The sequence below is a fragment of the Oncorhynchus keta genome, unplaced genomic scaffold, assembly GCF_023373465.1.
Source record: "Oncorhynchus keta strain PuntledgeMale-10-30-2019 unplaced genomic scaffold, Oket_V2 Un_contig_18534_pilon_pilon, whole genome shotgun sequence".
Taxonomy (NCBI): Eukaryota; Metazoa; Chordata; class Actinopteri; order Salmoniformes; family Salmonidae; genus Oncorhynchus; species Oncorhynchus keta.
Genome location: NW_026280970.1, coordinates 9,019 through 79,691, shown reverse-complemented (window position 1 = coordinate 79,691; position 70,673 = coordinate 9,019). Strand labels below are relative to the sequence as shown.

Sequence of the window (70,673 nt, the reverse complement as noted above, 5' to 3'; positions counted from 1 at the left end):
CAGAGAACCATTCACTCAGACCTGATACCTGTAGAGAACCATTCACTCAGACCTGATACCTGTAGAGAACCATTCACTCAGACCTGATACCTGTAGAGAACCATTCACTCAGACCTGATACCTGTATTTTGGGTACAGGCTCTGAGGAAATGCAGGAGTGATAACCCCAGCGTCTTTCAGACACGCCAACAGCTGCTCTAAAGGAGCAGGCATGGTGTGTTACTGTGATCTTTGTCTGGGTATGAAAGGGGTATTTCTGGTTCTCCCCAAGGCAAAAGCAGCCTCAGCTGTTCCTGTGCAATAAACACTCACATTGCACAACATAGTCAGAGTCAATACATCTAGACAGCAAACAAATAGTCCCACCTGCTACATTCATCTGATATCATCCCCCTCAATAACCTCCCCAACACGATGATACATTCATCTGATATCATCCCCCTCAATAACCTCCCCAACACGATGATACATTCATCTAATATCATCCCCCTCAATAACCTCCCCAACACGATGATACATTCATCTGATATCATCCCCCTCAATAACCTCCCCAACATGATGATACATTCATCTGATATCATCCCCCTCAATAACCTCCCCAACATGATGATACATTCATCTGATATCATCCCCCTCAATAACCTCCCCAACATGATGATACATTCATCTGATATCATCCCCCTCAATAACCTCCCAACATGATGATACATTCATCTGATATCATCCCCCTCAATAACCTCCCCAACACGATGATACATTCATCTGATATCATCCCCCTCAATAACCTCCCCAACATGGTGATACATTCATCTGATATCATCCCCCTCAATAACCTCCCCAACATGATGATACATTCATCTGATATCATCCCCCTCAATAACCTCCCAACATGGTGATACATTCATCTGATATCATCCCCTCAATAACCTCCCCAACATGGTGATACATTCATCTGATATCATCCCCCTCAATAACCTCCCCAACATGGTGATACATTCATCTGATATCATCCCCCTCAATAACCTCCCAACATGGTGATACATTCATCTGATATCATCCCCCTCAATAACCTCCCCAACATGATGATACATTCATCTGATATCATCCCCCCCTCAATAACCTCCCCAACATGATGATACATTCATCTGATATCATCCCCCTCAATAACCTCCCCAACATGGTGATACATTCATCTGATATCATCCCCCTCAATAACCTCCCCAACACGATGATACATTCATCTGATATCATCCCCCTCAATAACCTCCCCAACATGATGATACATTCATCTGATATCATCCCCCCTCAATAACCTCCCCAACATGGTGATACATTCATCTGATATCATCCCCCTCAATAACCTCCCCAACACGATGATACATTCATCTGATATCATCCCCCTCAATAACCTCCCCAACATGATGATACATTCATCTGATATCATCCCCCTCAATAACCTCCCCAACATGGTGATACATTCATCTGATATCATCCCCCTCAATAACCTCCCCAACATGATGATACATTCATCTGATATCATCCCCCTCAATAACCTCCCAACATGGTGATACATTCATCTGATATCATCCCCCTCAATAACCTCCCAACACGATGATACATTCATCTGATATCATCCCCCTCAATAACTCTCCCCAACATGATGATACATTCATCTGATATCATCCCCCCTCAATAACCTCCCCAACATGATGATACATTCATCTGATATCATCCCCTCAATAACCTCCCCAACATGATGATACATTCATCTGATATCATCCCCCCTCAATAACCTCCCCAACACGATGATACATTCATCTGATATCATCCCCCTCAATAACCTCCCCAACATGATGATACATTCATCTGATATCATCCCCCTCAATAACCTCCCCAACATGATGATACATTCATCTGATATCATCCCCCTCAATAACCTCCCCAACATGGTGATACATTCATCTGATATCATCCCCCTCAATAACCTCCCCAACATGATGATACATTCATCTGATATCATCCCCCTCAATAACCTCCCCAACATGGTGATACATTCATCTGATATCATCCCCCTCAATAACCTCCCCAACATGATGATACATTCATCTGATATCATCCCCCTCAATAACCTCCCCAACATGATGATACATTCATCTGATATCATCCCCCTCAATAACCTCCCCAACATGGTGATACATTCATCTGATATCATCCCTCAATAACCTCCCCCAACATGGTGATACACATTCATCTGATATCATCCCCCTCAATAACCTCCCCAACACGGTGATACATTCATCTGATATCATCCCCCTCAATAACCTCCCCAACATGGTGATACATTCATCTGATATCATCCCCCTCAATAACCTCCCCAACATGGTGATACATTCATCTGATATCATCCCTCAATAACCTCCCCAACATGATGATACATTCATCTCATATCATCCCCCTCAATAACCTCCCCAACATGGTGATACATTCATCTGATATCATCCCCCTCAATAACCTCCCCAACATGGTGATACATTCATCTGATATCATCCCCTCAATAACCTCCCCAACATGGTGATACATTCATCTGATATCATCCCCCTCAATAACCTCCCCCTAACACGATGATACATTCATCTGATATCATCCCCCTCAATAACCTCCCCAACATGATGATACATTCATCTGATATCATCCCCCTCAATAACCTCCCAACATGGTGATACATTCATCTGATATCATCCCCTCAATAACCTCCCCAACATGATGATACATTCATCTGATATCATCCCCCTCAATAACCTCCCCAACATGATGATACATTCATCTGATATCATCCCCTCAATAACCTCCCCAACATGATGATACATTCGTCTGATATCATCCCCTCAATAACCTCCCAACACGATGATACATTAATCTGATATCATCCCCTCAATAACCTCCCCAACACGGGATACATTCATCTGATATCATCCCCCTCAATAACCTCCCCAACATGGTGATACATTCATCGATATCATCCCCTCAATAACCTCCCCAACATGGTGATACATTCATTCGATATCATCCCTCAATAACCTCCCCAACATGATGATACATTCATCGATATCATCCCCTCAATAACCTCCCAACATGATGATACATTCATCTGATATCATCCCCTCAATAACCTCCCTAACACGATGATACATTCATCTGATATCATCTCAATAACCTCCCCAACATGGTGATACATTCATCTGATATCATCCCCCTCAATAACCTCCCAACATGATGATACATTCATCTGATATCATCCCCAATAACCTCCCCAACATGGTGATACATTCATCTGATATCATCCCCTCAATAACCTCCCCAACACGATGATACATTCATCTGATATCATCCCCTCAATAACCTCCCCAACACGATGATACATTCATCTGATATCATCCCCCTCAATAACCTCCCCAACATGGTGATACATTCATCTGATATCATCCCCCTCAATAACCTCCCAACACGATGATACATTCATCTGATATCATCCCCTCAATAACCTCCCCAACATGATGATACATTCATCTGATATCATCCCCCTCAATAACCTCCCCCAACACGATGATACATTCATCTGATATCATCCCCCTCAATAACCTCCCAACATGGTGATACATTCATCTGATATCATCCCCCTCAATAACCTCCCCAACACGATGATACATTCATCTGATATCATCCCCCCCTCAATAACCTCCCCAACATGATGATACATTCATCTGATATCATCCCCCTCAATAACCTCCCCAACATGGTGATACATTCATCGATATCATCCCTCAATAACCTCCCCAACATGATGATACATTCATCTGATATCATCCCCCTCAATAACCTCCCCAACATGGTGATACATTCATCTGATATCATCCCCTCAATAACCCTCCCCAACATGATGATACATTCATCTGATATCATCCCCTCAATAACCTCCCCAACATGGTGATACATTCATCTGATATCATCCCCCTCAATAACCTCCCCAACATGGTGATACATTCATCTGATATCATCCCCCTCAATAACCCCCCAACATGATGATACATTCATCTGATATCATCCCCCCTCAATAACCTCCCCAACATGATGATACATTCATCTGATATCATCCCCCCTCAATAACCTCCCCAACATGATGATACATTCATCTGATATCATCCCCCTCAATAACCTCCCCAACACGATGATACATTCATCTGATATCATCCCCCCTCAATAACCTCCCCAACATGATGATACATTCATCTGATATCATCCCCCTCAATAACCTCCCCAACATGATGATACATTCATCTGATATCATCCCCCCTCAATAACCTCCCCAACACAATGATACATTCATCTGATATCATCCCCCTCAATAACCTCCCAACACGATGATACATTCATCTGATATCATCCCCCTCAATAACCTCCCCAACATGATGATACATTCATCTGATATCATCCCCCCTCAATAACCTCCCCAACATCATGATACATTCATCTGATATCATCCCCCTCAATAACCTCCCCAACACGATGATACATTCATCTGATATCATCCCCTCAATAACCTCCCCCAACATGATGATACATTCATCTGATATCATCCCTCAATAACCCCCAACATGGTGATACATTCATCTGATATCATCCCCTCCATAACCCCCCAACATGGTGATACATTCATCTGATATCATCCCCCTCAATAACCTCCCCAACATGATGATACATTCATCTGATATCATCCCCTCAATAACCTCCCCAACACGATGATACATTCATCTGATATCATCCCCCTCAATAACCTCCCCAACATGGTGATACATTCATCTGATATCATCCCCCTCAATAACCTCCCCAACACGATGACACATTCATCTGATATCATCCCCTCAATAACCTCCCCAACACGATGATACATTCATCTGATATCATCCCCCTCAATAACCTCCCCAACATGATGATACATTCATCTGATATCATCCCCCTCAATAACCTCCCCAACACGGTGATACATTCATCTGATATCATCCCCCTCAATAACCTCCCCAACATGGTGATACATTCATCTGATATCATCCCCCTCAATAACCTCCCCAACACGGTGATACATTCATCTGATATCATCCCCCCCTCAATAACCTCCCCAACATGATGATACATTCATCTGATATCATCCCCCCTCAATAACCTCCCCAACATGATGATACATTCATCTGATATCATCCCCCTCAATAACCTCCCCAACATGATGATACATTCATCTGATATCATCCCCCCTCAATAACCTCCCCAACATGATGATACATTCATCTGATATCATCCCCCTCAATAACCTCCCCAACACGATGATACATTCATCTGATATCATCCCCCTCAATAACCTCCCCAACATGATGATACATTCATCTGATATCATCCCCCTCAATAACCTCCCCAACACGATGATACATTCATCTGATATCATCCCCCTCAATAACCTCCCCAACATGATGATACATTCATCTGATATCATCCCCCTCAATAACCTCCCCAACACGATGATACATTCATCTGATATCATCCCCCTCAATAACCTCCCAACATGATGATACATTCATCTGATATCATCCCCCCTCAATAACCTCCCCAACACGATGATACATTCATCTGATATCATCCCCCTCAATAACCTCCCCAACATGATGATACATTCATCTGATATCATCCCCCTCAATAACCTCCCCAACATGGTGATACATTCATCTGATATCATCCCCCCTCAATAACCTCCCCAACACGATGATACATTCATCTGATATCATCCCCCTCAATAACCCCCTAACATGATGATACATTCATCTGATATCATCCCCCTCAATAACCCCCCAACATGATGATACATTCATCTGATATCATCCCCTCAATAACCTCCCCAACATGATGATACATTCATCTGATATCATCCCCTCAATAACCTCCCAACACAATGATACATTCATCTGATATCATCCCCCTCAATAACCTCCCCAACACGATGATACATTCATCTGATATCATCCCCCTCAATAACCTCCCCAACATGATGATACATTCATCTGATATCATCCCCCTCAATAACCTCCCCAACATCATGATACATTCATCTGATATCATCCCCCTCAATAACCTCCCCAACACGATGATACATTCATCTGATATCATCCCCCTCAATAACCTCCCCCAACATGATGATACATTCATCTGATATCATCCCCCTCAATAACCCCCAACATGGTGATACATTCATCTGATATCATCCCCCATAACCCCCCAACATGGTGATACATTCATCTGATATCATCCCCCTCAATAACCTCCCCAACATGATGATACATTCATCTGATATCATCCCCCTCAATAACCTCCCCAACACGATGATACATTCATCTGATATCATCCCCCTCAATAACCTCCCCAACATGGTGATACATTCATCTGATATCATCCCCCTCAATAACCTCCCCAACATGATGATACATTCATCTGATATCATCCCCCTCAATAACCTCCCCAACACGATGATACATTCATCTGATATCATCCCCCTCAATAACCTCCCCAACATGATGATACATTCATCTGATATCATCCCCCTCAATAACCTCCCCAACACGGTGATACATTCATCTGATATCATCCCCCTCAATAACCTCCCCAACATGGTGATACATTCATCTGATATCATCCCCCCTCAATAACCTCCCCAACACGGTGATACATTCATCTGATATCATCCCCCCTCAATAACCTCCCCAACATGATGATACATTCATCTGATATCATCCCCCCTCAATAACCTCCCCAACATGATGATACATTCATCTGATATCATCCCCCTCAATAACCTCCCCAACATGATGATACATTCATCTGATATCATCCCCCCTCAATAACCTCCCCAACATGGTGATACATTCATCTGATATCATCCCCCCTCAATAACCTCCCCAACATGGTGATACATTCATCTGATATCATCCCCCCTCAATAACCTCCCCAACATGGTGATACATTCATCTGATATGAATGTATCAAAACCCTCTGGGTCCTGGTCAAAACCCCTCTGGGTCCTGGTCAAACCCCTCTGGGTCCTGGTCAAAACCCCTCTGGGTCCTGGTCAAACCCCTATGGTTCCTGGTCAAAACCCTATGGTTCCTGGTCCAAACCCCTCTCGGTCCTGGTTATAACCCTATGGGTCCTGGTCAAAACCCCTCTGGGTCCTGGTTATAACCCTATGGGTCCTGGTCAAAACCCCTCTGGGTCCTGGTCAAACCCCTATGGTTCCTGGTCAAAACCCCTCTGGGTCCTGGTCAAAACCCTATGGGTCCTGGTCAAAACCCCTCTGGGTCCTGGTCAAAACCCTATGGGTCCTGGTCAAAACCCCTCTGGGTCCTGGTCAAAGCCCTATGGGTCCTGGTTATAACCCTCTGGGTCCTGGTCAAACCCCTATGGTTCCTGGTCAAAACCCTCTGGGTCCTGGTCAAAACCCTATGGGTCCTCGTTATAATCCTATGGGTCCTGGTCAACAACCTTCTGGGTCCTGGTTAACAACAACCATCTGGGTCCTGGTTAACAACCCTATGGGTCCTGGTTAACAACCCTCTGGGTCCTGGTTAACAACCCTATGGGTCCTGGTTATACCCCTATGGGTCCTGGTTAAAACCCTCTGTCTGGGTCCTGGTTATGACCCTATGGGTCCTGGTTATAACCCTATGGGTCCTGGTTATAACCCTATGGGTCCTGGTTATAACCCTATGGGTCTTGGTTATGACACTATGGGTACTGGTTGTAACCCTATGGGTACTGGTTATAACCCTATGGATACTGGTTATAACCCTATGGATACTGGTTATGACCCTATGGGTCCTGGTTATAACCCTCTGGGTCCTGGTTATAACCCTATGGGTCCTGGTTATAACCCTCTGGGTCCTGGTTATAACCCTATGGGTCCTGGTTATGACCCTATGGGTCCTGGTTATGACCCTATGGGTCCTGGTTATAACCCTATGGGTCCTGGTTATAACCCTATGGGTCCTGGTTATAACCCTATGGGTCCTGGTTATGACCCTATGGGTCCTGGTTATAACCCTATGGGTCCTGGTTATGACCCTATGGGTACTGGTTATAACCCTATGGGTACTGGTTATAACCCTATGGGTCCTGGTTATTACCCTATGGGTCCTGGTTATAACCCTATGGGTCCTGGTTATAACCCTATGGGTCCTGGTTATAACCCTATGGGTCCTGGTTATAACCCTATGGGTCCTGGTTATAACCCTATGGGTCCTGGTTATAACCCTATGGGTCCTGGTTATAACCCTATGGGTACTGGTTATAACCCTATGGGTCCTGGTTATGACCCTATGGGTCCTGGTTATAACCCTATGGGTCCTGGTTATAACCCTATGGATACTGGTTATGACCCTATGGGTCCTGGTTATAACCCTCTGGGTCCTGGTTATAACCCTATGGGTCCTGGTTATAACCCTCTGGGTCCTGGTTATAACCCTATGGGTCCTGTTTATGACCCTATGGGTCCTGGTTAACAACCCTATGGGTCCTGGTTCTAACCCTATGGGTCCTGGTTCTAACCCTATGGGTCCTAGATATAACCCTATGGGTACTGGTTATGACCCTATGGGTCCTGGTTATGACCCTATGGGTCCTGGTTATAACCCTATGGGTACTGGCTATGACTCTATGGGTCCTGGTTATGACCCTATGGGTCCTGGTTATGACCCTATGGGTCCTGGTTATAACCCTATGGGTCCTGGTTATAACCCTATGGGTCGTGGTGAAACCCCTATGGGTCCTGGTTATAACCCTCTGGGTCCTGGTTATAACCCTCTGGGTCCTTGTTATAACCCTATGGGTCCTGGTTATAACCCTATGGGTCCTGGTTATAACCCTATGGGTCCTGGTTATGACCCTATGGGTCCTGGTTATAACCCTATGGGTCCTGGTTATAACCCTCTGGGTCCTGGTTATAACCCTATGGGTCCTGGTTATGACCCTATGGGTCCTGGTTATGACCCTATGGGTCCTGGTTATAACCCTATGGGTCCTGGTTATGACTCTATGGGTCCTGGTTATGACCCTATGGGTCCTGGTTATAACCCTATGGGTCCTGGTTATAACCCTATGGGTCCTGGTTATAACCCTATGGGTCCTGGTGAAACCCCTATGGGTCCTGGTTATAACCCTCTGGGTCCTGGTTATAACCCTCTGGGTCCTGGTTATAACCCTATGGGTCCTGGTTATAACCCTATGGGTCCTGGTTATAACCCTATGGGTCCTGGTTATGACCCTATGGGTCCTGGTTATGACCCTATGGGTCCTGGTTATAACCCTGTGGGTCCTGGTTATAACCCTATGGGTCCTGGTTATAACCCTATGAGTCCTGGTTATAACCCTATGGGTCCTGGTTATAACCCTGTGGGTCCTGGTTATAACCCTATGGGTCCTGGTTATAACCCTATGGGTCCTGGTTATAACCCTATGAGTCCTGGTTATAACCCTATGGGTCCTGGTTATAACCCTATGGGTGGGGTGGACAGAGAGGGGGGGGGGATTTCAGTGTAAAGCAGAAACCTGTTTACTTGTGCTGCATATATTTACAGCACAGACAGTAGCCTCGCTAATTACCTGTTGACTTACCTGTTGGCTTCTGCTGCTGTTCTGCTGGGCTTCTGCTGCTGTTCTGCTGGGCTTCTGCTGCTGTTCTGCAGGGCTTCTGCTGCTGTTCTGCTGGGCTTCTGCTGCTGTTCTGCTGGGCTTCTGCTGCTGTTCTGCTGGGCTTCTGCTGCTGTTCTGCTGTTCAACGTCTTTGTGTTGTGATTTGATTCACACACCCCAGGTGGCTGTGATGACGTACGTTTTCTTAGTGGTGCCATGCTCTGCTCAGTCAACACCTGCTGTCCAATGTCTGCTGACTCATTTAGACCGGAAAGGGCCGTAGGACACACACACACACGCACGCACGCACACACACACACACACCGGCCCCAGTGCTGTAGGAGACAGGAGATGTATTACAAAGGGCTCAGGCTCCACCCAGTGCATCTATGAAATGAGGCCCTGTACCCCTCCAAATGATGCCCTGTACCCCCTCCAAATAAGGCCCTGTACCCCTCCAAATGAGGCCCGGTACCCCTCCAAATGAGGCCCTGTACCCCCTCCAAATGAGGCCCTGTACCCCCTCCAAATGAGGCTCTGTACCCTCCAAATGAGGCCCTGTACCCCCTCCAAATGAGGCCCTGTACCCTCTCCAAATGAGGCCCTGTACCCTCTCCAAATGAGGCCCTGTACCCCCTCCAAATGAGGCCCTGTACCCTCTCCAAATGAGGTCCTGTACCCTCTCCAAATGAGGTCCTGTACCCTCTCCAAATGAGGCCCTATGCCATCAACAGCAAGATCAACATTTGACGTGTGTGTGTGTGTGTGTGTGTGTGTGTGTGTGTGTGTGTGTGTGTGTGTGTGTGTGTGTGTGTGTGTGTGTGTGTGTGTGTGTGTGTGTGTGTGTAACCCTCTATGTTCTCTCTCCTCAGTCAGGGCTGGTGTACACGGAGGAGGAATGGGAGAGAGAATGGAACGAGCTGCTGAAACTAGCTTCTAGTGAACCGCGTACACACAGCAGCAAGAACAACAACAATACTGGAGGGTGAGTATCACACACACACACACACACAACGGAGAGCAGTGAGCACCAAACTAGTTTACTGTTGGATAGCTGAGTATTGAGACTGTCATGGGTCATTGACTACTAGATCAGTTATGATGGTGTCTGGTTGATGTCTGTATAAAGCCCTGACTATGGTGTCTATAGGTCAATACCAGATCAGTTATGATGGTGTCTGTAGGTCAATACCAGATCAGTTATGATGGTGTCTATAGGTCAATACCAGATAAGTTATGATGGTGTCTATAGGTCAATACCAGATCAGTTATGATGGTGTCTATAGGTCAATACCAGATCAGTTATGATGGTGTCTATAGGTCAATATCAGATCAGTTATGATGGTATCTATAGGTCAATACCAGATCAGTTATGATGGTGTCTATAGGTCAATACCAGATCAGTTATGATGGTGTCTATAGGTCAATACCAGATCAGTTATGATGGTGTCTATAGGTCAATACCAGATCAGTTATGATGGTGTCTATAGGTCAGTATCAGATCAGTTATGATGGTGTCTGGTTGATGTCTCTATAAAGCCCTGACTATGGTGTCTATAGGTCGATATCAGATCAGTTATGATGGTGTCTGGTTGATGTCTCTATAAAGCCCTGACTATGGTGTCTATAGGTCAATACCAGATCAGTTATGATGGTGTCTATAGGCCAATCAGATCACACCTGCTAAAGCAGGATGCTAAGTTATGTAAAAGACTAAGACTATGGAGTTGTCATGGGCCATGATTCACACACAGACACACACACACACACACACAGACATACACACACTTGACATTCAAATATCAGCCAAAATTAGAGGTATATAATTTAAAATGTTTACCCAGTAGATCAGTAATGTCTGACAGGGGTTGTGTCTTGACGCAGGGTGGATAACTCAGAGGACCCTGTGTATGAGAGTCTGGAGGAGTTTCATGTGTTTGTCCTGGCTCACGTGCTGCGTCGACCAATCATAGTGGTGGCTGACACCATGCTACGGGACTCAGGGGGAGAGGGTGAGTACACACGCCATACTACTGGACTCAGGGGGAGAGGGTGAGTACACACGCCATGCTACGGGACTCAGGGGGAGAGGGTGAGTACACACGCCATGCTACGGGACTCAGAGGGAGAGGGTGAGTACACACGCCATGCTACGGGACTCAGGGGAGAGGGTGAGTACACACGCCATGCTACGGGACTCAGGGGGAGAGGGTGAGTACACACGCCATGCTACGGGACTCAGGGGGAGAGGGGTGAGTACACACGCCATGCTACGGGACTCAGGGGGAGAGGGTGAGTACACACGCCATGCTACTGGACTCAGGGGAGAGGGTGAGTACTGCTACATACTGCAGAGTCCCATTGTAGTGGTGGCTAGATGCTACATACTGCAGAGACCCATTGTAGTGGTGGCTAGATGCTAGGTGCTCAGAGACCCATTGTAGTGGTGGCTAGATGCTAGGTGCTCAGAGGCCCATTGTAGTGGTGGCTAGATGCTAGGTGCTTAGAGACCCATTGTAGTGGTGGCTAGATGCTAGGTGCTCAGAGACCCATTGTAGTGGTGGCTAGATGCTAGGTGCTTAGAGACCCATTGTAGTGGTGGCTAGATGTTAGGTGCTCAGAGACCCATTGTAGTTGTGGCTAGATGCTAGGTGCTTAGAGACCCATTGTAGTGGTGGCTAGATGCTAGGTGCTCAGAGACCCATTGTAGTGGTGGCTAGATGCTAGGTGCTCAGAGACCCATTGTAGTTGTGGCTAGATGCTAGGTGCTCAGAGACCCATTGTAGTTGTGGCTAGATGCTAGGTGCTCAGAGACCCATTGTAGTTGTGGCTAGATGCTAGGTGCTTAGAGACCCATTGTAGTGGTGGCTAGATGCTAGGTGCTCAGAGACCCATTGTAGTGGTGGCTAGATGCTAGGTGCTCAGAGACCCATTGTAGTTGTGGCTAGATGCTAGGTGCTTAGAGACCCATTGTAGTGGTGGCTAGATGCTAGGTGCTCAGAGACCCATTGTAGTGGTGGCTAGATGCTAGGTGCTCAGAGACCCATTGTAGTTGTGGCTAGATGCTAGGTGCTTAGAGACCCATTGTAGTTGTGGCTAGATGCTAGGTGCTTAGAGACCCATTGTAGTGGTGGCTAGATGCTAGGTGCTTAGAGACCCATTGTAGTTGTGGCTAGATGCTAGGTGCTTAGAGACCCATTGTAGTGGTGGCTAGGTGTTAGGTGCTCAGAGACCCATTGTAGTGGTGGCTAGATGCTAGGTGCTCAGAGACCCATTGTAGTGGTGGCTAGATGTTAGGTGCTCAGAGACCCATTGTAGTTGTGGCTAGATGCTAGGTGCTCAGAGACCCATTGTAGTGGTGGCTAGATGCTACATACTGCATAGACCCATTGTAGTGGTGGCTAGATGCTACATACTGCAGAGACCCATTGTAGTGGTGGTTAGATGCTACGTAATGCAGAGTCCCATTGTAGTGGTGGCTAGATGCTAGGTGCTTAGAGACCCATTGTAGTGGTGGCTAGATGCTAGGTGCTTAGAGACCCATTGTAGTGGTGGCTAGATGCTAGGTGCTCAGAGACCCATTGTAGTTGTGGCTAGATGCTAGGTGCTCAGAGACCCATTGTAGTTGTGGCTAGATGCTAGGTGCTCAGAGACCCATTGTAGTTGTGGCTAGATGCTAGGTGCTCAGAGACCCATTGTAGTTGTGGCTAGATGCTAGGTGCTCAGAGGCCCATTGTAGTGGTGTCTAGATGCTAGGTGCTCAGAGACCCATTGTAGTTGTGGCTAGATGCTAGGTGCTCAGAGGCCCATTGTAGTTGTGGCTAGATGCTAGGTGCTCAGAGACCCATTGTAGTTGTGGCTAGATGCTAGGTGCTCAGAGACCCATTGTAGTGGCGTCTAGATGTTAGGTGCTCAGAGGCCCATTGTAGTTGTGGCTAGATGTTAGGTGCTTATGAATTATTATGAATTATTATGAATTATTATGAATTATTATAAATTATTATAAAGTATTATTAATTATTATTAAATAGTATTAATTATTCAAAAAATATTATTACATATTATGAATTATTATGAATTATTATACATTATTATTAATTATTATTAAATATTATTAAATAGTATTAACTAGTCTGAATTATTATAAATGATTATTAATTATTATTAAATAGTATTAATTATTCTAAATCATTATTAAATAGTATGAATTATTATGAATTATTAGTAGATATTATTAATTATTATTAATTATTATTAAATATGATTAATTATTATTGAATATTATTAACTATTCAGAATTATTATTAGTTATTATTAATGATTCTGAATTATTCTGAATTATTATAAATTATTATGAATGATTAGGAATTATTATTATTATTACATATTCACAGCACAGACGTACGTACCTGCTCACCAAACCCGAAGAAGAAGAACGGTCCGACTCAGAGTCACGTATCTAGAGAGTTCGAGAGGACATTTTAGGTTTCTGCATTATGATGCGTTTATATGGCATTACATTGCATGGCAGCCATTTTAGCTCACCATGGGCAACATGGACCGATAGCGGTTCACATCATTCTCAGGAATTTTTAACAATGCTATGTACAAGATTTCAAATTCTTGTCGTAAATGGATATACGGAATGCTCAAAGGCACTAACATGGCGTCTAAAAAGCTGGCCCGACTCTTTAGACATATTGCTCTGGTAAGACTCATTTGCATAAATCGAACTACTCTCATTCCTAGATGGGCCAAACGGAGAACTTTCAGACTGGGCCTTTCATCTCAACCTCTAACTGCCTGACCTCTTCTCCCCTCCCCCAGCATTTGCCCCCATCCCGTTTGGAGGGCTGTACCTGCCCCTGGAGGTGCCTCCTAACCTGTGCCACTGCTCCCCCCTGGTCCTAGCTTACGACCAGGCACACTTCTCTGCCCTGGTGTCCATGGAGCAGAAGGACCAGCACCAAGAACAAGGTAAGACAGACGACTGGAAGTTGACTGAGGATGTCCTAATATGAACACCGTAACCCCTAATGTGACTGAGGATGTCCTAATATGTATACCGTAACCCCTAAGGTGACTGAGGATGTCCTAATATGTATACCGTAACCCCTAATGTGACTGAGGATGTCCTAATATGTATACCGTAACCCCTAATGTGACTGAGGATGTCCTAATATGTATACCGTAACCCCTAAGGGGACTGAGGATGTCCTAATATGTATACCGTAACCCTAAGGGGACTGAGGATGTCCTAATATGTATACCGTAACCCCTAATGTGACTGAGGATGTCCTAATATGTATACCGTAACCCCTAATGTGACTGAGGATGTCCTAATATGTATACCGTAACCCCTAAGGGGACTGAGGATGTCCTAATATGTATACCGTAACCCCTAATGTGACTGAGGATGTCCTAATATGTATACCGTAACCCCTAAGGGGACTGAGGATGTCCTAATATGTATACCGTAACTCCTAAGGGGACTGAGGATGTCCTAATATGTATACCGTAACCCCTAATGTGACTGGGAATGTCCTAATATGTATACCGTAACCCCTAATGTGACTGGGAATGTCCTAATATGTATACCGTAACCCCTAAGGGGACTGAGGACGTCCTAATATGTATACCATAACCCCTAATGTGACTGAGGATGTCCTAATATGTATACCATAACTCCTAAGGCGACTGAGGATGTCCTAATATGTATACCGTAACCCCTAATGTGACTGAGGATGTCCTAATATGTAAACCGTAACCCCTAAGGGGACTGAGGATGTCCTAAATAGTGTACAGGGACTGCTTAGGTAACTGAGGATGTCCGGAAATGTATCCCGTTTCGATGAAGCAGGTAGACAGACATACAGTCTGTTATCTAGAGGAAGCGGGTAGACAGACATACAGTCTGTTATGTAGATGAAGCAGGTAGACATACAGTCTGTTATGTAGATGAAGCAGGTAGACATACAGTATGTTATGTAGATGAAGCAGGTAGACAGACATACAGTCTGTTATCTAGAGGAAGCAGGTAGACAGACATACAGTCTGTTATCTAGATGAAGCAGGTAGACATACAGTCTGTTATGTAGATAAAGCAGGTAGACAGACATACAGTCTGCTATGTAGAGGAAGCAGGTAGACAGACATACAGTCTGTTATCTAGAGGAAGCAGGTAGACAGACATACAGTCTGTTATGTAGATGAAGCAGGTAGACAGACATACAGTCTGCTATGTAGAGGAAGCAGGTAGACAGACATACAGTCTGTTATGTAGATGAAGCAGGTAGACAGACATACAGTCTGCTATGTAAAGGAAGCAGGTAGACAGACATACAGTCTGTTATGTAGATGAAGCAGGTAGACAGACATACAGTCTGTTATGTAGATGAAGCAGGTAGACAGACATACAGTCTGCTAGACAGACATACAGTCTGCTATGTAAAGGAAGCAGGTAGACAGACATACAGTCTGTTATGTAGATGAAGCAGGTAGACAGACATACAGTCTGCTATGTAGAGGAAGCAGGTAGACAGACATACAGTCTGTTATGTAGATGAAGCAGGTAGACAGACATACAGTCTGCTATGTAAAGGAAGCAGGTAGACAGACATACAGTCTGTTATGCAGATGAAGCAGGTAGACAGACATACAGTCTGTTATGTAGATGAAGCAGGTAGACAGACATACAGTCTGCTATGTAAAGGAAGCAGGTAGACAGACATACAGTCTGTTATGTAGATGAAGCAGGTAGACAGACATACAGTCTGCTATGTAGAAGAAGCAGGTAGACAGACATACAGTCTGTTATCTAGAAGAAGCAGGTAGACAGACATACAGTCTGTTATCTAGAGGAAGCAGGTAGACAGACATACAGTCTGTTATCTAGAGGAAGCAGGTAGACATAAAGTCTGCTATGTAAAGGAAGCAGGTAGACAGACATACAGTCTGTTATGTAGATGAAGCAGGTAGACAGACATACAGTCTGCTATGTAGAGGAAGCAGGTAGACAGACATACAGTCTGTTATCTCGAGGAAGCAGGTAGACAGACATACAGTCTGTTATCTAGAGGAAGCAGGTAGACATACAGTCTGTTATCTAGAGGAAGCAGGTAGACAGACATACAGTCTGTTATGTAGATGAAGCAGGTAGACAGACATACAGTCTGTTATGTAGAGGATGCAGGTAGACAGACATACAGTCTGTTATCTAGATGAAGCAGGTAGACAGACATACAGTCTGTTATCTAGATGAAGCAGGTCGACAGACATACAGTCTGCTATCTAGATGAAGCAGGTAGACAGACATACAGTCTGTTATCTAGAGGAAGCAGGTAGACAGACATACAGTCTGTTATCTCGAGGAAGCAGGTAGACATACAGTCTGGTATCTAGATGAAGCAGGTAGACAGACATACAGTCTGTTATCTAGAGGAAGCAGGTAGACAGACATACAGTTTTTATGTAGAGGAAGCAGGTAGACAGACATACAGTCGGTTATCTAGATGAAGCAGGTAGACATACAGTCTGTTATGTAGATGAAGCAGGTAGACAGACATACAGTCTGTTATGTAGATGAAGCAGGTAGACATACAGTATGTTATGTAGATGAAGCAGGTAGACAGACATACAGTCTGTTATCTAGAGGAAGCAGGTAGACAGACATACAGTCTGTTATCTAGATGAAGCAGGTAGACAGACATACAGTCTGTTATCTAGAGGAAGCAGGTAGACATACAGTCTGTTATCTAGAGGAAGCAGGTAGACAGACATACAGTATGTTATGTAGATGAAGCAGGTAGACAGACATACAGTCTGTTATGTAGAGGAAGCAGGTAGACAGACATATAGTCTGTTATCTAGATGAAGCAGGTAGACAGACATACAGTCTGTTATCTAGATGAAGCAGGTCGACAGACATACAGTCTGCTATCTAGATGAAGCAGGTAGACAGACATACAGTCTGTTATCTAGAGGCAGCAGGTAGACAGACATACAGTCTGTTATCTAGATGAAGCAGGTAGACAGACATACAGTCTGTTATCTCGAGGAAGCAGGTAGACATACAGTCTATTATCTAGATGAAGCAGGTAGACAGACATACAGTCTGTTATCTAGAGGAAGCAGGTAGACAGACATACAGTTTTTTACGTAGAGGAAGCAGGTAGACAGACAGTCTGTTATCTAGAGGAAGCAGGTAGACAGACATACAGTCGGTTATCTAGATGAAGCAGGTAGACATACAGTCTGTTATGTAGATGAAGCAGGTAGACAGACATACAGTCTTATGTAGATGAAGCAGGTAGACATACAGTATGTTATGTAGATGAAGCAGGTAGACAGACATACAGTCTGTTATCTAGAGGAAGCAGGTAGACAGACATACAGTCTGTTATCTAGATGAAGCAGGTAGACAGACATACAGTCTGTTATGTAGATGAAGCAGGTAGACAGACATACAGTCTGCTATGTAGAGGAAGCAGGTAGACAGACATACAGTCTGTTATCTAGAGGAAGCAGGTAGACAGACATACAGTCTGTTATCTAGAGGAAGCAGGTAGACATAAAGTCTGCTATGTAAAGGAAGCAGGTAGACAGACATACAGTCTGTTATGTAGATGAAGCAGGTAGACAGACATACAGTCTGCTATGTAGAGGAAGCAGGTAGACAGACATACAGTCTGCTATGTAGAGGAAGCAGGTAGACAGACATACAGTCTGTTATCTCGAGGAAGCAGGTAGACAGACATACAGTCTGTTATCTAGAGGAAGCAGGTAGACATACAGTCTGTTATCTAGAGGAAGCAGGTAGACAGACATACAGTCTGTTATGTAGATGAAGCAGGTAGACAGACATACAGTCTGTTATGTAGAGGAAGCAGGTAGACAGACATACAGTCTGTTATCTAGATGAAGCAGGTAGACAGACATACAGTCTGTTATCTAGATGAAGCAGGTCGACAGACATACAGTCTGCTATCTAGATGAAGCAGGTAGACAGACATACAGTCTGTTATCTAGAGGCAGCAGGTAGACAGACATACAGTCTGTTATCTAGATGAAGCAGGTAGACAGACATACAGTCTGTTATCTCGAGGAAGCAGGTAGACATACAGTCTATTATCTAGATGAAGCAGGTAGACAGACATACAGTCTGTTATCTAGAGGAAGCAGGTAGACAGACATACAGTTTTTACGTAGAGGAAGCAGGTAGACAGACAGTCTGTTATCTAGAGGAAGCAGGTAGACAGACATACAGTCGGTTATCTAGATGAAGCAGGTAGACATACAGTCTGTTATGTAGATGAAGCAGGTAGACAGACATACAGTCTGTTATGTAGATGAAGCAGGTAGACATACAGTATGTTATGTAGATGAAGCAGGTTGACAGACATACAGTCTGTTATCTAGAGGAAGCAGGTAGACAGACATACAGTCTGTTATCTAGATGAAGCAGGTAGACAGACATACAGTCTGTTATGTAGATGAAGCAGGTAGACAGACATACAGTCTGCTATGTAGAGGAAGCAGGTAGACAGACATACAGTCTGTTATCTAGAGGAAGCAGGTAGACAGACATACAGTCTGTTATCTAGAGGAAGCAGGTAGACATAAAGTCTGCTATGTAAAGGAAGCAGGTAGACAGACATACAGTCTGTTATGTAGATGAAGCAGGTAGACAGACATACAGTCTGCTATGTAGAGGAAGCAGGTAGACAGACATACAGTCTGCTATGTAGAGGAAGCAGGTAGACAGACATACAGTCTGTTATGTAGATGAAGCAGGTAGACAGACATACAGTCTGTTATGTAGATGAAGCAGGTAGACATACAGTATGTTATGTAGATGAAGCAGGTAGACAGACATACAGTATGTTATCTAGAGGAAGCAGGTAGACAGACATACAGTCTGTTATCTAGATGAAGCAGGTAGACAGACATACAGTCTGTTATGTAGATGAAGCAGGTAGACATACAGTCTGTTATGTAGATGAAGCAGGTAGACAGACATACAGTCTGCTATGTAGATGAAGCAGGTAGACAGACATACAGTCTGTTATCTAGAGGAAGCAGGTAGACAGACATACAGTCTGTTATGTAGAGGAAGCAGGTAGACATACAGAGAGAGTGAGACTAGGGAGAGAGAGAGAGAGAGAGACTAGAGAGAGAAAGAGACCAGAGAGAGAGCGAGACTAGGGAGAGCGAGAGAGAGAGAAAAAGAGAGACCAGAGAGAGAGAGAGACTAGAGAGAGAGAGCGAGACTAGAGAGAGAGAGCGAGACTAGGGAGAGAGAGGGAGACGAGAGAGAGAGAGAGAGAGAGAGAGAGAGAGAGAGAGAGAGAGAGAGAGAGAGAGAGGCTAGAGAGAGACTAGAGAGAGAGAGACAGAGAGAGACTAGAGAGAGAGAGAGAGAGAGACTAGAGAGAGAGAGAGACTAGAGAGAGAGAGACTAGAGAGAGAGAGAGAGAGAGAGAGAGAGAGAGAGAGAGAGAGAGAGAGAGAGACTAGGGAGCGAGAGTGAGAGAGAGACTAGGGAGCGAGAGAGAGAGACAGAGACTCCTTTTTCTCTCTCCCTTATAATAACAATCTGACTTGTCCTTCCCAGCATTGCTGGTTTTCTATGCTTGTTTTATTTCCGTGGTATAGCAAATATGACTAAAGCCAGGCTATGTAAACAGCTGCAGTTATTTAAAACTATTTTTAGATGTACATATTATTTGAACATTTCCTGCTTTACACTAAGTTGGCCCAATCAGCATTTCTCCTGCCTTCCACTGAAATGAACGAGGCCATTTTATCTTAAAGCCTCTATTTCCTTCAACACTGTTGCTGACTAATGACTGCTAGCTTAACGGATGGAAAGAAGTGTAAAACGTACCTGAAACGTGAACATACATGTATCATCATTAACGTCTTCTCAGTTGAATCCTTATTGGGCGGCAGGGTAGACTAGTGGTTAGAGTGGAGGGCGGCAGGGTAGACTAGTGGTTAGAGTGGAGGGGTGGCAGGGTAGACTAGTGGTTAGAGTGGAGGGGTGGCAGGGTAGACTAGTGGTTAGAGTGGAGGGTTGGCAGGGTAGACTAGTGGTTAGAGTGGAGGGGTGGCAGGGTAGACTAGTGGTTAGAGTGGAGGGGTGGCAGGGTAGACTAGTGGTTAGAGTGGAGGGGTGGCAGGGTAGACTAGTGGTTAGAGTGGAGGGTTGGCAGGGTAGACTAGTGGTTAGAGTGGAGGGTTGGCAGGGTAGACTAGTGGTTAGAGTGGAGGGTTGGCAGGGTAGACTAGTGGTTAGAGTGGAGGGTGGCAGGGTAGACTAGTGGTTAGAGTGGAGGGGCGGCAGGGTAGACTAGTGGTTAGAGTGGAGGGGTGGCAGGGTAGACTAGTGGTTAGAGTGGAGGGGTGGCAGGGTAGACTAGTGGTTAGAGTGGAGGGTTGGCAGGGTAGACTAGTGGTTAGAGTGGAGGGTTGGCAGGGTAGACTAGTGGTTAGAGTGGAGGGGTGGCAGGGTAGACTAGTGGTTAGAGTGGAGGGGTGGCAGGGTAGACTAGTGGTTAGAGTGGAGGGTTGGCAGGGTAGACTAGTGGTTAGAGTGGAGGGGCGGCAGGGTAGACTAGTGGTTAGAGTGGAGGGTTGGCAGGGTAGACTAGTGGTTAGAGTGGAGGGGCGGCAGGGTAGACTAGTGGTTAGAGTGGAGGGGTGGCAGGGTAGCCTAGTGGTTAGAGTGGAGGGTTGGCAGGGTAGACTAGTGGTTAGAGTGGAGGGGTGGCAGGGTAGACTAGTGGTTAGAGTGGAGGGTTGGCAGGGTAGACTAGTGGTTAGAGTGGAGGGTTGGCAGGGTAGACTAGTGGTTAGAGTGGAGGGTTGGCAGGGTAGACTAGTGGTTAGAGTGGAGGGTTGGCAGGGTAGACTAGTGGTTAGAGTGGAGGGTTGGCAGGGTAGACTAGTGGTTAGAGTGGAGGGGTGGCAGGGTAGACTAGTGGTTAGAGTGGAGGGGCGGCAGGGTAGACTAGTGGTTAGAGTGGAGTGGAGGGGTGGCAGGGTAGACTAGTGGTTAGAGTGGAGGGGTGGCAGGGTAGACTAGTGGTTAGAGTGGAGGGTTGGCAGGGTAGACTAGTGGTTAGAGTGGAGGGTTGGCAGGGTAGACTAGTGGTTAGAGTGGAGGGGTGGCAGGGTAGACTAGTGGTTAGAGTGGAGGGGTGGCAGGGTAGACTAGTGGTTAGAGTGGAGGGTTGGCAGGGTAGACTAGTGGTTAGAGTGGAGGGGCAGCAGGGTAGACTAGTGGTTAGAGTGGAGGGGTGGCAGGGTAGCCTAGTGGTTAGAGTGGAGGGTTGGCAGGGTAGACTAGTGGTTAGAGTGGAGGGTTGGCAGGGTAGACTAGTGGTTAGAGTGAAGGGGCGGCAGGGTAGACTAGTGGTTAGAGTGGAGGGTCGGCAGGGTAGACTAGTGGTTAGAGTGGAGGGTCGGCAGGGTAGACTAGTGGTTAGAGTGGAGGGTTGGCAGGGTAGACTAGTGGTTAGAGTGGAGGGTTGGCAGGGTAGACTAGTGGTTAGAGTGGAGGGTTGGCAGGGTAGACTAGTGGTTAGAGTGGAGGGTTGGCAGGGTAGACTAGTGGTTAGAGTGGAGGGGCGGGGCGGCAGGGTAGACTAGTGGTTAGAGTGGAGGGGCGGGGCGGCAGGGTAGACTAGTGGTTAGAGTGGAGGGGCGGCAGGTAGACTAGTGGTTAGAGTGGAGGGTTGGCAGGGTAGACTAGTGGTTAAAGTGGAGGGTTGGCAGGGTAGACTAGTGGTTAGAGTGGAGGGTTGGCAGGGTAGACTAGTGGTTAGAGTGGAGGGTTGGCAGGGTAGACTAGTGGTTAGAGTGGAGGGGTGGCAGGGTAGACTAGTGGTTAGAGTGGAGGGTTGGCAGGGTAGACTAGTGGTTAGAGTGGAGGGTTGGCAGGGTAGACTAGTGGTTAGAGTGGAGGGTTGGCAGGGTAGACTAGAGGTTAGAGTGGAGGGTTGGCAGGGTAGACTAGTGGTTAGAGTGGAGGGCGGCAGGGTAGACTAGTGGTTAGAGTGGAGGGTTGGCAGGGTAGACTAGTGGTTAGAGTGGAGGGTTGGCAGGGTAGACTAGTGGTTAGAGTGGAGGGTTGGCAGGGTAGACTAGTGGTTAGAGTGGAGGGGCGGCAGGGTAGACTAGTGGTTAGAGTGGAGGGTTGGCAGGGTAGACTAGTGGTTAGAATGGAGGGTTGGCAGGGTAGACTAGTGGTTAGAGTGGAGGGTTGGCAGGGTAGACTAGTGGTTAGAGTGGAGGGGTGGCAGGTAGCCTAGTGGTTAGAGTGGAGGGGTGGCAGGGTAGACTAGTGGTTAGAGTGGAGGGGTGGCAGGGTAAACTAGTGGTTAGAATGGAGGGTTGGCAGGGTAGACTAGTGGTTAGAGTGGAGGGTTGGCAGGGTAGACTAGTGGTTAGAGTGGAGGGTTGGCAGGGTAGACTAGTGGTTAGAGTGGAGGGGCGGCAGGGTAGACTAGTGGTTAGAGTGGAGGGTTGGCAGGGTAGACTAGTGGTTAGAGTGGAGGGTTGGCAGGGTAGACTAGTGGTTAGAGTGGAGGGGCGGCAGGGTAGCCTAGTGGTTAGAGTGGAGGGGCGGCAGGGTAGACTAGTGGTTAGAGTGGAGGGGCGGCAGGGTAGCCTAGTGGTTAGAGTGGAGGGTTGGCAGGGTAGACTAGTGGTTAGAGTGGAGGGTTGGCAGGGTAGACTAGTGGTTAGAGTGGAGGGTTAACAGGGTAGACTAGTGGTTAGAGTGGAGGGTTGGCAGGGTAGACTAGTGGTTAGAGTGGAGGGGCGGCAGGGTAGCCTAGTGGTTAGAGTGGAGGGTTGGCAGGGTAGACTAGTGGTCAGAGTGGAGAGTTGGCAGGGTAGACTAGTGGTTAGAGTGGAGGGGCGGCAGGGTAGACTAGTGGTTAGAGTGGAGGGGCGGCAGGGTAGACTAGTGGTTAGAGTGGAGGGGCGGCAGGGTAGACTAGTGGTTAGAGTGGAGGGGCGGCAGGGTAGACTAGTGGTTAGAGTGGAGGGTTGGCTGGGTAGACTAGTGGTTAGAGTGGAGGGTTGGCAGGGTAGACTAGTGGTTAGAGTGGAGGGTTGGCAGGGTAGACTAGTGGTTAGAATGGAGGGGTGGCAGGGGAGACTAGTGGTTAGAGTGGAGGGGTGGCAGGGTATACTAGTGGTTAGAGTGGAGGGTTGGCAGGGTAGACTAGTGGTTAGAATGGAGGGGTGGCAGGGGAGACTAGTGGTCAGAGTGGAGAGTTGGCAGGGTAGACTAGTGGTTAGAGTGGACGGGGTGGCAGGGTAGACTAGTGGTTAGAGTGGAGGGGCGGCAGGGTAGACTAGTGGTCAGAGTGGAGAGTTGGCAGGGTAGACTAGTGGTTAGAGTGGAGGGGCGGCAGGGTAGACTAGTGGTTAGAGTGGAGGGGCGGCAGGGTAGACTAGTGGTTAGAGTGGAGGGTTGGCTGGGTAGACTAGTGGTTAGAGTGGAGGGTTGGCAGGGTAGACTAGTGGTTAGAGTGGAGGGTTGGCAGGGTAGACTAGTGGTTAGAATGGAGGGTGGCAGGGAGACTAGTGGTTAGAGTGGAGGGGTGGCAGGGTAGACTAGTGGTTAGAGTGGAGGGTTGGCAGGGTAGACTAGTGGTTAGAATGGAGGGTTGGCAGGGGAGACTAGTGGTCAGAGTGGAGAGTTGGCAGGGTAGACTAGTGGTTAGAGTGGAGGGGTGGCAGGGTAGACTAGTGGTTAGAGTGGAGGGGCGGCAGGGTAGACTAGTGGTTAGAGTGGAGGGTTGGCTGGGTAGACTAGTGGTTAGAGTGGAGGGGCGGCAGGGTAGACTAGTGGTTAGAGTGGAGGGTTGGCAGGGTAGACTAGTGGTTAGAATGGAGGGGTGGCAGGGTAGACTAGTGGTTAGAGTAGAGGGGTGGCAGGGTAGCCTAGTGGTTAGAGTGGAGGGGCGGCAGGGTAGACTAGTGGTTAGAGTGGAGGGGCGGCAGGGTAGCCTAATGGTTAGAGTGGAGGGGCGGCAGGGTAGCCTAGTGGTTAGAGTGGAGGGGCGGCAGGGTAGACTAGTGGTTAGAGTGGAGGGGCGGCAGGGTAGACTAGTGGTTAGAGTGGAGGGGCGGCAGGGTAGACTAGTGGTTAGAGTGGAGGGTTGGCAGGGTAGACTAGTGGTTAGAGTGGAGGGGCGGCAGGGTAGCCTAGTGGTTAGAGTGGAGGGGCGGCAGGGTAGACTAGTGGTTAGAGTGGAGGGTTGGCAGGGTAGACTAGTGGTTAGAGTGGAGGGTTGGCAGGGTAGACTAGTGGTTAGAGTGGAGGGGCTGCAGGGTAGCCTAGTGGTTAGAGTGGAGGGGCGGCAGGGTAGCCTAGTGGTTAGAGTGGAGGGGCGGCAGGGTAGCCTAGTGGTTAGAGTGGAGGGGTGGCAGGGTAGACTAGTGGTTAGAGTGGAGGGGTGGCAGGGTAGCCTAGAGGTTAGAGTGGAGGGTCGGCAGGGTAGACTAGTGGTTAGAGTGGAGGGTCGGCAGGGTAGACTAGTGGTTAGAGTGGAGGGGCGGCAGGGTAGACTAGTGGTTAGAGTGGAGGGGCGGCAGGGTAGACTAGTGGTTAGAGTGGAGGGTTGGCAGGGTAGACTAGTGGTTAGAGTGGAGGGTTGGCAGGGTATACTAGTGGTTAGAGTGGAGGGTTGGCAGGGTAGCCTAGTGGTTAGAGTGGAGGGTTGGCAGGGTAGACTAGTGGTTAGAGTGGAGGGTTGGCAGGGTAGACTAGTGGTTAGAATGGAGGGGTGGCAGGGTAGACTAGTGGTTAGAGTGGAGGGTTGGCAGGGTAGACTAGTGGTTAGAGTGGAGGGTTGGCAGGGTAGACTAGTGGTTAGAGTGGAGGGTTGGCAGGGTAGACTAGTGGTTAGAGTGGAGGGTCGGCAGGGTAGACTAGTTGTTAGAGTGGAGGGTTGGCAGGGTAGCCTAGTGGTTAGAGTGGAGGGGCGGCAGGGTAGACTAGTGGTTAGAGTGGAGGGTTGGCAGGGTAGACTAGTGGTTAGAGTGGAGGGGCGGCAGGGTAGACTAGTGGTTAGAGTGGAGGGGCGGCAGGGTAGCCTAGTGGTTAGAGTGGAGGGGCGGCAGGGTAGACTAGCGGTTAGAGTGGAGAGGTGGCAGGGTAGACTAGTGGTTAGAGTGGAGGGGGGGCAGGGTAGACTAGTGGTTAGAGTGGAGGGGCGGCAGGGTAGACTAGTGGTTAGAGTGGAGGGTTGGCAGGGTAGACTAGTGGTTAGAGTGGAGGGTCGGCAGGGTAGACTAGTGGTTAGAGTGGAGGGTCGGCAGGGTAGACTAGTGGTTAGAGTGGAGGGTTGGCAGGGTAGACTAGTGGTTAGAGTGGAGGGTTGGCAGGGTAGACTAGTGGTTAGAGTGGAGGGTTGGCAGGGTAGACTAGTGGTTAGAGTGGAGGGTTGGCAGGGTAGACTAGTGGTTAGAGTGGAGGGTTGGCAGGGTAGACTAGTGGTTAGAGTGGAGGGTCGGTAGGGTAGACTAGTTGTTAGAGTGGAGGGGTGGCAGGGTAGCCTAGTGGTTAGAGTGGAGGGGCGGCAGGGTAGACTAGTGGTTAGAGTGGAGGGTTGGCAGGGTAGACTAGTGGTTAGAGTGGAGGGTTGGCAGGGTAGCCTAGTGGTTAGAGTGGAGGGGCGGCAGGGTAGACTAGTGGTTAGAGTGGAGGGTTGGCAGGGTAGACTAGTGGTTAGAGTGGAGGGGCGGCAGGGTAGACTAGTGGTTAGAGTGGAGGGGCGGCAGGGTAGCCTAGTGGTTAGAGTGGAGGGGCGGCAGGGTAGACTAGCGGTTAGAGTGGAGAGGTGGCAGGGTAGACTAGTGGTTAGAGTGGAGGGGGGGCAGGGTAGACTAGTGGTTAGAGTGGAGGGGCGGCAGGGTAGCCTGGTGGTTAGAGTAGAGGGGCGGCAGGGTAGCCTAGTGGTTAGAGTGGAGGGGCGGCAGGGTAGACTAGTGGTTAGAGTGGAGGGGCGGCAGGGTAGCCTAGTGGTTGGAGTGGAGGGGTGGCAGGGTAGACTAGTGGTTAGAGTGGAGGGGTGGCAGGGTAGCCTAGTGGTTAGAGTGGAGGGGCGGCAGGGTAGCCTAGTGGTTAGAGTGGAGGGTTGGCAGGGTAGACTAGTGGTTAGAGTGGAGGGGCGGCAGGGTAGCCTAGTGGTTAGAGTGGAGGGGCGGCAGGGTAGACTAGTGGTTAGAGTGGAGGGGCGGCAGGGTAGCCTAGTGGTTGGAGTGGAGGGGTGGCAGGGTAGCCTAGTGGTTAGAGTGGAGGGGTGGCAGGGTAGACTAGTGGTTAGAGTGGAGGGGCGGCAGGGTAGCCTAGTGGTTAGAGTGTAGGGACGGCAGGGTAGCCGAGTGGTTAGAGTGGAGGGGCGGCAGGGTAGACTAGTGGTTAGAGTGGAGGGGTGGCAGGGTAGCCTAGTGGTTAGAGTGGAGTGGCGGCAGGGTAGCCTAGTGGTTAGAGTGGAGGGATGGCAGGGTAGCCTAGTGGTTAGAGTGGAGGGTTGGCAGGGTATCCTAGTGGTTAGAGTGGAGGGGCGGCAGGGTAGCCTAGTGGTTGGAGCGGTGGACTAGTAACTGGAAGGTTGCAAGTTCAAACCCCTGAGCTGACAAGGTACAAATCTGTCGTTCTGCCCCTGAATAGGCAGTTAACCCACTGTTCCTAGGCCGTCATTGCAAATAAGAATTTCTTCTTAACTGACTTGCCTAGTTAAATAAAGGTTAAATAAAGATAAAAAATCAAATGAAAAAATCTGTGCCATTGTGTTTTGGTAATGGGGTGTAAATACACATAATCGCCACCAGAGGGCAGCGCTGACTAAATGAAAGAAGCCATTGTGTTTTGGTAATGGGGTGTAAATACACATCATCGCCACCAGAGGGCAGCGCTGACTAAATGAAAGAAGCCATTGTGTTTTGGTAGTGGGGTGTAAATACACATCATCGCCACCAGAGGGCAGCGCTGACTAAATGAAAGAAGCCATTGTGTTTTGGTAGTGGGGTGTAAATACACATCATCGCCACCAGAGGGCAGCGCTGACTAAATGAAAAGAAGCTATTTGTGCAGCCGATGAGGGAGGGACTTCCAGCGCTGTTTAACACAGACAGTAATGCTCTTTTCTTTTTGTTCCAGTCCAACACTAACACACCTGATTCAACTAATCAGCTCATCATCAAAACCCTTATTTAGTTCAATCCCGTGTGCTACTGTTGGGACGGAACGAACATGTTCTGTCCTGTCCCCCACCAGGGACTCTCCCTTTCGAAATATCGCTGCTATTTTTTATTTAAACTTTGTCGAACTAACAAAATCAATTTCATTCGTTTATTTTTTAACTAGGCAAGTTAGTTAAGACCAAATTCGTATTTACAGTGACCTTTGATATTTGGTTGCCGTTGGATCCTGTCGATGTGTTCTGAGACGAGTTCCTGGCCTTTCTTTTAGACAAAGGGTTGTAAACGCAGCCAGCTATGGAATCACACAGCCGTACTGCCTTACAGGTGGTCTCAAGGCTTGTTTTGACAGCTGCTGCGTTTGATAACCGCCATTTTGTGTCAAACTACTGTATTCATACTGTATCCGTGGGTCTATTATCTGTCTCGTAGAAATATAGGGTCTCTATCTCTTTTCGACCACCATTTTGTGTCAAACTACTGTATTCATACTGTATCCGTGGGTCTATTATCTGTCTCGTAGAAATATAGGGTCTCTATCTCTTTTCGACCACCATTTTGTGTCAAACTACTGTATTCATACTGTATCCGTGGGTCTATTATCTGTCTCGTAGAAATATAGGGTCTCTATCTCTTTTTGACCATCATTTTGTGTCAAACTACTGTATTCATACAGTATCCGTGGGTCTACTATCTCTCTCGTAGAAATATAGGGTGTCTATCTCTTTTTGACCATCATTTTGTGTCAAACTACTGTATTCATACTGTATCCGTGGGTCTATTATCTGTCTCGTAGAAATATAGGGTCTCTATCTCTTTTCGACCACCATTTTGTGTCAAACTACTGTATTCATACAGTATCCGTGGGTCTACTATCTCTCTCGTAGAAATATAGGGTCTCTATCTCTTTTCGACCACCATTTTGTGTCAAACTACTGTATTCATACTGTATCCGTGGGTCTATTATCTGTCTCGTAGAAATATAGGGTCTCTATCTCTTTTCGACCACCATTTTGTGTCAAACTACTGTATTCATACTGTATCCGTGGGTCTATTATCTGTCTCGTAGAAATATAGGGTCTCTATCTCTTTTCGACCACCATTTTGTGTCAAACTACTGTATTCATACAGTATCCGTGGGTCTACTATCTCTCTCGGAGAAATATAGGGTCTCTATCTCTTTTCGACCACCATTTTGTGTCAAACTACTGTATTCATACTGTATCCGTGGGTCTATTATCTGTCTCGTAGAAATATAGGGTCTCTATCTCTTTTTGACCATCATTTTGTGTCAAACTACTGTATTCATACAGTATCCGTGGGTCTACTATCTCTCTCGTAGAAATATAGGGTGTCTATCTCTTTTTGACCATCATTTTGTGTCAAACTACTGTATTCATACTGTATCCGTGGGTCTATTATCTGTCTCGTAGAAATATAGGGTCTCTATCTCTTTTCGACCACCATTTTGTGTCAAACTACTGTATTCATACAGTATCCGTGGGTCTACTATCTCTCTCGTAGAAATATAGGGTCTCTATCTCTTTTCGACCATCATTTTGTGTCAAACTACTGTATTCATACAGTATCCGTGGGTCTACTATCTCTCTCGTAGAAATATAGGGTCTCTATCTCTTTTCGACCACCATTTTGTGTCAAACTACTGTATTCATACTGTATCCGTGGGTCTATTATCTGTCTCATAGAAATATAGGGTCTCTATCTCTTTTCGACCACCATTTTGTGTCAAACTACTGTATTCATACTGTATCCGTGGGTCTATTATCTGTCTCGTAGAAATATAGGGTCTCTATCTCTTTTCGACCACCATTTTGTGTCAAACTATTGTAGTCATACAGTATCCGTGGGTCTACTATCTCTCTCGTAGAAATATAGGGTCTCTATCTCTTTTTGACCATCATTTTGTGTCAAACTACTGTATTCATACAGTATCCGTGGGTCTACTATCTCTCTCGTAGAAATATAGGGTGTCTATCTCTTTTCGACCACCATTTTGTGTCAAACTACTGTATTCATACAGTATCCGTGGGTCTACTATCTCTCTCGTAGAAATATAGGGTCTCTATCTCTTTTCGACCACCATTTTGTGTCAAACTACTGTATTCATACAGTATCCGTGGGTCTACTATCTCTCTCGTAGAAATATAGGGTGTCTATCTCTTTTCGACCACCATTTTGTGTCAAACTACTGTATTCATACAGTATCTGTGGGTCTACTATCTCTCTCGTAGAAATATAGGGTCTCTATCTCTTTTCGACCACCATTTTGTGTCAAACTACTGTATTCATACAGTATCCGTGGGTCTACTATCTCTCTCGTAGAAATATAGGGTCTCTATCTCTTTTCGACCACCATTTTGTGTCAAACTACTGTATTCATACAGTATCCGTGGGTCTACTATCTCTCTCGTAGAAATATAGGGTCTCTATCTCTTTTCGACCACCATTTTGTGTCAAACTGCTGGTTTCATAAGCGATCTGGATACCTGTTGTCTCTACAGTCAATGGGAAGATCTGTGTTGTTCAGTGTTCCTTGACAGCTGTAGTGTTTGTGACCTTCGTGTCCCAGACAGGTTTCTACCGGTCTCTGTTTACTATAGAGAGGAGCACAGCACACCACCACACGTTGAGGCTAGCTAGACCACGAGTCCCAGACGACACCCTAAACCCTGCACAGTAGTGCACTACTTTTGACCAGAGCGCGTAGTCCCAAATAGAACCCCCCCCCGTTCTCTTTGTAGCGCACTACCGTGGTCAAAAGTAGCGCGCTGTATAAGGGCGTAGGGTGCCATTTGGGGCACGTGCCCAATGCTTCCCTGTTTGTATCTGGTTGTTCTGTTCTCGTTTGGAACTCTGATAAACATTCTAGAACACTATAAACATTCTAGAACACTGTTCCAGAACTACTACTGGTTTCATTGTGATGTCATGCCATGTTCCAGTCAGTAGCTCCTCTGCCTACAGTATCTACAAATACACAAGGTGCAATTTCAATCAATTAGCCCATGTGTCAGATAACATTTCTACATTACCAGGTGAGGTAATTCGTCATCAAATGATGTGCCCAGGGGCCCTGACCTCCAGGGGACCCCCATTGGTTTTTAGGCTGACAGGTAGCCTAGTAGAGTGTTGGGCCAGTAACCAGCAGGTAGCCTAGTGGTTAGAGTGTTGGGCCAGTAACCAGCAGGTAGCCTAGTGGTTAGAGCGTTGGGCCAGTAACCAGCAGGTAGACTAGTGGTTAGAGTGTTGGGCCAGTAACCAGCAGGTAGCCTAGTGGTTAGAGCGTTGGGCCAGTAACCAGCAGGTAGACTATTGGTTAGAGCGTTGGGCCAGTAACCAGCAGGTAGACTAGTGGTTAGAGTGTTGGGCCAGTAACCAGCAGGTAGACTAGTGGTTAGAGCGTTGGGCCAGTAACCAGCAGGTAGACTAGTGGTTAGAGTGTTGGGCCAGTAACCAGCAGGTAGCCTAGTGGTTAGAGCGTTGGGCCAGTAACCAGCAGGTAGACTAGTGGTTAGAGCGTTGGGCCAGTAACCAGCAGGTAGCCTAGTGGTTAGAGCGTTGGGCCAGTAACCAGCAGGTAGACTAGTGGTTAGAGTGTTGGGCCAGTAACCAGCGGGTAGACTAGTGGTTAGAGTGTTGGGCCAGTAACCAGCAGGTAGACTAGTGGTTAGAGCGTTGGGCCAGTAACCAGCAGGTAGACTAGTGGTTAGAGTGTTGGGCCAGTAACCAGCAGGTAGCCTAGTGGTTAGAGCGTTGGGCCAGTAACCAGCAGGTAGACTAGTGGTTAGAGCGTTGGGCCAGTAACCAGCAGGTAGACTAGTGGTTAGAGTGTTGGGCCAGTAACCAGCAGGTAGACTAGTGGTTAGAGCGTTGGGCCAGTAACCAGCAGGTAGACTAGTGGTTAGAGTGTTGGGCCAGTAACCAGCAGGTAGACTAGTGGTTAGAGTGTTGGGCCAGTAACCAGCAGGTAGACTAGTGGTTAGAGTGTTGGGCCAGTAACCAGCAGGTAGACTAGTGGTTAGAGTGTTGGGCCAGTAACCAGCAGGTAGTCTAGTGGTTAGAGTGTTGGGCCAGTAACCAGCGGGTAGCCTTGTGGTTAGAGCGTTGGGCCAGTAACCGAAAGGTTGCTCGATCGAATCCCTGAGCTGACAAGGTAAAAATCTGTCGTACTGCCCCTGAACAAGGCAGTTAACCCACTGGGGGGGTGCTAAAGTGTTTTTCACGTGAGGTGGGTAGGCCCCGCCACTAAATCTTGCTTCGGGCCCCCGAAAGGCTAGAGGCGCTTCTGGTTGTACTCTGTGCAAATAGTTGCCAGGAGCAGGGAGGGAGTTATTCAGGGAGAGGATGAGGGAGGGAGGGAGGGTTCAGGGTTCATTAAGTGAGTGGGAGGGAGGGAGGTTTTTCGGAGGAAGGGGTGAGGAAGGGGCCGATGGGTTGTTCTAGGACAGACGCTGAGGTTCTTGTCAACAGAAGGGCCGTAAACACTTTTCCAGTTCCCTGAATGAGACGGGGGGGGGGTCATGTCTGAACAGAAAGAGGAACAGGGGCAGGACAGCACGTTCAGTAATCTGTACTCTGGGCCCAAGTGGCAACCTAGTCCTTATAGTGCTAGTCCCTACAAAGGGCTCATTTTGGAAGTAGTGCTCTATGTAGGGCTCATGTTGAAAGTAGTGCTCTATGTAGGGCACATGTTGAAAGTAGTGCTCTATATAGGGCTCATGTTGAAAGTAGTGCTCTATATAGGGCTCATGTTGAAAGTAGTGCTCTATATAGGGCTCATGTTGAAAGTAGTGCTCTATATAGGGCTCATGTTGAAAGTAGTGCACTATATAGGGCTCATGTTGAAAGTAGTGCTCTATATAGGGCTCATGTTGAAAGTAGTGCTCTATATAGGGCTCATGTTGAAAGTAGTGCTCTATATAGGGCTCATGTTGAAAGTAGTGCTCTATATAGGGCTCATGTTGAAAGTAGTGCACTATAGAGGGCTATATAGGGCTCATGTTGAAAGTAGTGCTCTATATAGGGCTCATGTTGAAAGTAGTGCACTATATAGGGCTCATGTTGAAAGTAGTGCACTATAGAGGGCTATATAGGGCTCATGTTGAAAGCAGTGCTCTATATAGGGCTCATGTTGGAAGTAGTGCACTATAGATGGCTCATGTTGAAAGTAGTGCACTATATAGGGCTCATGTTGAAAGTAGTGCTCTACATAGGGCTCATGTTGAAAGTAGTGCTCTATATAGGGCTCATGTTGAAAGTAGTGCTCTATATAGGGCTCATGTTGAAAGTAGTGCTCTATATAGGGCTCATGTTGAAAGTAGTGCACTATAGAGGGCTATATAGGGCTCATGTTGAAAGTAGTGCTCTATATAGGGCTCATGTTGAAAGTAGTGCACTATATAGGGCTCATGTTGAAAGTAGTGCACTATAGAGGGCTATATAGGGCTCATGTTGAAAGCAGTGCTCTATATAGGGCTCATGTTGGAAGTAGTGCACTAGAGATGGCTATATAGGGCTCATGTTTAAAGTAGTGCTCTATATAGGGCTCATGTTGAAAGTAGTGCTCTATATAGGGCTCATGTTGAAAGTAGTGCACTATATAGGACTGATGTTGAAAGTAGTGCACTATATAGGGCTCATGTTGAAAGTAGTGCTCTATAGAGGGAATAGAGTTCCATTTGGTCCTCTATCTACTCTGTACAGTTAACAGCTGTTGTTGTGTGTTGGGGTGGGGGCCTAATACTGATCATAGTGATACCATCCATACCAGCTGTGAACCCTGTGTGAACCACGTCTTTACACTGATATGCATAGAGAGCAACAGGTGTGCATGTGCACGTGCACGCACTCTCACTGACTCTGACTGGACTAGTTTAACCCTCACCTTTCGTTCAGGGTGTTATGGGAGAGAGAGAGACAGAGAGAGGGAAAGAGAGATAGAGAGAGGGAAAGAGAGATACAGAGAGGGAAAGACAGAGAGAGGGAAAGAGAGATACAGAGAGAGAGGAGACAGAGAGAGAGAGAGAGAGAGAGAGAGAGAGAGAGAGAGAGAGAGAGAGAGAGAGAGAGAGAGAGAGAGAGAGAGAGAGAGAGAGAGAGAGAGAGAGAGAAAGGGAAAGAGAGAGAGAGAGGGAGAGAGACAGGGAGAGGGAGAGAGACAGGGAGAGGGAGAGACAGGGAGAGGAAGAGAGAGAGAGAGAGAGAGAGAGAGAGAGAGACAGGGAGAGGGAGAGACAGGGAGAGACAGGGAGAGGGAGAGACAGAGAGAGAGAGGGGAAAGAGAGAGAGAGAGAGAGAGAGAGAGAGAGAGAGAGAGAGAGAGAGAGAGAGAGAGAGAGAGAGAGAGAGAGAGAGAGGAAAGAGAGAGAGAGAGAGAGAGAGAGAGGAGAGGAGAGAGAGAGAGAGAGAGAGAGAGGGGAGAGAGAGGGGGAAAGAGAGAGAGAGACAGAGAGAGGGAGAGCGAGAGACAGGGAGAGGAGAGACAGGAGAGGGAGAGAGAGAGAGAGAGACAGGGAGAGAGAGAGAGGGAAAGAGAGAGACAGAGGGAGAGAGAAAGGAAAGAGAGACAGAGAGGGAGAGAGAGAGAGGAGACAGGGAGAGAGAGAGAGAGAGAGAGAGAGAGAGACAGGGAGAAGAGAGAGAGAGACAGGGAGAGAGAGAGACAGGGAGAGAGAGAGACAGGGAGAGAGAGAGAGAGAGAGAGAGAGAGAGAAGGAGGACAGAAAGAGAGGTAGGGTATGAGAAGGAAGACAGAAAGAGAGGTTGGGTATGAGAAGGAAGACAGAAAGAGAGGTAGGGTATGAGAAGGAAGACAGAAAGAGAGGTAGGGTATGAGAAGGAAGACAGACAGAGAGGTAGGGTATGAGAAGGAAGACAGACAGAGAGGTAGGGTATGAGAAGGAAGACAGACAGAGAGGTAGGGTATGAGAAGGAAGACAGACAGAGAGGTAGGGTATGAGAAGGAAGACAGACAGAGAGGTAGGGTAGGAGAGGGAAGACAGAAAGAGAGGTAGGGTAGGAGAGGGAAGACAGAGAGAGAGGTAGGGTAGGAGAGGGAAGACAGACAGAGAGGTAGGGTATGAGAGGTTGTAACTATCTTAGTCACATTGCAGGCAGGTTGTTATTGACATGGTAAACAGGAGCACACAGCCAGGAATACAGCCTGTTTTGGACCTGGGTTCAAATACTATTCAACATCTTTCAGATACTTTGAAGTTTGCTTGGAGTGCCGATGGGTGGGGTTTGTACTTTTTCCATAATGACATAGGGTTTAGTGCAACAGGCAAAAGCTCAATCAAGTATGACCAAAAAATACGGTATTTGAAATGATTACGAACAATGTTTGAATCCAGGCGTGCTGCCTGCCTGCGTTGCGTGCCTGGCTGGCTGCCTGCGTGACAGGATGACCTGAGAGGTGAGGTTAGGCCGTAACTCTGTCAGAGGGTTATTATGACGAGACTTGTTCAGACGGGTGTACAGTGTATCACTCCAGACTACAGAGGAAGACAGGAGAGTTGAGTTGATGATACGTGTGTTGTTGAGACTCATGTACCTAAAGGGGAAACAGTGATCTGGTGTGACACGTGGTCGGCAGCCATTTTGACAGTACAGTACAGTTTCTAAGGTACACATTTCTCCACTGTAGAAGACAGTACAGTACAGTTTCTAAGGTACACATTTCTCCACTGTGGAAGACAGTACAGTACAGTTTCTAAGGTACACATTTCTCCACTGTAGAAGACAGTACAGTACAGTTTCTAAGGTACACATTTCTCCACTGTAGAAGACAGTACAGTACAGTTTCTAAGGTACACATTTCTCCACTGTAGAAGACAGTACAGTACAGTTTCTAAGGTACACATTTCTCCACTGTAGAAGACAGTACAGTACAGTTTCTAAGGTACACATTTCTCCACTGTAGAAGACAGTACAGTACAGTTTCTAAGGTACACATTTCTCCACTGTGGAAGACAGTACAGTACAGTTTCTAAGGTACACATTTCTCCACTGTAGAAGACAGTACAGTACAGTTTCTAAGGTACACATTTCTCCACTGTGGAAGACAGTACAGTACAGTTTCTAAGGTACACATTTCTCCACTGTAGAAGACAGTACAGTACAGTTTCTAAGGTACACATTTCTCCACTGTAGAAGACAGTACAGTACAGTTTCTAAGGTACACATTTCTCCACTGTAGAAGACGACGGCAAGGCTATTTGTGCGGTTCTCTTCAAAAGAAGAAGAGGGAAAATCTTGGCTGATTTGTTTTACAGTATAAATATATTGACATTTCAGTCATTATGGCTTCCTTCAGTACACCACATGTAGGTTTTTGACAGATCAAACACTTCATTTAGGCTTCATTACCCAGGGGTGTAATTAGTCTTCATTACCCAGGGGTATATTTAGTCTTCATTACCCAGGGGTGTATTTAGGCTTCATTACCCAGGGGTATATTTAGTCTTCATTACCCAGGGGTATATTTAGTCTTCTTTACCCAGGGGTATATTTAGTCTTCATTACCCAGGGGTATATTTAGTCTTCTTTACCCAGGGGTATATTTAGTCTTCATTACCCAGGGGTGTATTTAGGCTTCATTACACAGGGGTGTATTTAGTCTTCATTACCCAGGGGTATATCATTACCCAGGGGTGTAATTAGTCTTCATTACCCAGGGGTGTATTTAGGCTTCATTACACAGGGGTGTATTTAGTCTTCATTACCCAGGGGTATATTTAGTCTTCATTACCCAGGGGTATATTTAGTCTTCTTTACCCAGGGGTATATTTAGTCTTCATTACCCAGGGGTGTATTTAGGCTTCATTACACAGGGGTGTATTTAGTCTTCATTACCCAGGGGTATATCATTACCCAAGGGTGTAATTAGTCTTCATTACCCAGGGGTATATTTAGTCTTCATTACCCAGGGGTGTATTTAGTCTTCATCACCCAGGGGTATATTTAGTCTTCATTACCCAGGGGTGTATTTAGTCTTCATTACCCAGGGGTATATTTAGTCTTCATTACCCAGGGGTGTATTTAGTCTTCATTACCCAGGGGTGTAATTAGTCTTCATTACCCAGGGGTATATTTAGTCTTCATTACCCAGGGGTATATTTAGTCTTCATTACCCAGGGGTGTATTTAGTCTTCATCACCCAGGGGTATATTTAGTCTTCATTACCCAGGGGTATATTTAGTCTTCATTACCCAGGGGTGTATTTAGTCTTCATTACCCAGGGGTATATTTAGTCTTCATTACCCAGGGGTGTATTTAGTCTTCATTACCCAGGGGTGTATTTAGTCTTCATCACCCAGGGGTATATTTAGTCTTCATTACCCAGGGGTGTATTTAGTCTTCATTACCCAGGGGTGTAATTAGTCTTCATTACCCAGGGGTGTATTTAGGCTTCATTACACAGGGGTGTATTTAGTCTTCATTACCCAGGGGTATATCATTACCCAGGGGTGTAATTAGTCTTCATTACCCAGGGGTATATTTAGTCTTCATTACCCAGGGGTGTATTTAGCCTTCATTACCCAGGGGTATATTTAGTCTTCATTACCCAGGGGTATATTTAGTCTTCATTACCCAGGGGTGTATTTAGTCTTCATCACCCAGGGGTATATTTAGTCTTCATTACCCAGGGGTGTATTTAGTCTTCATTACCCAGGGGTATATTTAGTCTTCATTACCCAGGGGTGTATTTAGTCTTCATTACCCAGGGGTGTATTTAGTCTTCATTACCCAGGGGTATATTTAGTCTTCATTACCCAGGGGTATATTAGTCTTCATTACCCAGGGGTATATTTAGTCTTCATTACCCAGGGGTATATTTAGTCTTCATTACCCAGGGGTGTATTTAGTCTTCATTACCCAGGGGTATATTTAGTCTTCATTACCCAGGGGTGTATTTAGTCTTCATTACCCAGGGGTATATTTAGTCTTCATTACCCAGGGGTGTAATTTAGTCTTCATTACCCAGGGGTGTAATTAGTCTTCATTACCCAGGGGTATATTTAGTCTTCATTACCCAGGGGTGTATTTAGTCTTCATTACCCAGGGGCATATTTAGTCTTCATTACCCAGGGGTGTATTTAGTCTTCATTACCCAGGGGTGTATTTAGTCTTCATTACCCAGGAGTATATTTAGTCTTCATTACCCAGGGGTGTATTTAGTCTTCATTACCCAGGTGTATATTTAGTCTTCATTACCCAGGGGTGTATTTAGTCTTCATTACCCAGGGGTATATTTAGTCTTCATTACCCAGGGGTATATTTAGTCTTCATTACCCAGGGGTGTAATTTAGTCTTAATTACCCAGGGGTATATTTAGTCTTCATTACCCAGGGGTATATTTAGTCTTCTTTACCCAGGGGTATATTTTGTCTTCATTACCCATGGGTGTAATTAGTCTTCATTACCCAGGGGTGTAATTTTGTCTTCATTACCCAGGGGTGTATTTTGTCTTCATTACCCAGGGGTATATTTAGTCTTCATAACCCAGGGGTATATTTAGTCTTCATTACCCAGGGGTGTAATTTAGTCTTAATTACCCAGGGGTGTAATTAGTCTTCATTACCCAGGGGTATATTTAGTCTTCATTACCCAGGGGTGTATATAGTCTTCATTACCCAGGGGTGTAATTTAGTCTTCATTACCCAGGGGTATATTTAGTCTTAATTACCCAGGGGTATATTTAGTCTTCATTACCCAGGGGTATATTTAGTCTTCTTTACCCAGGGGTATATTTTGTCTTCATTGCCCAGGGGTGTAATTAGTCTTCATTACCCAGGGGTGTAATTTTGTCTTCATTACCCAGGGGTGTATTTAGTCTTCATTACCCAGGGGTATATTTAGTCTTCATAACCCAGGGGTATATTTAGTCTTCATTACCCAGGGGTGTATTTAGTCTTCATTACCCAGGGGTGTATATAGTCTTCATTACCCAGGGGTATATATAGTCTTCATTACCCAGGGGTATATTTAGTCTTCATTACCCAGGGGTATATTTAGTCTTCATTACCCAGGGGTATATTTAGTCTTCATTACCCAGGGGTATATTTAGTCTTAATTACCCAGGGGTATATATAGTCACAGTAGCTGTCATTTCCATGTGGTGTATTCTGTCTTTTGATAGATTACATAAAATCCTTGAAAGAATCCCAAAGTTCTGGTAGTTTACTGGTCCATGTTGAAAGTTTCCAGTAATATACCCTCCCTTTGCAACGCTAATTATGTCTTACAGTACATTGTCTCAGTGCAGAGAGATGTATTTTATCTGATAGTACATTGTCTCAATGCAGAGAGATGTAATTTATCTGAGAGAACATTGTCTCAGTGCAGAGAGATGTATTATATCTGATAGTACGTACATTGTCTCAGTGCAGAGAGATGTATTATATCTGATAGTACGTACATTGTCTCAGTGCAGAGAGATGTATTATATCTGACAGTACATTGTCTCAATGCAGAGAGATGTATTATATCTGATAGTACATTGTCTCAATGCAGAGAGATGTATTATATCTGATAGTACATTGTCTCAATGCAGAGAGATGTATTATATCTGATAGTACATTGTCTCAATGCAGAGAGATGTATTATATCTGATAGTACATTGTCTCAATGCAGAGAGATGTATTATATCTGATAGTACATTGTCTCAATGCAGAGAGATGTATTATATCTGACAGTACTTTGTCTCAATGCAGAGAGATGTATTATATCTGATAGTACATTGTCTCAATGCAGGGAGATGTAATTTATCTGAGAGAACATTGTCTCAATGCAGAGAGATGTATTATATCTGATAGTACATTGTCTCAATGCAGAGAGATGTAATTTATCTGAGAGAACATTGTCTCAGTGCAGAGAGATGTATTTTATCTGATAGTACATTGTCTCAATCAGTCTGTGGTGTAAAGTAATTCATCGTGTCTCAGGATCAAACTGTGCGACGAACTTTCTGTGAAAGGAAAGACAGAACGGCGTCACACTGCAACACACACACACACACACACACACACACACACACACACACACACACACACACACACACACACACACACACACACACACACACACACACAAGCACACAAGCACACAAGCACACACACACACAAGCACACACACACACGCAAACACACACAAACACACAGAAAGACAGAACCGTCTCACTGAAGACCTGTGGGAGAAACTCTCAAGACCACAGCACAACACAGCTGTACTCTATCAGAGACACACACACACTACTTACGTAAACACTCCCACACACACTCCCACACACACACACACACACAGGATGCTGCATTCCTCTCTACATTCTGAGAGTTACAGCTAAATCTTTTTTGGCAAAAGCCCTGAACGTCAGAAGCTCGCTGACTGTCGGACAGACACTTTTCCAGTACAGCCTGTCCTCTGTCTCAACAACCTTTGGAAAGAAAATTGTGATAAATAAAATAAAAAGTGTATCAGTTTCATTTTAAGGACCGAATAATTGCCGTGCGTGCCATATGGATTACAAAACAGTTGGGAAGAGATTTTTGCTGTACCGATTCCATGGCACATGGTTTATGAACCGATAACGTAAAACCACGCCAAAAATTTTTTTTCTTCTTTCAATTATAATACAAAATTCTTGCAACCAATAGAATGTTATTTACATGGGTGATTCGGGCTCTTCTCAGCTCTGCTGATTTTGCTGCGAAGAGTCTGAATCATTAGATTTTTTTGTTTTAATACTGTCCATATGTAGCTTGTTTCTGGTCGCAGGTTCAGGAAGGGCTGAAGATTTGCAACATTTACACAGTGTTTCCTCCGACACATTGGTGCGGCTGGCTTCCGGGTTGGATGCGCGCTGTGTTAAGAAGCAGTGCGGCTTGGTTGGGTTGTGTACCGGATTACGCATGACTTTCGACCTTCGTCTCTCCCGAGCCCGTACGGGAGTTGTAGCAATGAGACAAGATAGTAGCTACTAAAAAACATTTGGATACCACAAAATTGGGGCGAAAAAGGGGTAAAAAATATATATATATTTTTTCAATTTACAATCTCTAGAAACAATGAGAATAGAAAGGTTCAGAAAATGTGTGAAACATCACAGCACAGTTGAAAAAAGAGATGGAGCTGAAGGATGGGACTGGATGGTGTTAAGAGATATGGAACTGAAGGATGGGACTGGATGGTGTTAAGAGATATGGAGCTGAAGGATGGGACTGGATGGTGTTAAGAGATATGGAGCTGAAGGATGGGACTGGATGGTGTTAAGAGATATGGAGCTGAAGGTTGGGACTGGATGGTGTTAAGAGATATGGAGCTGAAGGATGGGACTGGATGGTGTTAAGAGATACGGAGCTGAAGGATGGGACTGGATGGTGTTAAGAGATATGGAGCTGAAGGATGGGACTGGATGGTGTTAAGAGATATGGAGCTGAAGGATTGGACTGGATGGTGTTAAGAGATATGGAGCTGAAGGATGGGACTGGTTGGTGTTAAGAGATATGAGCTGAAGGATGGGAGGATGGTGTTAAGAATAGGAGCTGAAGGATGGGACTGGATGGTGTTAAGAGATATGGAGCTGAAGGATGGGACTGGATGGTGTTAAGAGATATAAGCTGAAGATGGGACTGGATTGTTAAGAGATATGGAGCTGAAGATACTGGATGGTGTTAAGAGATATGGAGCTGAAGATTGGACTGGATGGTGTTAAGAGATATGGAGCTGAAGGATGGGACTGAAAGGATAACCTAAGGATGGGACTGGATGGTGTTAAGAATATGGAGCTGAAAATGGGACTGGATGGTGTTAAGAGATATGGAGCTGAAGGATGGGACTGGATGGTGTTAAGAGATATGGAGCTGAAGGATGGGACTGGATGGTGTTAAGAGATATGGAGCTGAAGGATGGGACTGGATGGTGTTAAGATATGGAATGGAGGGTTGTTGAATACAGCTGAAGGATGGGACTGGATGGTGTTAATAATATGGAGCTGAGATAGGGGGACTGGATGGTGTTTAAGAGATATGGAGCTGAAGGATGGGACTGGATGGTGTTAAGAGATATGGATGAAGGATGGGAGGGTTGAATGGAGCTGAAGGATGGGACTGGATGGTGTTAAGAGATATTTTTGGAGCTGAAGGAGGATGTTTATGAAACTGAAGGGTGGGACTGGGATGGTGTTGTTAAGAGATATGGAGCTGAAGGATGGGACTGGAGGTGTTAAGAGATATATGGGACTGGGGTGTTAAGAGATATATGGAAGATGGGACTGGATGGTGTTAAGAGATATGGGAGCTGAAGGATGGGACTGGATGGTGTTAAGAGATATATGGAGCTGAAGGATGGGACTGGATGGTGTTAAGAGATAATATGAGCTTGAATGGGGTGGGACTGGATGGTGTTAAGAGATATATGGAGGGGTTGAATGGAGCTGAAGGGACTGGATGGTGTTAAGAGATATATGGGAGGGGTTGAATGGAGCTGAAGGGTGGGACTGGATGGTGTTAAGGATAATAGCTGGGAAGGGGTTGATGGAGCTGAAGGGTGGGACTGGATGGTGTTAAGAGATATGGAGGGGTTGAATGGAGCTGAAGGAGGGGACTGGATGGTGTTAAGAGATATATGGAGGGGTTGAATGGAGCTGAAGGGTGGGACTGGATGGTGTTAAGAGATAGGATGGGATAATAATAATAATGGAGCTGAAATAATGAAGGGTGGGACTGGATGGTGTTAAGAGATATATGGGAGGGGTTGAATGGAGCTGAAGGATGGACTGGATGGTGTTAAAATATAATGGGATTGATGGAGCTGAAGGACTGGATGGTGTTAAGAGATATATGAAGGACTGGGGTTGAATGGAGCTGAAGGGTGGGACTGGATGGTGTTAAGAGATATATGGGAGGGGTTGAATGGAGCTGAAGGGTGGGACTGGATGGTGTTAAGAGATATATGGGAGGGGTTGAATGGAGCTGAAGGATGGGACTGGATGGTGTTAAGAGATATATGGGAGGGGTTGAATGGAGCTGAAGGGTGGGACTGGATGGTGTTAAGAGATATATGGGAGGGGTGAATGGAGCTGAAGGACTGGATGGTGTTAAGAGATATATGGAGCTTGACTGGATGGTGTTAAGAGATATGGAGCTAAGGATGGGACTGGATGGTGTTAAGAGATAGGACTGGACTGGATGGTGTTAAGAGATATGGAGCTGAAGGAGCTGGGACTGGATGGTGTTAAGAGATATGGGAGGGGTTGAATGGAGCTGAAGGATATGGAGCTGAAGGATGGGACTGGATGGTGTTAAGAGATATATGGAGGGGTTGAATGGAGCTGAAGGGTGGGACTGGATGGTGTTAAGAGATATGGAGGGTTGAATGGAGCTGGGACTGGATGGTGACTGGACTGGTGTTAAGAGATATGGAGCTGAATGGATGGGTGGATGGTGTTAAGAGAGATATGGAGCTGAAGGATGGGACTGGATGGTGTTAAGAGATATATGAAGGAGGGGTTGGTGTTAAGAGATGGAGCTGAAGGATGGGACTGGATGGTGTTAAGAGATATATGGGAGGGGTTGAATGGAGCTGAAGGATGGGACTGGATGGTGTTAAGAGATATGGAGGGGTGAATGGAGCTGGGACTGGATGGTGTTAAGAGATATGGAGCTGAAGGATGGGACTGGATGGTGTTAAGAGATATGGGCTGAAGGGGTTGGATGGTGTTAAGAGCTGAAGGGGTTGATGGAGCTGAAAGATGGGACTGGATGGTGTTAAGAGATAGATGGGAGGGGTTGAATGGAGCTGAGGACTGGATGGTGTTAAGAGATATATGGAGCTGAAGGATGGGACTGGATGGTGTTAAGAGATATATGGGAGGGTTGAATGGAGCTGAAGGACTGGATGGTGTTAAGAGATATATGGGAGGAAGGATTGACTGGATGGTGTTAAGAGATATATGGAGGGTGAAGGATGGGACTGGATGGTGTTAAGAGATATATGGGAGGGTTGAATGGAGCTGAAGGACTGGACTGGATGTGTTAAGAGATATATGGAGTGGAGCTGAAGGATGGGACTGGATGGTGTTAAGAGATATATGGGAGGGTTGAATGGAGCTGAAGGATGGGACTGGATGGTGTTAAGAGATAAGGATGGGGATGGTGTTAGGGGTTGAATGGAGCTGAAGGATGGGACTGGATGGTGTTAAGAGATATATGGGAGGGGTTGAATGGAGCTGAAGGATGGGACTGGATGGTGTTAAGAGATATGGGAGGGGTTGAATGGAGCTGAAGGACTGGATGGTGTTAAGAGATAGGGGTGGAGCTGAAGGATGGGACTGGATGGTGTTAAGAGATAGATGGGAGGGGTTGAATGGAGCTGAAGGGTGGGACTGGATGGTGTTAAGAGATATATGGGAGGGTTGAATGGAGCTGAAGGATGGGACTGGATGGTGTTAAGGATGGGAGGAGTTGAATGGAGCTGGGACTGGATGGTGTTAAGAGATATGGAGCTGAAGGGTGGGACTGGATGGTGTTAAGAGATATATGGAGGGGTTGAATGGGACAGGCCTGTTGTTTACTCCAGTTCGGGGAGGGGTGGTAGGTTTGGAGGGGAATAACAGATATATATTCAGAAATATGTGTGTGTGTGTGTGTGTGTGTGTGTGTGTGTGTGTGTGTGTGTGTGTGTGTGTGTGTGTGTGTGTGTGTGTGTGTGTGTGTGTGTGTGTGTGTGTGTGTGTGTGTGTGTGTGTGTGTGTGTAAATGTATGTATTTATACGTGTAAGTGTATATGTAAACTCAGCAAAAAATCATCTTCTCACTGTCAACTGCATTTATTTTCAGCAAACTTATCATGTGTAAATATTTGTATGAACATGACAAGATTCAACAACTGAGACATAAACTGAACAAGTTCCACAGACATGTGACTAACAGAAATGGAATAATGTGTCCCTGAACAAAGGGGGCTCAAAATCAAAGTAAGTATCTGGTGTGGCCACCAGCTGCATTAAGTACTGCAGTGCATCTCCTCCTCATGGACTACACCAAATTTGCCAGTTCTTGCTGTGAGATGTTACCCCACTCTTCCACCAAGGCACCTGCAAGTTCCCGGTTTCGAGGCCCTCACCCTCTGATCCAACAGGTCATGGCAGAACACTGATCAAATCATGCACAGAATGAGCAGTATGGCTGGTGGCATTGTCATGCTGGAGGGTCATGTCAGGATGAGCCTGCAGGAAGAGTACCACATGAGGGAGGAGGATGTTGCCAGTGATGTCTGGTGAGGACCTGCCTTACAACAGGCCTACAAGCCCTCAGTCCAGCCTCTCTCAGCCTATTTTGGACAGACTGAGCACTGATGGAGGGACTGGGCGTTCCTGGTGTAACTCGGGCAGTAGTTGTTGCCATCCTGTACCTGTCCCTCAGGTGTGATTCTTGGATGTACCGATCCTGTGCAGGTGTTGTTTCACGTGGTCTGACACTGTGAGGACGTTCAACTGTCTGTCCTGTCTCCCTGTAGCTCTGTCTTAGGCTTCTCACAGTACGGACATTGCAATTTATTGCCCTGGCCACATCTGCAGTCCTCATGCCTCCTTGCAGAATGCCTAAGGCACGTTCACACAGATGAGCAGGAACCCTGGGCTTCTTTCTTTTGGTGTTTTTCAGAGTCAGTAGAAAGGCCTCTTTAGTGTCCTAAGTTTTCATAACTGTGATCTTAATTGCCTACCGTCTGTAAGTCGTTAGTGTCTTGACGACCGTTCCACAGAGAGAGAGAGAGAGAGAGAGAGAGAGAGAGAGAGAGAGAGAGAGAGAGAGAGAGAGAGAGAGAGACAGAGACAGAGACAGAGAGACACAGAGAGGGAGGGAGACAGAGGGAGAGGGAGGGAGAGGGAGGGAGGGAGAGAGAGAGAGAGGAGAGAGGAGGAGAGAGAGAGAGAGAGAGAGAGAGAGAGAGAGAGAGAGAGAGAGGAGAGGACTGGAGGAGAGAGAGAGAGAGACAGGAGGGAGACAGAGGGAGAGGGAGAGGAGAGGGAGGGGGAGAGAATAGAGAGAGGGGACAGAGACAGAGGGAGAGGACACAGAGGGGGAGGAGACAGAGGGAGAGGGAGGGAGAGAGAGAGAGAGAGAGAGAGAGACAGAGACAGAGACACAGAGACACAGAGAGGGAGGGAGACAGAGGGAGAGGGAGAGGGAGGGAGAGAGAGAGAGAGAGAGAGAGAGAGAGGGAGAGAGGAGAGAGAGAGAGAGAGAGAGAGGGAGGGAGACAGAGACAGAGAGACACAGAGAGGGAGGGAGACAGAGGGAGAGGGAGGGAGAGGGAAAGCCATCAGACCCTCGTGACAGAGACTCATCTCTCTCTCTCTAGACAGTGTTATTATGGTGTGTGAACATCCACCCACACAACACTCTCCCTGTAATGTCAGCGTAGGTGCTTCTCAGCAACATCCGTTGTTTTACATGTTTGGCTGAAGAAGAAAAGGAGAACAAAAGGCATCAGAAGTGTCACGTGGAAGATGATACCAATAGAAGGATACAAGTTTTACTCAGTGAGACAACAGAGCTCATCAAACCATGACTTTATGAGCCGGGGTTTACTGTGATTAATGGGTCTGTGTCAACTTTCAAACCCCGATTGTCCTCCTGGTCAATAGGGCTCTGCTTATCCTACCTAGGCTGTGTGGTTACCTGTCTGTGTGCTGTGTGGTTACCTGTCTGTGTGCTGTGTGGTTACCTGTCTGTGTGCTGTGTAGTTACCTGGCTGTGTGTTACCTGCTGTGTGGTTACCTGGCTGTGCTCTGTGGTTACCTGGCTGTGTGGTTACCTGGCAGTGTGCTCTGTGGTTACCAGTCTGTGTGCTGTGTGGTTACCTGGCTGTGCTCTGTGGTTACCTGTCTGTGTGCTGTGTGGTTACCTGGCTGTGTGCTGTTACCTGTCTGTGTGCTGTTTACCTGTCTGTGTGCTGTGTGGTTACCTGGCTGTGTGGTTACCAGTCTGTGTCTGGTTACCTGGCTGTGTGCCTGTCTGTGGTTACCTGGCTGTGTGCTGTGTGGTTACCTGTCTGTGTGCTGTGTGGTTACCTGGCTGTGTGGTTACCTGGCTGTGTGGTTACCTGGCAGTGTGCTCTGTGGTTACCAGTCTGTGTGCTGTGTGGTTACCTGGCAGTGTGCTCTGTGGTTACCAGTCTGTGTGCTGTGTGGTTACCTGGCTGTGTGGTTACCTGTCTGTGTGGTTACCTGTCTGTGGCTGTGTGGTTACCTGGCTGTGTGGTTACCAGTCTGTGATCTGTGTGGTTACCTGGCTGTTTTACCTGTCTGTCTGTATAGTTACCTGGCTGTGTGGTTACCTGTCTGCTGTGGTTACCTGGCTGTGTGGTTACCTGTCTGTGTCTGTATGGTTACTGGCTGTGTGTTACCTGGCTGTGTGCTGTGTGGTTACCTGGCTGTGTGGTTACCTGGCAGTGTGCTCTGTGGTTACCAGTCTGTGTGCTGTGTGGTTACCTGGCAGTGTGCTCTGTGGTTACCAGTCTGTGTGCTGTGTGGTTACCTGGCTGTGTGGTTACCTGTCTGTGTGGTTACCTGTCTGTGTGCTGTGTGGTTACCTGGCTGTGTGGTTACCAGTCTGTGATCTGTATGGTTACCTGGCTGTGTGGTTACCTGTCTGTGATCTGTATGGTTACCTGGCTGTGTGTTTACCTGTCTGTGATCTGTATGGTTACCTGGCTGTGTGGTTACCTGTCTGTGATCTGTATGGTTACCTGGCTGTGTGTTTGTACCCCTGCTTATCTGATCTGACCATAATGACGTGTGATCTGTGTTTTCCAGCTGTGATCCCGCTGACCGACTCAGAACACAAGCTGCTATCTCTCCACTTCGCTACGGACCCTGGGAAGGACTGGGAGTGGAGCCGAGACCACAACGACAACATCAAGCTAGCCAAGTGAGTTAGGTACAACAAACGACAAACAGGTGATCCCCCCTCTAATCACAGAAAGGAGGATAGGAGATCCCCCTCTAATCATAGAAAGGAGGAGAGGAGATCCCCCTCTAATCACAGAAAGGAGGAGATCCCCCTCTAATCATAGAAAGGAAAGGAGATCACCCTCTAATCACAGAAAGGAGGAGATCCCCCTCTAATCACAGAAAGGAGGAGATCCCCCTCAAATCATAGAAAGGAGGATAGGAGATCCCCCTCTAATCATAGAAAGGAGGGATGGGAGACCCCGACAATCATAGAAAGGAAGGAGATCCCCTACAATCACAGAAAGGAGGAGATCCCCTCTAATCATAGAAAGGAGGATAGGAGATCCCCTCTAATCATAGAAAGGAGGAGATCCCCCTCTAATCACAGAAAGGAGATCCCCCTCTAATCATAGAAAGGAGGATCCCCTCTAATCATAGAAAGGAGGATCCCCCTCTAATCATAGAAAGGAGGAGGAAAGAGGAGAGGAGATCCCCTCTAATCATAGAAAGGAGGATAGGAGATCCCCCTCTAATCATAGAAAAGAGGAGAGGAGATCCCCTCTAATCATAGAAAGGAGGAGAGGAGATCCCCCTCTAATCATAGAAAGGAGAGGAGATCCCCCTCTAATCATAGAAAGGAGAGGAGATCCCCTCTAATCACAGAAAGGAGAGGAGATCCCCTCTAATCACAGAAAGGAGGATATCCCCCTCTAATCATAGAAAGGAGGAGAGGAGATCCCCCTCTAATCATAGAAAGGAGGAGAGAGATCCCCCTCTAATCACAGAAAGGAGGAGATCCCCCTCTAATCATAGAAAGGAAAGGAGATCACCCTCTAATCACAGAAAGGAGGAGATCCCCTCTAATCACAGAAAGGAGGAGATCCCCCTCAAATCATAGAAAGGAGGATAGGAGATCCCCCTCTAATCATAGAAAGGAGGATAGGAGATCCCCCCTCTAATCATAGAAAGGAGGATAGGAGATCCCCCTCTAATCATAGAAAAGAGGAGAGGAGATCCCCCTCTAATCATAGAAAGGAGGATAGGAGATCCCCCTCTAATCATAGAAAAGAGGAGAGGAGATCCCCTCTAATCATAGAAAGGAGGAGACGTGATCCCCCTCTAATCATAGAAAGGAGAGGAGATCCCCCTCTAATCATAGAAAGGAGAGGAGATCCCCCTCTAATCACAGAAAGGAGAGGAGATCCCCCTCTAATCACAGAAAGGAGGATATCCCCCTCTAATCATAGAAAGGAGGAGAGGAGATCCCCCTCTAATCATAGAAAGGAGAGGAGATCCCCCTCTAATCACAGAAAGGAGGAGATCCCCCTCTAATCATAGAAAGGAAAGGAGATCACCCTCTAATCACAGAAAGGAGGAGATCCCCCTCTAATCACAGAAAGGAGGAGATCCCCCTCTAATCACAGAAAGGAGGAGATCCCCCTCTAATCATAGAAAGGAGGAGAGGAGATCCCCCTCCAATCATAGAAAGGATGAGAGGAGATCCCCCTCTAATCATAGAAAGGAGGAGAGGAGATCCCCCTCTAATCATAGGAGGAGAGGAGATCCCCCTCTAATCACAGAAAGGAGGAAAGGAGATCCCCCTCCAATCATAGAAAGGAGGAGAGGAGATCCCCCTCTAATCACAGAAAGGAGGAGAGGAGATCCCCCTCTAATCATAGAAAGGAGGAGAGGAGATCCCCCTCTAATCATAGAAAGGAGGAGAGGAGATCCCCCTCTAATCACAGAAAGGAGGAGAGGAGATCCCCCCTAATCATAGAAAGGAGGAGAGGAGATCCCCCTCTAATCATAGAAAGGAGGAGAGGAGATCCCCCTCTAATCGTAGAAAGGAGAGGAGATCCCCATCTAATCACAGAAAGGAGGAGTTCCCCCTCTAATCATAGAAAGTAGAGGAGATCCCCCTCTAATCACAGAACGGAGGAGATCCCCCTCTAATCATAGAAAGGAAAGGAGATCACCCTCTAATCACAGAAAGGAGGAGATCCCCCTCTAATCACAGAAAGGAGGAGATCCCCCCTCTAATCACAGAAAGGAGGATAGGAGATCCCCCTCTAATCATAGAAAGGAGAAGAGGAGATCCCCCTCTAATCATAGGAGGAGAGTAGATCCCCCTCTAATCATAGAAAGGATGAGAGGAGATCCCCCTCTAATCATAGAAAGGAGGAGAGGAGATCCCCTTCTAATCACAGAAAGGAGGAGAGGAGATCCCCCTCTAATCATAGAAAGGAGGAGAGGAGATCCCCCTCTAATCAAAGGAGGAGAGGAGATCCCCCTCTAATCATAGGAGAAGAGGAAATCCCCCTCTAATCATAGTCATTATCTCTAGGCGTCGTACATCATTATCTTCTATAACGTTGATTTACACAGAGGATCTCAACTCTGATCTGAATGGCATAATCACATGGAACACTGTCTGCCTGTCCTGGAGCACTGACTGTCTGTCATGGAGCACTGTCTGTCTGCCTGTCTTGGAGCACTGTCTGCCTGTCTTGGAGCACTGTCTGTCTGTCATGGAGCACTGTCTATCTGTCATGGAGCACTGTCTGTCTGCCTGTCTTGGAGCACTGACTGTCTGTCATGGAGCACTGTCTATCTGTCATGGAGCACTGTCTGTCTGCCTGTCTTGGAGCACTGTCTGCCTGTCATGGAGCACTGTCTGTCTGCCTGTCTTGGAGCACTGTCTGCCTGTCTTGGAGCACTGTCTGTCTGCCTGTCTTGGAGCACTGTCTGCCTGTCTTGGAGCACTGTCTGTCTGTCTGTCTTGGAGCACTGACTGTCTGTCTGTCTTGGAGCACTGACTGTCTGTCTGTCATAGAGCACTGTCTGTCTGTCATGGAGCACTGTCTGTCTGTCATGGATCACTGTCTGCCTGTCATGGAGCACCATCTGAAGGTGTTTGTGAAGTTACAGACTCTGAAGGTGTTTGTGAAGTTAGAGCCCCTGTCTTTTTTGCTATTTACTTTTCTATCTAAAAGACAGTCTTAAGATTTTAAAAATAAGTTTCTAGTGGAGTTAAAGGCACTACAATGATGCAATGGAGCCTTGCCTCGTTTGCAACTGAGGTCTTTTATGGTCCTTCTCCCTTGGAGCAGCTGGGTTCTCTGGCAGCAGCTGACAATATGTAAATAACTCTGTCCATTTACTTTGTCAAGTAAGCTTCCAGTGTATTCCACTGCAAGACAAAATAGAACGTTTTTAGGGCCCTGGTCAACCAGACAAAACAGGAAGGTGTAGGGCCCTGGTCAACCAGACAAAACAGGAAGGTGTAGGGTCCTGGTCAACCAGACAAAACAGGAAGTTATAGGGCCCTGGTCAACCAGACAATACAGGAAGGTGTAGGGCCCTGGTCAACCAGACAAAACAGGAAGGTGTAGGGCCCTGGTCAACCAGACAAAACAGGAAGGTGTAGGGCCCTGGTCAACCAGACAAAACAGGAAGGTGTAGGGCCCTGGTCAACCAGACAAAACAGGAAGGTGTAGGGGCCCTGGTCAACCAGACAAAACAGGAAGGTGTAGGGCCCTGGTCAACCAGACAAAACAGGAAGGTGTAGGGCCCTGGTCAACCAGACAAAACAGGAAGGTGTAGGGCCCTGGTCAACCAGACAAAACAGGAAGGTGTAGGGCCCTGTTCAACCAGACAAAACAGGAAGGTGTAGGGGCCGTGGTCAACCAGACAAAACAGGAAGGTGTAGGGCCCTGGTCAACCAGACAAAACAGGAAGGTGTAGGGCCCTGGTCAGGACAAAACAGGAAGGTGTAGGGCCCTGGTCAACCAGACAAAACAGGAAGGTGTAGGGCCCTGTTCAACCAGACAAAACAGGAAGGTGTAGGGGCCCTGGTCAACCAGACAAAACAGGAAGGTGTAGGGCCCTGGTCAACCAGACAAAACAGGAAGGTGTAGGGCCCTGGTCAACCAGACAAAACAGGAAGGTGTCAATCAGAACGTTATAGGGCCCTGGTCAATCAGACAAAACAGGAAGGTGTAGGGGCCCTGGTCAACCAGACAAAACAGGAAGGTGTAGGGCCCTGGTCAACCAGACAAAACAGGAAGGTGTAGGGCCCTGGTCAACCAGACAAAACAGGAAGTTATAGGGCCCTGGTCAACCAGACAAAACAGGAAGGTGTAGGGCCCTGGTCAACCAGACAAAACAGGAAGGTGTAGGGCCCTGTTCAACCAGACAAAACAGGAAGGTGTAGGGGCCCTGGTCAACCAGACAAAACAGGAAGGTGTAGGGCCCTGGTCAACCAGACAAAACAGGAAGGTGTAGGGCCCTGGTCAACCAGACAAAACAGGAAGGTGTAGGGCCCTGGTCAACCAGACAAAACAGGAAGGTGTCAATCAGAACGTTATAGGGCCCTGGTCAATCCAGACAAAACAGGAAGGTGTAGGGCCCTGGTCAACCAGACAAAACAGGAAGGTGTAGGGGCCCTGGTCAACCAGACAAAACAGGAAGGTGTAGGGCCCTGGTCAACCAGACAAAACAGGAAGGTGTAGGGCCCTGGTCAACCAGACAAAACAGGAAGGTATAGGGCCCTGGTCAACCAGACAATACAGGAAGGTGTAGGGCCCTGGTCAACCAGACAAAACAGGAAGGTGTAGGGCCCTGGTCAACCAGACAAAACAGGAAGGTGTAGGGCCCTGGTTAATCAGACAATACAGGAAGGTGTAGGGCCCTGGTCAACCAGACAAAACAGGAAGGTGTAGGGCCCTGGTCAACCAGACAAAACAGGAAGGTGTAGGGCCCTGGTCAACCAGACACAACAGGAAGGTAGGTGTAGGGCCCTGGTCAACCAGACAAAACAGGAAGGTGTAGGGCCCTGGTCAACCAGGCAATACAGGAAGGTGTAGGGCCCTGGTCAACCAGACAAAACAGGAAGTTTTAGGGCCCTGGTCAATCAGAACGTTATAGGGCCCTGGTCAATCAGAACGTTATAGGGCCCTGGTCAATCAGACAAAACTGGAAGTTTTAGGGCCCTGGTCAATCAGAACGTTATAGGGCCCTGGTCAATCAGAACGTTATAGGGCCCTGGTCAATCAGACAAAACTGGAAGTTTTAGGGCCCTGGTCAATCAGAACGTTATAGGGCCCTGGTCAATCAGAACGTTATAGGGCCCTGGTCAATCAAGTCAGCTAACTGTGCTGCTGTAGTGTTCAATCTTAATTCATTGCTAAATAAACTCAGCAACTGCGTTTATTTTCAGCAAACTTAACAAGTGTAAATATTTGTATGAACATAACAAGATTCAACAACTGACACTAAACAAGTTCCACAGACATCGAGACCATGGACTGGCACCAGATTTGCCCGTTCTTGCTGTGAGATGTTACCCCATTCTTCCACCAAGGCACCTGCAAGTTCCCAGACATTTCTGGGGGAATGGCCCGTAGCCCTCACCCTCCGATCCAACAGGTCAATGGGATTGAGATCCGTGCTCTTCGCTGACCACAGCAGAACAATGACATTCTGGTCTTGCAGGAAATCACGCACACAACGAGCAGTATGGCTGGTGGCATTGTCATGCTGGAGGGTCATGTCAGGATGAGCCTGCAGGAAGGGTACCACATGAGGGAGGAGGATGTCTTCCCTGTAATGCACAGCGTTGAGATTGCCTGCAATGACAACAAGCTCAGTCCGATGATGCTGTGACACACTTCCCCAGACCGTGACGGACCCTCTACCTCCAAATCGATCCCGCTCCAGAGTACAGGCCTCGGTGGAACGCTCATTCCTTCAACGATAAACGGCAATCCGACCATCCCGCCTGGTGAGACAAACCGCAACTCGTCAGTGAAGAGCACTTTTTGCCAGTCCTGTCTGGTCCAGCGACGGTGGGTTTGTGCCCATAGGTGACGTTGTTGCCAGTGATGTCTGGTGAGGACCTGCCTTACAACAGCCCTACTAGCCCTCAATCCAAACTCTCAGCCTATTGTGGACAGTCTGAGCACTGATGGAGGGATTGTGTGTTCCTGGTGTAACCCGGACAGTTGTTGTTGCCATCCTGTATCTGTCCCTCAGGTGTGATGTTCAGATGTACCGATCCTGTGCAGGTGTTGTTACACGTGGTCTGCCACTGTGAGGACAATCAGCTGTCCGTCGTGTCTCCCTGTAGCTCTGTCTTAGGCGTCTCACAGTACGGACATTGCAATTTATTACCCTGGTCACATCTGCAGTCCTCATGCCTCCTTGCAGCATGCCTAAGGCACGTTCACGCAGATGAGCAGGGACCCTGGGCATCTTTCTTTTGGTGTTTTTCAGAGTCAGTAGAAAGGCCTCTTTAGTGTCCTAACTTTTCAGAACTGTGATCTTAATTGCCTACCGTCTGTAAGTTGTTAGTGTCTTGAGGACCGTTCCACAGGTCCATTAATTGTTTATGGTTCATTGAACAAGCATGGAAAACAGTGTTTAAACCCTTTACAATGAAGATCTGTGAACTTATTTCTATTTTTACAAATTATCTTTGAAAGACAGAATCCTGAAAACGGGGACGTTTCTTTTTTGTGTTGCTGAGTTTATATTTCTTTAAAAGCGTAGCATTTATAATCCACATTTACTGTTGCTATCTAATGTTCGTAACCTTTCTCCCTCAGTTTAATCCTGTCTCTGGAAGCCAAACTGAACCTGCTGCATAACTACATGAACGTAACATGGATCAGGATACCATCTGAGACCAGGGTACCTCCTCCTCTTTCTCTTCCACATGGATTGGCTAATGCCAGCAAATAATTGTTGTAAATAGATTTGATTGGTTGTTCTGCATTCGTGTTGTACTGCCAGCTCCCCAGCACCTTACTGTCCATGTACAAGGAATAAAGTAAACTACGATTTGATGTCATAGTCTTGAAATGGAGTAGATTAGACAGGTCAACATAATTTACTGATTGTGCTTCCTCTCCATCCCTTCTCACCCCTCCCTCCCTCTCTCTCTCTCCAGGCTCCCCTGGCCCAGCCGGAGTCTCCCACGGCGTCCCACGGGGGCGACGACGTCCAGTCTCTAGCCGACTCCATGGACTCCGACCGAGACTCCGTCTGCAGCAACTCCAACGTCAACAACGACAACAAGGTCTCCGCGAAGGACAAGGATCCCAAGGAGAAGACGGTGAGGCAGCAACATCGTAAAGACAAGGACAAGACCAGGACGGACTCTGTGGCCAACAAGCTAGGCAGCTTCAGCAAAACCCTGGGTATCAAGCTGAAGAAGAACATGGGAGGTCTGGGAGGGCTGGTCCACGGAAAGATCAACCGCTCCAACTCTGGAGGCAACGGCCGGAACAACGGAGGAGTGGGGGGGCGGCAACGGAGGAGGGGGGGGCGGCGGCGGCAACGGAGGAGGGACAGAGAATAACGTAGAGAAGAAGAAGGAGAAAAAGGAAGGAAAAGCCCGGAAGGATGGAGGCGGAGGAGAGAAGGAGGGCCAGTCTGCGAGCACGTCGTTCTCCTCGGACAAGACCACCAGCCCGTCTCCCACTGAGCGTCCCCCAGGCGTGCCCTCTCCTCCCGGGGAACGGGACAGGGACAGGGGGGGGGTCTCCTGGCCAGGCTGGTGGGGGACAAGGCCCTGTCAGAGCACTGGAAGTACAGCACAGACGTCAAGCTGAGCCTCAACATACTGAGAGCCGCCATGCAGGGTGAGAGGAAGTTCATCTTCGCCGGCCTTCTCCTCACCTCCCATCGCCACCAGTTCCACGAGGAGATGATCTCCTTCTACCTGACCTCCGCTCAGGAGCGCTTCTCTGCCGAGCAGGAGACCAGGAGGAAGGAAGGAGAGAAGAAACCTGCAGCAAACTCTACAACCATGACTACTACGACCAACGGGCCCTCCCACGCCCTGAAGAAACCAGAGCAGGAGAGCGCCCCTCACCGGGGAGAGAGAGGGAGAAGGAAAGAGAGAGAGAAAGGAGAGGGAGAGAGAGAGGGAGAAAGGGAGAGAGAGAGAGAGAAAGGGAGAGAGAGAGGGAGCGAGAGAGAGAAAGGGAGAGAGAGAGGGAGCGAGACACCCCGCACCCCTCCTCCTCCTCCCTCCTGCCCTCCTCCTCCTACTCCCCTTCCCCAGGACTTCATCTCTTCCCCAGCCAGACACCACCAAAGCCATACCCCTCACCCCCCCACAGATTGCCCTGAAGATGCAGGGCCGCCACAGCCCCTCCCCAACTCCTCCCCCAGCAACGGTGCTACCAGGAGACCGGGGTCCGTCCCCCTGTCCCCAGGCCCGTCCCAACTACAGTCCCAGTGTCAGCCCACTACAGCCATACCCCTCCCATCCAGAGGTCCAGTATCATCCAGCTGAGAGACGTCAACCTCCAGGCACCGAGCTTCCAGCCGGATCGACCCCCAGCCCAGCTACAAGCCTCCTCTGGTGGGAACCCTGAAGACCTGTGCCACTTACCCCCAGCAGAACCGCTCTCTGTCCTCCCAGAGCTACTCTCCAGCCCGCCTGTCTGGGGTCCGTTTGGGCGCCGGGGTCAGCCACACCCACCCGGGGTCCCAGGCACCACGGGCCCTACAACATGCCTGGGGAGCACAAGTCCCATACCTATACCAATGGCTTCAACGCTAGCCACATACAGGACTGTCTGGAGTTCGCCGACGCCGACGTGCCTCAGACCTGGGGAGCAGTAGGGTCACCAGGACGGGTTCGGGGTCCGACAAGGTCAAAAGTCAGATCGGTAGCGCCGGTGGGGTTGCCTGGTGTACTGCCTGCAGCAGAGGAGATGCAAGAGGAGAAGTGCTCCTTCTACGGTCGCCCGGAGACAGATAACTACTGTTCCTACTGCTTCAAGGAGGATCTGAAACACAAGGAGAGGAGGCCAAGGCCCTCAGTAGGCCTGGGTAGCCCCTGGTAGCGCGCCAGCCAGAGGTGCTGCTACTCTAGAGCCTGGTGTGCTATCTATCGCACGACAGGTACTGCAAACCCCCAGCTGCTGACAACGCAACACAACAGACAGACAACAGAACTGTGTCCACAGAGAAGGCGATAGAACAGGTTCTACTCAATAGACTGTCTGTGGACGTTGGGACATCCAGACATCCAGACAGACAGACAGACACGCTCAGAGGAAGTTGATCGCCTGCTCTGTTTAAAACGTTTGATTCCTGTCACTTCTCCTGTCTCAGTGTACAGTACAGTAGGCTACTGTAAAGGACACAACTACTTGATGACAAGCAGGGTAGATCTCTGTCCATAACATCTTTGGCCAGCAGGAATTTATAACTTTGTTCGTTAAAAGAAATGGTTCAACTTCCATTTTTGTTTAGTTTTATGGAGAAATGTCTTGTGTTTTCTGCCCACAACTTGAATGGCAAACTGAGATATAATTTCAGCCAAATACAGTAGACATAAAAATAGCAATTGCATTTTGTTGTGCAGTGGTTCAAAACGTAAACTTAAATCGAACATCTAAAACTAAAACCGGACTGTTTTGATCTTAAAATCTTCAACCAACGTTAAAAAACAAACTTCTCAAAGCAATTACGTTAGTAACTTCAGCGTTTATTTCTTATTTTTTTAAAATCAATAATTGTCCTAATGGCAACTCACTGTGAACCCTTTCTGTTGTCTATGCGACTCATGTTGGCTTCAGTAGAGTTCAAATCCTCTGCTGCAGCTGACAGACAATAGACGACAACAGGCAGGATATTCAGTATTCAACTGCAAACAGACCCACACCAAGGAAAATAACCGTTTCGTGTGGTGAAATTGCACTTTGCAAGTTAAATTTTCCGTGTGCCCCTCCTCACATTGATTACCCGGTATAAACGAAAGAACAACAAAATCTAATTGGTTTTAATGAATCGTGCTCCTTATCACAGCGAGGGCAGGGATACTGTTTCCAGTGCTAGTTTAAATTGGTCTGCCTCAAAAAAAGGTTTTATTTCATGTTTTCCTCTACATTCTACACGTCTTCGATAAACCGAATGTGTTTTCATCAGCAGTTGATTATCTCGGTTGTTATTTTACAGGTGCTGTGTGGTGTCGCTACCATTCGGTTTTTCACATTTGAATGTCTTAACGTTCATGACAACGACAAAAGAACATGAAATCTCCTGGCCAAAGATGTTAAATATATATATATATATATAGAGAGAGAGAGAGAGACGCTCTTCAAAAACACTCCTGAATATATAATGCAGTTTGGGATCCTTTTTATGGACTCTCACCATTTAAAATGTACAAAAATATGATTTTGTATTCATTTGAGAGTTTTACACAACTTAAATTATTAATTTGCACATTAGATACCAATGTACAGTACATAGCATAAATGAGGAACAAAATAAGATTAGTATATTGTGTAAAAAAAAAAAAAAAAAATTGTGTGTTTTTGTGTATAGAGAATGTGATGAGGGGAATTTACAAGCCAAGGCTATACAAGTGTTATAGAGAAAATATTTTTATATGATTTTCACAAAATGTCATGAAGCAATATTTCACACTTTTTTTCTTATGGACACCGTTTGTCACTTTGGTAAGTTACTTTAAGGGCACGGACGTTAGGTGGTGGTGGTGGTGGTGGTGGTGGTGGGGGAGGTGGGGAGGGCCGGACGCGGCGTCGGTTGGTCGAGGGTTGGACCTACATCATATCAAGGGGAAATGACCTGTCATATTGGCATGATTGTCTCAATCAATCTGACACTGAAGGGCTGGTTGGTTTTAAAACGGGTTGATAGATCGTCAATATATATATATATATTTATATATATATACACAACATCCTTCAAGCATCACCACATTTACGAGACTCTACGGGCATGTGTTACACCCTATCCTGGTTGGTCCACTGGGCTGCGTATTGCCGACCAAACTGTAACATGTAGTTAACCAGACGTTTTAAATGTGAAGAGGGGATTCATTTCCTAGTTCCTGGTTCATCACGAGTCATCAGAAGTCACATGATGACGGTGAAATGGAATGGTTGTTGTTGTTTAAATTCATATGTAAAAAAGCACAACATATATTAATTTAATATTATGTTGTACGTCCACAGTGGGTATCTGTCTGTCTCCACCACGGCATTATGTTGTCCTATAGTTTAAGGGTTAAAAGACATACTGTTGAGATTCAGGTTGCCTGTTTACATAAAGTGTCCCACAGGAGGAGTACTCATCTAGGATCAGGTCCCCCCCCACCCCCCCACAGTCCATTCATTATAGACTTAACAGAGTTGATCCGAGAACAGCACTCCTACTCTGGGAGACTTAATGAATATGGGGCCTGGTGTCTTGTCACCCAAACAGAACCCATCCATCCAGAGTCCTATGGAATAAACAGTTATGAACAGTAACTGTTAGAACCCATCCATCCAGAGTCAGTAACGGTTAAGTCCATATGGAGTGAACAGTAACGGTTAGAACCCATCCATCCAGAGTCCTATGGAATAACAGTTATGAACAGTAACGGTTAGAACCCATCCATCCAGAGTCCTATGGAGTGAACAGTAACTGTTAGAACCCATCCATCCAGAGTCCTATGGAGTGAACAGTAACTGTTAGAACCCATCCATCCAGAGTCCTATGGAATAAACAGTTATGAACAGTAACGGTTAGAACCCATCCATCCAGAGTCCTATGGAGTGAACAGTAACGGTTAGAACCCATCCATCCAGAGTCTATGGAATAAACAGTTATGAACAGTAACGGTTAGAACCCATCCATCAGAGTCCTATGGAGTGAACAGTATCGGTTAGAACCCATCCATCCAGAGTCCTATGGAATAAACAGTGAACAGTAACGGTTAGAACCCATCCATCCAGAGTCCTATGGAATAAACAGTTATGAACAGTATTGGTTAGAACCCATCCATCCAGAGTCCTATGGAATGAACAGTAACGGTTAGAACCCATCCATCCAGAGTCCTATGGAATAAACAGTTATGAACAGTAACTGTTAGAACCCATCCATCCAGAGTCCTATGGAGTGAACAGTAACGGTTAGAACCCATCCATCCAGAGTCCTATGGAGTGAACAGTAACGGTTAGAACCCATCCATCCAGAGTCCTATGGAATAAACAGTTATGAACAGTAACTGTTAGAACCCATCCATCCAGAGTCCTATGGAGTGAACAGTAACGGTTAGAACCCATCCATCAGAGTCCTATGGAATAAACAGTAACGGTTAGAACCCATCCATCCAGAGTCCTATGGAATAAACAGTTATGAACAGTAACGGTTAGAACCCATCCATCCAGAGTCCTATGGAATAAACAGTGAACAGTAACGGTTAGAACCCATCCATCCAGAGTCCTATGGAATAAACAGTTATGAACAGTAACTGTTAGAACCCATCCATCCAGAGTCCTATGGAATAAACAGTTATGAACAGTAACTGTTAGAACCCATCCATCCAGAGTCCTATGGAATAAACAGTTATGAACAGTAACTGTTAGAACCCATCCATCCAGAGTCCTATGGAATAAACAGTTTAGAACCCATCCATCCAGAGTCTATAACGGTTAGGATCCATCCAGAGTCCTATGGAATAAACAGTTATGAACAGTAACGGTTAGAACCCATCCATCAGAGTCCTATGGAATAAACAGTTATGAACAGTAACGGTTAGAACCCATCCATCCAGAGTCCTATGGAGTGAACAGTAACTGTTAGAACCCATCCATCCAGAGTCTATGGAATAAACAGTTATGAACAGTAACGTTAGAACCCATCCATCCAGAGTCCTATGGAATAAACAGTTATGAACAGTAACGGTTAGAACCCATCCATCCAGAGTCCTATGGAATAAACAGTTATGAACAGTAACGGTTAGAACCCATCCATCCAGAGTCCTATGGAATAAACCCAGTTATGAACAGTAACGGTTAGAACCCATCCATCCAGAGTCCTATGGAATAAACAGTTATGAACAGTAACTGTTAGAACCCATCCATCCAGAGTCCTATGGAGTGAACAGTAACGTCCTATGAAACAGTAACTGTTAGAACCCATCCATCCAGAGTCTATGGAATAAACAGTTATGAACAGTAACGGTTAGAACCCATCCATCCAGAGTCCTATGGATAAACAGTTATGAACAGTAACGGTTAGAACCCATCCATCCAGAGTCCTATGGTATAAACAGTTATGAACAGTAACGGTTAGAACCCATCCATCCAGAGTCCTATGGAATAAAACCCATCCATCCAGTTATGAACAGTAACGGTTAGAACCCATCCATCCAGAGTCCTATGGAATAAACAGTTATGAACAGTGAGTCTATGGAATACAGTAACGGTTAGAACCCATCCATCCAGAGTCCTATGGAATAAACAGTTATGAACAGTAGCGGTTAGAACCCATCCATCCAGAGTCCTATGGAGTGAACAGTAACTGTTAGAACCCATCCATCCAGAGTCCTATGGAATAAACAGTGAACAGTAACGTTAGAACCCATCCATCCAGAGTCCTATGGAATAAACAGTTATGAACAGTGGTTAGAACCCATCCATCCAGAGTCCTATGGTATAAACAGTTATGAACAGTATTGGTTAGGAATGGTATAAACAGTAACAATGGTTAGAACCCATCCATCCAGTTATGGAGTGAACAGTAACGGTTAGAACCCATCCATCCATAGTTATGAACCTATGGAATAAACAGTTATGAACAGTAACAGTTAGAACCCATCCATCCAGAGTCCTATGGAATAAACCCATCCATCTCAGTTATGGAATAAACAGTTATGAACGGTTAGAACCCATCCATCCAGAGTCCTATGGAATAAACAGTTATGTTTAGAACCCACCAGAGTCCTATGGTAGTTATGAACAGTAGCAGTTAGAACCCATCCATCAGAGTCTATGGAGTGAACAGTAACTGTTAAACCCATATCAGAGTCAAGTTATGAACAGTAACGGTTAGAACCCATCCATCCAGAGTCCTATGGAATAAACAGTTATGAACAGTAACGGTTAGAACCCATCCATCCAGAGTCCTATGGTATAAACAGTTATGAACAGTAACTGTTAGAACCCATCCATCAGAGTCCATGGAATAAACAGTAACTTAGAACCCATCCATCCAGAGTCCTATGGAATAAGCAGTTATGAACAGTAACTGTTAGAACCCATCCATCCAGAGTCCTATGGAATAAACAGTTATGAACAGTATGAACAGTTAGAACCCCATCATCCATCCAGGTATCCATCCAGTCCTATGGTTGTTAGAAATCCACAGTCCTATGAACAGTTATGAACAGTTTAGAACCCATCCATCAGAGTCCTATGGAGTGAACAGTAACGGTTAGAACCCATCCATCCAGAATGGTATAAACCCATCCATCCAGAGTCCTATGGAATAAACAGTTATGAACAGTAACGGTTAGAACCCATCCAGAGTCTATGGAGTGAACCCCCATCCATCCAGAGTCCTATGGAATAAACAGTTATGAACAGTAACTTAGAACCCATCCATCCAGAGTCCTATGGAATAAACCCCCATCCATCAGAGTCTATGGTATAAGCAGTTATGAACAGTAACGGTTAGAACCCATCCATCAGAGTCTATGGAGTGAACCCATCCATCAGAGTCCTATGGTATAAACAGTTATGAACAGTAACGGTTAGAACCTATCCATCATCCTATGGAATAAACCCAGAACCCATCCATCCAGAGTCCTATGGAATAAACAGTTATGAACGGTTAGAACCCATCCATCAGAGTCCTATGGTAAAACAGTTATGAACAGTTTAGAACCCATCCATCCAGAGTCCTATGGAATTAAACGGTTAGAACCCATCCAAGAGTCCTATGGTATACAGTAACGTTAGAACCCATCCATCCAGAGTCCTATGGAAAACAGTAACGGTTAGAAACCCATCCATCCAGAGTTATGGAGTGACAGTAACGGTTAGAACCCATCCATCCAGAGTCCTATGGAGTTATGAACAGTAACGGTTAGAACCCATCCATCCAGAGTCCTATGGAATAAACAGTTAACAGTAACGGTTAGAACCCATCCATCCAGAGTCCTATGGAATAAACAGTAACGGTTAGAACCCATCCATCCAGAGTCCTATGGAATAAACAGTTATGAACAGTATTGGTTAGAACCCATAGAACCCATCCATCCAGAGTCCTATGGAGTGAACAGTAACGGTTAGAACCCATCCATCCAGAGTCCTATGGTATAAACAGTGAACAGTAACGGTTAGAACCCATCCATCCAGAGTCCTATGGAGTGATAAACAGTTATTAGAACCCATCCATCCAGAGTCCTATGGTGAACAGTAACGAACCCATCCATCCAGAGTCCTATGGTATAAACAGTTATGAACAGTAACTGTTAGAACCCATCCATCAGAGTCCTATGGAGTGAACAGTGTTTAGAACCCATCCATCCAGAGTCTATGGAATAAACAGTGAACAGTAACGGTTAGAACCCATCCATCCAGAGTCCTATGGAGAAACAGTAACGGTTAGAACCCATCCATCCAGAGTCTATGGTATAAACAGTTATGAACAGTAACGGGATTTAGAACCCATCCATCAGCCTATGGAACCCCCATCCATGAGTCCTATGGAATAAACAGTTATGAACAGTAACGGTTAGAACCCATCCATCCAGAGTCCTATGGAATAAACAGTTATGAACAGTAACGGTTAGAACCCATCCATCAGAGTCCTATGGAATAAACAGTTATGAACAGTAACGGTTAGAACATCCATCCAGAATGGAATAAACTCCATCCAGAGTCCTATGGAATAAACAGTTATGAACAGTAACGGTTAGAACCCATCCATCCAGAGTCCTATGGTATAAACAGTAAACAGTTAGAACCTGAGCGCTATGGTATAAGTACTTGGTTAGAACCCATCCATCCAGAGTCCTATGGAATATACAGTTATGAACAGTAACTGTTAGAACCTGTTACATCCATCCAGAGTCCTATGGAATAAACAGTTATGAACAGTAACGGTTAGAACCCATCCATCCAGAGTCCTATGGTATAAACAGTTATGAACAGTAACGGTTAGAACCCATCCATCCAGAGTCCTATGGAATAAGCAGTGAACAGTAACGGTTAGAACCCATGAGTCTATGGAGTGAACAGTAGTTAGAACCCATCCATCCAGAGTCCTATGGAATAAACAGTTATGAACAGTGTGTCTAGAACCCATCCATCCAGAGTGGTATAAGGAATTATGAACAGATTGAACCCATCCATCCAGTCCTATGGAGTGAACAGTAATGGTTAGAACCCCATCCATCCAGAGTCCTTGAGAACAGTAACGGTTAGAACCTCCATCCAGAGTCCTATGGAATAAGCAGATGAGTCTATGGAATAAACAGTGAACAGTAACAGTTAGAACCCATCCATCCAGAGTCCTATGGTATAAACAGTTATGAACAGTAACGGTTAGAACCTATCCATCCAGAGTCCTATTAGTAACTCCCCCCATCCAGAGTCCTATGGTATAAACAGTTATGAACAGTAACGTGAACCCATCCATCCAGAGTCCTATGGAGTGAACAGTAACGGTTAGAACCCATCCATCCAGAGTCCTATGGTATAAACAGTTATGAACAGTAAACAGTCCTATGGAGCATGAACAGTAACGTTAGAACCCATCCATCCAGAGTCCTATGGTATAAACAGTGAACAGTAACGGTTAGAACCCATCATCCACCTTTTTGTGGAGTTTTAGCATCCATCCAGTTTGAACAGTCTTTGATTTGGTTATGTTAGAACCCATCCATCCAGAGGTTAACTGTTAAACCCATCCCCCACAGTAACCCCATCCATTTATGGAGCAGTGTTATAGTTATATGGATCAGGGTTCCAGAGTCAATAAACATGGAACCCCAACTAACTCACCCTGGTACCCATCTCTACATAATGGGCATTGTATGTATATGTTATAGATCTGTCTATAGCAAGATGGCAGGGTGTTCGCACCACGTGTCTCTGTGTGTGTGTGTGTGTGTGTGTGTGAGCACTCCCCCAAATACCCCCTATCCGGGGGGTTTTGTGGTTTGGCATCGACTTTCACGTCTTTGATTTGTTATAGATCAGGGGTTCCCAAACATCCCCCACCCCCACCCCCTATGGGCATGTTGGTTATAGATCAGGGGTTCCCAAACATCCCCCACCCCCTATGGGCATGTTGGTTATAGATCAGGGGTTCCCAAACATCCCCCACCCCTATGGGCATGTTGGTTTATAGATCAGGGGTTCCCCCAAACATCCCCCACCCCCTATGGGCATGTTGGTTATAGATCAGGGGTTCCCAAACATCCCCCACCCCACCCCCTATGGGCATGTTGGTTATAGATCAGGGGTTCCCAAACATCCCCCACCCCCCACCCCTATGGGCATGTTGGTTATAGATCAGGGGTTCCCAAACATCCCCCACCCCCTATGGGCATGTTGGTTATAGATCAGGGGTTCCCAAACATCCCCACCCCCAATGGGCATGTTGGTTATAGATCAGGGGTTCCCAAACATCCCCCACCCCTATGGGCATGTTGGTTATAGATCAGGGGTTCCCAAACATCCCCCACCCCCACCCCCTATGGGCATGTTGGTTATAGATCAGGGGTTCCCAAACATCCCCCACCCCCAGGGGTTCCCCCCCCCCCCCCCCCTATGGGCATGTTGGTTATAGATCAGGGGTTCCCAAACATCCCCCACCCCCTATGGGCATGTTGGTTATAGATCAGGGGTTCCCAAACATCCCCCCCCCCCTGGGCATGTTGGTTATAGATCAGGGGTTCCCAAACATCCCCCCCCCCCCTATGGGCATGTTGGTTATAGATCAGGGGTTCCCAAACATCCCCACCCCCTATGGGCATGTTGGTTATAGATCAGGGGTTCCCAAACATCCCCCCCACCCCCTATGGGCATGTTGGTTATAGATCAGGGGTTCCCAAACATCCCCCCACCCCCTATGGGCATGTTGGTTATAGATCACCCCATCCCTCCCCCACCCCCTATGGGCATGTTGGTTATAGATCAGGGTTCCCAAACATCCCCCCCCTACCCCCAAACATCCCCTATGGGCATGTTGGTTATAGATCAGGGGTTCCCTAAACATCCCCCACCCCCACCCCCTATGGGCATGTTGGTTATAGATCAGGGGTTCATGACCCTAATGTTGGTTACAGATCCCCCACCCCCCACCCCCCTATGGGCATGTGGTTATAGATCAGAAACATCCCCACCCCCACCCCCCCTATGGGCATGTTGGTTATAGATCAGGGTTCCCAAACATCCCCCACCCCCACCCCCTGGGCATGTTGGTTATAGATCAGGGGTTCCCAAACATCCCCCACCCCCACCCCCTATGGGCATGTTGGTTATAGATCAGGGGTTCCCAAACATCCCCACCCCCTATGGGCATGTTGGTTATAGATCAGGGTTCCCAAACATCCCCCACCCCCCACCCCCTGCATGTTGGTTATAGATCAGGGGTTCCCAAACATCCCCCACCCCCACCCCCTATGGGCATGTTGGTTATAGATCAGGGGTTCCCAAACATAATGGGCATGTTGGTTATAGATCAGGGGTTCCCCAAACATCCCCACCCCCACCCCCTATGGGCATGCTGGTTATAGATCAGGGGTTCAAAATCCCCACACCCCCCTATGGGCATGTTGGTTATAGATCAGGGGTTCCCAAACATCCCCCCCCCCCACCCCCTATGGGCATGTTGGTTATAGATCAGGGTTCCCAAACATCCCCCAGGCCCACCCTATGGGCATGTTGGTTATAGATCAGGGGTTCCCACTCCCCCACCCCACCCCTATGACATGTTGGTTATAGATCAGGGTTCCCAAACATCCCCACCCCCACCCCTATGGGCATGTTGGTTATAGATCAGGGGTTCCCCAAACTCCCCCACCCCCACCCCCTATGGGCATGTTGGTTATAGATCAGGGGTTCCCAAACATGATGTCATCCCCACCCCCACCCCCTATGGGCATGTTGGTTATAGATCAGGGGTTCCTCATCCCCACTCTACCCCCCTATGGGCATGTTGGTTATAGATCATTCCCAAACATCCCCCACCCCTATGGGCATGTTGGTTATTCAGGGTTCCAAACATCCCCCACCCCCACCCCCTATGGGCATGTTGGTTATAGATCAGGGTTCCCAAACATCCCCCACCCCCACCCCCTATGGGCATGTTGGTTATAGATCAGGGTTCCCAAACATCCCCCCACCCCCACCCCCTATGGGCATGTTGGTTATAGATCAGGGTTCCCAACATCCCCCACCCCCACCCCCTATGGGCATGTTGGTTATAGATCAGGGGTTCCCAAACATCCCCCACCCCACCCCCTGGGCATGCTGGTTATAGATCAGGGGTTCCCAAACATCCCCCACCCCACCCCCTATGGGCATGTTTGGTTATAGATCAGGGGTTCCCAAACATCCCCCCACCCCCCACCCCCTATGGGCATGTTGGTTATAGATCAGGGGTTCCCAAACATCCCCCCCCCACCCCCTATGGGCATGTTGGTTATAGATCAGGGGTTCCCACATCCCCACCCCCACCCCTATGGGCATGTTGGTTATAGATCAGGGTTCCCAAACATCCCCCACCCCCCACCCCCTATGGGCATGTTGGTTATAGATCAGGGGTTCCCAAACATCCCCCCACCCCCTATGGGCATGTTGGTTATAGATCAGGGGTTCCCAAACATCCCCCACCCCCACCCCCTATGGGCATGTTGGTTATAGATCAGGGTTCCCAAACATCCCCCACCCCCACCCCCTGGGCATGTTGGTTATAGATCAGGGGTTCCCAAACATCCCCCACCCCCCACCCCTATGGGCATGTTGGTTATAGATCAGGGTTCCCAAACATCCCCCCCCCACCCCTATGGGCAAAGCATGTTGGTTATAGATCAGGGGTTCCCAAACATCCCCCACCCCACCCCCTATGGGCATGTTGGTTATAGATCAGGGGTTCCCAAACATCCCCCACCCCCTATGGGCATGTTGGTTACCCCAAACATCCCCCTATGGGCATGTTGGTTATAGATCAGGGTTCCCCAAACATCCCCCACCCCCTATGGGCATGTTGGTTATAGATCAGGGGTTCCCAACATCCCCCACCCCCCACCCCCTATGGGCATGTTGGTTATAGATCAGGGTTCCAAACATCCCCACCCCCTATGGGCATGTTGGTTATAGATCAGGGGTTCCCAAACATCCCCCACCCCCACCCCCTATGGGCATGTTGGTTATAGATCAGGGGTTCCCAAACATCCCCCCACCCCCTATGGGCATGTTTGGTTATAGATCAGGGGTCTCAAACATCCCCCACCCCCACCCCTATGGGCATGTTGGTTATAGATCAGGGGTTCCCAAACATCCCCCACCCCACCCCCTATGGGCATGTGGATGATCAGGGGTTCCCAAACATCCTGGGCACCCAATCCCCCACCCCCCACTATGGGCATGTTGGTTATAGATCAGGGTTCCCAAACATCCCCCCACCCCCTATGGGCATGTTGGTTATAGATCAGGGGTTCCCAAACATCCCCCACCCCCACCCCTGGGCATGTTGGTTATAGATCAGGGGTTCCCAAACATCCCCCACCCCACCCCCATGGGCATGTTGGTTATAGATCAGGGGTTCCCAAACATCCCCCACCCCACCCCTATGGGCATGTTGGATGATCAGGTGGGCATGTTGGTTATAGATCAGGGGTTCCAAACATCCCACCCCCACCCCCTATGGGCATGTGGTTATAGATCAGGTGATGTTCCACCAAATATCCTCACCCCCTGGGCTGTTGGTTATAGGGGGTTCCCCTCTGAGGGCATGTTGGTTATAGATCAGGGGTTCCCAAACATCCCCCACCTACCCCCTACTGGGCATGTTGGATGATCAGGGTTCCCAAACATCCCACCCCACCCCCCTATGGGCATGTTGGTTATAGATCAGGGGTTCCCAAACATCCCCCACCCCCTACCATGTTGAGATCAGGGGTTCCCAAACATGAGCATGTTGGTTATAGATCAGGGTTCCCAAACATCCTACCACTGAGTGGATAGATCAGGGGTTCCCAAACATCCCCCACCCCCACCCCAGATGTTGGTTATAGATCAGGGGTTCCCAACATCCCCCCCCCCACCCCCCCTATGGGCATGTTGGTTATAGATCAGGGGTTCCCCATCCCCCCCCCCACCCCTAGGGCATGTTGGTTATAGATCAGGTTCCCAAACATCCCCCACCCCCACCCCCCTATGGGCATGTTGGTTTTCAGGGTTCTTCCCCCACCCCTATGGGCATGTTGGTTATAGATCAGGGGTTCCCAAACATCCCCACCCCCTAGCGGGCATGTTGGTTATAGATCAGGGTTCCCAAAATCCCCACCCCCTACCCCCTATGGGCATGTTGGTTATAGATCAGGGGTTCCCATCCCCAACCTCTCATGTTGGTCTGATCAGGGGTTCCCAAACATTATGGGCATTTGGTTATAGATCAGGGGTTCTCACTTTTGGGATCCCCTTGTTATAGATCAGGGGTTCCCAAACCAACCCCCCTAAATGTTTTATAGATCAGGGGTTCCCAAACATCCCCACCCCCACCCCCTATGGGCATGTTGGTTATAGATCAGTTCCTGCATCCCCCCCCCCACCCCCTATGGGCATGTTGGTTATAGATCAGGGGTTCCCAAACATCCCACCCCCCCCCTATGGGCATGTTGGTTATAGATCAGGGGTTCCCAAACATCCCCCCCCCCACCCCCTATGGGCATGTTGGTTATAGATCAGGGTTCCCAAACATCCCCACCCCCCCTAAATGTTGGTTATAGATCAGGGGTTCCCAAACATCCCCCCCCCCTATGGGCATGTTGGTTATAGATCAGGGGTTCAAACATCCCCACCCCCACCCCCTATGGGCATGTTGGATAGATCAGGGGTTCCCCCAAACATCCCCCACCACCCCCTATGGGCATGTTGGTTAGAGGGGTTCCCAACATCCCCCCCCCACCCCCCTATGGGCATGTTGGTTATAGATCAGGGGTTCCCAAACATCCCCCACCCCACCCCCTATGTGTTGGTTACCAGGGTTCCGAAACATCCCCAGCCAGGGCATGTTGGTTATAGATCAGGGGTTCCCAAACATCCCCCCACCCCTATGGGCATGTTGGTTATAGATCAGGGGTTCCTAAACATCCCCCACCCCCACCCCCCATGGGCATGTTGGTTATAGATCAGGGTTCCCAAACATCCCCCACCCCCACCCCCTATGGGCATGTTGGTTATAGATCAGGGGTTCCCAAACATCCCCACCCCACCCCTATGGGCATGTTGGTTATAGATCAGGGGTTCCCCAAACATCCACCTCACCCCCTATGTTGGTTATGATCAGGGGTTCCCAAATGTCCCCCACCCCCTATGGGCATGTTGGTTATAGATCAGGGTTCCCCCAAACATCCCCCACCCCCTACCATGTTGGTTATAGATCAGGGGTTCCAAACATCCCCCACCCCACCCCTATGGGCATGTTGGGTTATAATCAGGGTTCCCAAACATCCCCCACCCCTGGGCATGTTGGATAGATCAGGGTTCCCAAACATACCACCACCCCCTATGGGCATGTTGGTTTATAGATCAGGGGTTTCCCCACCCCCACCCCTATGGGGCATGTTGGTTATAGATCAGGGGTTCCCAACATCCCCCACCCCCCCCCCCTATGGGCATGTTGGTTATAGATCAGGGGTTCAAACATCCCCCACCCCCACCCCCTTGGGCATGTTGGTTATAGATCAGGGGTTCCCAAACAT

At 47.3% G+C, this 70,673-nt stretch overlaps 2 long non-coding RNA genes and 1 pseudogene across 4 annotated transcripts; 2 read left to right on the top strand and 1 right to left on the bottom strand.

The window, feature by feature from the left end:
- Nucleotides 1-10,599: 10,599 nt before the first annotated feature.
- Nucleotides 10,600-56,778, top strand: LOC127920170 (OTU domain-containing protein 7A-like; annotated as a pseudogene).
- LOC127920172 (uncharacterized) lies at nucleotides 34,607-36,246 on the top strand. The gene is made up of 3 exons (XR_008105327.1): nucleotides 34,607-35,636; nucleotides 35,683-35,912; nucleotides 36,051-36,246. It is a non-coding gene; the product is annotated as an uncharacterized LOC127920172 (long non-coding RNA).
- Nucleotides 46,517-47,653, bottom strand: LOC127920173 (uncharacterized). 3 transcript variants are annotated; one of them, XR_008105328.1, is made up of 4 exons: nucleotides 47,521-47,653; nucleotides 47,436-47,458; nucleotides 47,039-47,178; nucleotides 46,517-46,715 (listed from the first exon to the last, which is right to left on the bottom strand). It is a non-coding gene; the product is annotated as an uncharacterized LOC127920173 (long non-coding RNA). The 3 variants fall into 3 exon arrangements; XR_008105330.1 differs by having other exon boundaries at nucleotides 47,039-47,162; nucleotides 47,413-47,458; nucleotides 47,560-47,578; XR_008105329.1 differs by lacking the exon at nucleotides 47,436-47,458 and having other exon boundaries at nucleotides 47,039-47,162; nucleotides 47,459-47,603.
- Nucleotides 56,779-70,673: the final 13,895 nt, after the last annotated feature.